The sequence below is a fragment of the Lampris incognitus genome, chromosome 7, assembly GCF_029633865.1.
Source record: "Lampris incognitus isolate fLamInc1 chromosome 7, fLamInc1.hap2, whole genome shotgun sequence".
Classification (NCBI taxonomy): Eukaryota; Metazoa; Chordata; class Actinopteri; order Lampriformes; family Lampridae; genus Lampris; species Lampris incognitus.
The window spans coordinates 22552365-22624453 of record NC_079217.1 but is presented as its reverse complement, the minus strand read 5'-3'; the positions used below and the strand labels follow the sequence as shown (position 1 = coordinate 22624453).

General features: G+C 43.5%; 2 protein-coding genes across 2 annotated transcripts; one reads left to right on the top strand and one right to left on the bottom strand.

The window, feature by feature from the left end:
• Positions 1–12729: 12729 nt before the first annotated feature.
• Positions 12730–27718, top strand: mrps22 (mitochondrial ribosomal protein S22). The gene is made up of 8 exons (XM_056283986.1): positions 12730–12856; positions 13155–13315; positions 13446–13610; positions 24633–24776; positions 25715–25798; positions 26150–26295; positions 26506–26614; positions 27271–27718. The coding sequence occupies exons 1-8, from the start codon at positions 12730–12732 to the stop codon at positions 27361–27363; spliced, it is 1029 nt and encodes a 342-aa protein (XP_056139961.1). The 3' UTR covers positions 27364–27718.
• Positions 27719–27788: 70 nt separating this feature from the next.
• On the bottom strand, positions 27789–63151 carry LOC130115735 (coatomer subunit beta'-like). Its single transcript, XM_056283540.1, has 22 exons — positions 63103–63151; positions 61431–61568; positions 61207–61293; positions 60628–60754; positions 59595–59743; positions 56003–56149; positions 55021–55120; positions 54782–54924; positions 53969–54168; positions 49647–49757; positions 49456–49544; positions 49244–49350; positions 48832–48975; positions 48094–48224; positions 34860–35067; positions 34160–34270; positions 33595–33809; positions 33371–33463; positions 31030–31210; positions 30766–30837; positions 28996–30132; positions 27789–28817 (listed from the first exon to the last, which is right to left on the bottom strand). Exons 1-22 carry the CDS (start codon positions 63103–63105, stop codon positions 28728–28730), a joined length of 3783 nt encoding a protein of 1260 aa, XP_056139515.1. The 5' UTR covers positions 63106–63151; the 3' UTR covers positions 27789–28727.
• Positions 63152–72089: the final 8938 nt, after the last annotated feature.

The following is a 72089-nucleotide window of genomic DNA, read 5'->3' as shown; positions in this document are numbered from 1 at the left end:
AGCGCCACCTACGCCTGGCAATGCTGGTATACGCGCGTGTGCCATCCTGTCCCCAGGCGTTATGCGTGTGCATGGCGACGCGTGTGCGGCACCGGGCGAGGGGTAACGGGAAGCGGATGCTGGCGCATACACACGCATACATGCGAAAGCGGGAATCCATTAGGCCCCATGTAAAATAAACTCAACGTGTATGCTGCTTCCTTTTCCTATAACGCAGAGCTTTTATCCGCACTGCCCAGGAGGCATGCAGCTAGAGGACCTGGGCCTATTCTCAGAGCTGAAAGACGAGGTCAGCCCACAAGGTCAGTACATGTAGGTGAGAGGTTAAAGAGCACGCCGTAGTCACTCAAAACAGTTTTTTATGCAATACCGGGTTACCTGGTGTAGCAGATGTAAGAGCAGCAATGCATTAGAATATTACTTTACAATGCATTCAAGTATTACTCAAGTACTTTTGCAGTATGACTGCACATGCAGAACTGCTGTTGTTAATACAGGACACGGAAGAATTGTTCGGATAAGTTCATCCCAAAACCATGCTTCCTATAGGAAGACCGCTCATTTACATTGGACTCGTATGGAACAATCGCAACACCTCACAGTGACACATTTGTCTATCTAAAATACTCCACGCCTGAGTTAGTGAGACGCTGAGAGGTCGGCTACCTCCTACTTATCAAACGCTGCCATCAGAAGTTGCATTGCCTCTAATGTGAGATGCCAAATGATCCAGAAACTCTCACAAGAGAAGAAGAATGCAGCTGGGAGGCGAAAGAGAGGAAGCAAACCCAGGTCTAGATTAACAAATAAACTAATGCTCAGCAGAAACCTATATGAATGAAATAAAAAAGAAATCCTATGGGAGGAGGAGAGTGTGAATGCAGAAGCGAGCGCTGCAGCAAGTCAGTTATACCGTAAAGGGTGGAGCAAGCGTTCAGTGAGAGACAACAATTGTGTTTCCTTAGAAGAACTTGACCTCGATGGTTACGATCCACGCATAGCATTGCATCAAAACCAAAGGCACACAAAAGACAAAGCAGGAAATGGCTTGTATTTTGTTTGTTGTTTTTGTTTTTTTGTTTTTGGCATTACTGGAGCCCTTTTAATTACGACATCATGCAGGGCATGCAAGGTTTCGAAGACTCCTCCTAATGTAAGGTCGTAGATGCGAATGCGGATGGCCTGTTTATTCATGATGAAAATAAAACTGCCCATGCAAAGAAAAAAAAAATATATGGGAGATTGGAGAAACGGTGTTTTTTAAATTATCTTAGAGAAATGTTGCCGTTGGAATATAGCTGCATCATGGGTGGATTACCAAACAGGCCTACCCGGGGGCCCAAGGGCTCAGGGGGCCCCTAAGCCGGAGCCTCTGCGTGAAGTCGTCGTTATTGACTTTGCATTTCTTGTCGCTTATCCAAAGGGCTTAGTCGTTCCTGTCAATAACAGAGCCCCGGACGTCCTACTGAAAAACTGGAGAAGTGGAGGAGACTGCAGGTGAACGTACGGCTTAGCGTCTTCGTTCATACGCTGTTGGCGTTAATTGTGTGTATGTGCACTGAATTTAGTTATTGGGCTGTTGGCTGCAAGTCAGTGTACCTGCTCTGGGCGGCGGGGGTGGGATGGGGGGGGGGGGGGTTATGCGTCCGTGCCCAGGGGCCCATCGTCTCATAAGCCGCCTATGAGCTGCATTACAACCAAAAAAAATAAAATAAAATGTCGGGCATTACTCAACAGGCAAATATTTAAAACAAGCCCTGATCAGAGACCATTGCCTTTGCTATGCACTAAGTGATTATGCATTTTCAAAACAGACATGCGTCTTATCTATTCCATATTCCAGATCTGGAATCATTTTATACACGACGATTGTGCGACTTTGCCGTTTCGTACGTGAAAAAAAAACTTAAAAAAAATCAAACGTTGCGTGAAGTGAACTGCCCTGAAATCGCACACGTGCTTATGCGTATTTGCTAAATGTTTAAAATGGTCTTACTCTTTCCAGCTCTCCTTTCTCTTTCTCTAACTCAGTTCCACACATTCATACATACCCCACACACAACAACACGTAGAGTATTATCGGCGCTTTCTCTGTGGTAATATGAGACCAGAGGGGACTGTTTGGAGGAAAGCAGCTCAAAGCTAAGTGAGAGCAGCTGATGTTGCATCATACTTCAAACATTCTTCAAATTAACAATATGTCAAAGGCTATGAAGCGCTCCTCGACACACACACGTCCGCGTCGACACATAGAAGCATGTATGCATGCATGTTCACACGCATGCAGATGTACGCGTACGTACGTGCGCGCGTACACAGTCAAGCTTAGGCGCAAACTCCAACACATGTGGAGAGATCTCCTTTGTGATAAGGAGTAACCTCGCCACCTCTTCGGATGAGTCCACCAATGTATGTCAGGCACATATGAAGGGATTTGAAAAAACTCTATAGCCTCCCACAAGTCGAGGAAAAATTAATCCCTCTCTTGAAATGTGCCAAGGGACTCAAGAGCAGTGAGTAACACAAGATCAGATAAGAAAAAAATGCAGTCATTCAATAGGATTCTCGATCCACCGGCACTATTATTTCAAGGTTATGTTCTGGAGCGGCAGGAGGGAAGATTCTCACCAGCAGCGGACATTGCAGATGTTTCTGGAACCTTCCGAGGCCAGCTGTTGGAATGTTTTCCCACTGCATGAAGAGGCCAGGGCAACCACACTATTGGCTGCCCCCACTGGGTCACATGACCCGGGTCATGTGACCGAGGCGAAGCGGACCGGTCACTTGGCGGCTGACCGTCAGTGTTGCAGTTATTCCAACCGGGCCGGCCTACGCGGGACCCGGGCCACTGATCTCAGGCCAAAGGGAGAAGGAACCGACTGTCAGCCACATCAAAAGGATGGAGCCTCCCACTCATGAGGGAATGGAGAGCCGGCAGGCCAACTGGCCAACAGTCCCAGGGATACAGTATGGTGGAGAGACTGAGGTCACTCACACAGATGGACACAGACAGAAAGCCTCAGGAAGGCTTAGACACACACACACACACACACACACACACACACACACACACACACACACACACACACACACACACAATGAATGTATTCAGGCACACACTTATACCACTGACACGCACACGCACACGCACACACACACACACACACACACACACACACACAAAAATCTAATTTCAGCTAAAACTAAAACAGGAAAATAACAGGAAAATAGTAGATGTGATGGAGCGACTCCCTCTAACAACTTAGGTTTACTGTCAGATCCAGTCATAATATGAAGTTACCTGTCACGGCTCAAACAGGTGTTGAAATAGATTACAATACAAAGCGAGAAATATGTTTGCGAAAGACATGTTTTGGTTTTTTTTGGGGGTTTTTTTTAAACCCAGCTTGGCTGTAAGTGAGTGGTGCTGACAGATTGATCCAAACATCTCTAATGTTGCCTGCTAATTAAGATGAAACACTTGCAGATGACACTGACAAGCGATAGATTATCTGCGGGACGGAGCGGGACACGCACGCATTTGCTCGTGCAGACGTTTGTTCGCGTCTCTGTATATGTGTGTTGGTGTGCGCATCAGCGCTCGCTCACAGATGTGTCTGACTGTGTGTGTGTGCGCAGGAAAGTGTGCATGTGTGATAAAGAGACGTAAATGTCATGGATCTTACACGGAATGAAATACTGCACCTTTACTTTGAAAGGAAACATAAACACAAATGCTTAACGCTGGCAGATCTTCAACATTGCGAAGATTTAACCAGAGTCCTTATTCCAAATAAAAAAAACAACTAATGCCAGATCGGCCTGCTATGGCAGAGGTCAACAGATGACCTGTGGAAGTGTTTTCCAAGCCTTGGCTGAGTTGTAAGGAGACACGTGTCCAGACTACTCTAGTTGCCGAGGCTCTTGGGTATGTTTGTTCCAAAGCCACTTACAGAGTACCTGCATTGTGAGGTGCGATGAATAAAAACACTGAAAGACTCGTGAAAGGAATCTACTTTTGTTTTAAGACTTGACCCACGGAGTCAAAAGACACATCTTAGCAGACGCTCGCAAGTTTGATGCCGATCTGAGAGATGAGGTATAAAATCAGTTCTCCTGCCATGTAGAGTAGTTGTACAGAACCGGCGCGAGCCTCTCTTACTCTCTTCTATAGCTGAAGGTGCCTTGTACTGAACGCTAGAATAGGCCCAGCGCCTTCTAGTGGCCGGGGCCGCTTATTGCTACAGCTCCCTTTGCTGCACAGAGCTCGACCTCTTTAGTGCAGGAGAGAGCTTGTCTGTGGAGGAGAAAGAGAAGAGAGAGGGGGGGGAGCTAAAACTAAGATGGAATATGAGGTACCTGGACGCAGGTAAGGAGATAAATCCTCCCAAACAAGAAAAGAGGATAGAAAGAGAGAGAGAGAGAGAGAGAGAGAGAGAGAGAGAGAGAGAGAGAGAGAGAGAGAGAGAGAGAGAGAGAGAGAGAGAGAGAGAGAGAGAGAGAGAGAGATGATGGAAAGGACGAACTAAAAGTGTGATTGGACAAGAACCAGCTGTGTGTGTGTGTGTGTGTGTGTGTGTGTGTGTGTGTGTGTGTGTGTGTGTGTGTGTGTGTGTGTGTGTGTGTGTGTGCGTGCGTGTGCGTGCGTGTGTGTGTGTGTTATCAATGTATTAGTGGACAAAGTGTGCAGCCACTGCCTGCACTGCCATCAGGGAGTCGCCAGAACCCAGAACATTCTGTCCATTGTCTCTCTTTGCTTTTCCGTCTTTATCTCCGGGCTCTGTCTAGTCTAGTCAAGCAACGCATACACACGCTAAACACAAGCTTCGAGCTGCAACACACAAATTATTGTAAAACACCGTTTATTGCCAGAACGGATGCATGTATCAATAATGGCTATTCGGTTGTGGCTGTGTACAACAAGGACGGTTGTACCCGTGCAAAGACAAACACATGAAACCAAGCCTGTACACACACACACACACACACACACACACACACACACACACACACACACACAGGTGTACCCAAGCACACATAACAAACATGCACGCGCGCACACACGCTCAACATATACGTAGGCATCCGTGCTCACAACACAAACACGCAGCCTACCTCCTGCCTTAATGACACTAACAACAGCTGTTAGCGTCTTGCGTGTAACTTCGCTTCCACCGCAGCTCCAGCGCTGCGCTGCCCCCCCCCCCCCCCCCCCCGTCGTCGACGGCGACTCTGTCGTGCCAGACGCGACAGCGATTAATCACCTTTTCTTCCGCCTATTACCAACTGGACCCGGGATGCAACGGCCACTTGTTGGGAGCAGGGAGCCGGTGGCTAAAATTAGAGGCCGGCTCAATCAGCACCCTGATTTAGTGGCAGCAAGTGTGTTTTTCATGTGTGTGTGTGTGTGTGTGTGTGTGTGTGTGTGTGTGTGTGTGTGTGTGTGTGTGTGTGTGTGTGTGTGTGTGTGTGTGTGTGTGTGTGTGTGTGTGTGTGTGTTTTCTGAGTACTGGGGTGGATCAGTAGGCCAATCCCACTGGATATCCTGTTCCTGTGGGATGCTGACTCTGATTACTGTCATTGAACCGCTGGAGGAAAACCATTTCTTTCTTTCTCATCTAGCTTTTTTTTTTTTTACTTATCTTTGGTTTTAACCTTTTTTTTAATTATTTTTTTCTATTTTTTTTGTAAACCAGTAACAGAATATATATATGCACAAACGACGCCCCCGAGCTCCCTCCGCCTCAGCCGCGACCCCACCAGCTGCTCCCGGAGCTCCCTCAATCAGCCCACCACCATCACCACCCAGTAAGCTGGAGATGACTTTTGACCTTTCGTATACCAAGGTATTAGCTACCTTATCAGTGCCACACTCCCCCTGTCACCCCACGTCAATCCCTCTACCCTTCCTCCCCCGAAATCTTGGGTCATAGAAACAGCATGAAATAACAAGGTGAGAGTGGGGCTGGAGGGAGAGTGCCGCTTCTCGCGTTGCATGTAAACCTAGCCAGCTGCGGGTTTAGTTGGAAACAAATGCAGCCGTTTAGGGCTTTGGGGTGCGCTGGTGTTGGCTTGCACGCTGGCCTGTAGTCGAGGGGGCATTGGAGATGGAGTTGGGGCTGAAGGGCTGTCGGTAGATGGGCACAAGTGTTTGTGTCTTCTCTTGTGAATCTTACTCAATGATAGATCTCAATAAACCCTATATAAAGAGACAAATAAGGTTCTTCTGAACCCATTTCTTGTCACTTTGATACTTAACAGAAGACACCGACGATTTCATGTGTGTGGGCGTGTGTGTGTGTGTGTGTGTGTGTGTGTGTGTGTGTGTGTGTGTGTGTGAAGGAGATTGGCATATTGCACGCAGGCTGGTTGTGGAGGGAGGAATCAGTGAACGTAAACAGACGGAGGGAGGTCAGCGGGGGTCACTATGTTCAGCTGAATGCCACAACTGTGAGGTTTCATACCTCTTTCGTTCTCTAACTCATTCTCCCTCTGTGTCCATCTCTCCATGTGTGTGTGTGTGTGTGTGTGTGTGTGTGTGTGTGTGTGCGTGTGTGTGTGTGTGTGTGTGTGTGCGGGGTCTCTATCGCTCTTCCCTTCCTCTCTTGCTTTCTCTCACGCCCACCTTTTCGGTGAATTGTGAGCAGCCTTTGTATCGTTAAATTGGCATCAGGAGGAGATTGTGGAGAGCCTCAGAGGTAATGTCACTGTGCCCTCTTCCTCCCTCCTCCCAACCTCTCCTCTATCTCTCCCCCCACGCCTATCGCTCCCTCTCCCCTCTCCGCCTATCTGCCCTCTCCCCCATTCTCACTCCTCTTGGTTCAAAGGGCTGGGAGGAGAGGAGGCGAGTGGAGAGCTGGCCTTGAGTGCCCACTCCTAAGCCACAACAGTTCACACAGGTGCACTTGTGCACCCCTCCACCCCCAACGCACACACACACACACACACAGACACACACTGCAGGCACAGAGTTCTCAAACCATTTACAATACTGAACAGCTATTTGATGAATTGCACATTACTGACCATTCGAAGGAGACATTTTTTTGTGATGCAAAACAAAAAACAAAAACCCAATATAGTAACAGGGCAATAAATTAATATGAATCGATCCAAATATCAAGCATTTAGCTCCAGTTTCCCCCTGTCCAGTTCTAATTTTTTGACAGTTATGGGCAGAAACACTCTCTGTAAAATTGGTCTCTTTAGCTCTTTTCATACACACACACATACACACACACATGCACGCACACACGCACACGCGTGCACGCGCGCACACACCTTTCCGTTTCACCCTGGTCTGAACCCGTTCTCTGTCCACCGTGCAGAAAACTAAATAAACATGCCCCAAAACCACCGTCCTCCCGCCCATCCACCTCCTCATGTACCCCCTGCGTCCCCTCACCCCGACCCCCCTGGCCCTCTTCCACACTCAGGTTTCACCTCTCAGCTTCCTGCTGCTTCCAGTCACGCTGACACACACTCTTACGCTCAACCTACTGACCGTGGCGGTAAGAGGAAGCGTATAAGTGCATGTTGGCGTATGTGTGTGTGGTATGTATAAGTGTGTGTGGTATGTATATGTGTGTGTGGTATGTATATGTGTGTGTGTGTGTGTGTGTGTGTGTGTGTGTGTGTGTGTGTGTGTGTGTGTGTGTGTGTGTGTGTGTGAGCATACCTGTTTGTTATGCATGCTTGCATGCACCTGTGTATGTGCGGCTTGCTGCGTGTACAGGTGTGTGGATATGTTGTTCTGTGTTTGGGTGGGGTTTTAAATCCGTGTGTGTGTGTGCGTATGTGTGTGCGTGCACGTGCACATGCACACATACATTTCAGAGTAGATGTGTCCATGTAAATCCACTTCAATTCGATCTGAGTTCAGAAGGTGAACGGAAATTCCAATTGGATAGCAAGCATTTCACATTTCATACTTGAAACTGAAGCTAAGCGGCACTTCGGGGTCAGTTATAACTGAGGTTCGTGCTCTTTCATGTGCAAGAAGCTCTGCGTCTGTATTGGAGCATGTGTGTTTGCGGAGGTGTGTTTGTTGTGGGGGAAAGATATAGAGAGGATCATAACAAATTGTATCGCTGTTGTAGTGAGAGAAAATCCACTCAACGAAAGCACCCGTTTTTATGACAGAATTGTTTGATCGACTTCTTCGGCATCAAGCAAAGCGGCGGTGCAGACTCATTTAAGCGTTTCTGTCAGGCTCTCTGTGACCTGAACATTTGTCAGGAGTTGCTGGGGAGTGAATTACTCACAGCCCTCACATTCAAACTGCGCCGAGATACACAGATTCTCCCTCCGAGCGTCTTTTTCTGCCTCTCTCTCTTCCTGGCACTCAGGGGCAGCGGGATTAGACTCTGTCAGCAGTGTGACAGCTGTGTACATCTGGTTGTGTAGGGGCCTCTTACAGCTCAATCCACACGTCGTTTCACCAGTGTCTGGCTCCTTGCACCGTGCCACTGCTCACCTCATTACCGACGGAGCCACACCTCCATCTGTCTGCCTAATATCTAAATCCTGCTGCAGATTAGCAGGGAGCCGGTGGGGTGGGGGACTCATTGGAGGGAAACAAGATCCTGCAGAAAGGGTTTTCGTGTTGCTCGTGATGCTTTATTAATGATGCACTCTCTGGGGTTGTGTGGTGCTGGTGGTAAGGTGGAGGGGAAAAGCACTTCTCTTTGAATTGTAGATCGATCTGTGAGTTGGGGGCTTATGACTGGTTTGTGATTGTGTGTGTGTGTGTGTGTGTGTGTGTGTGTGTGTGTGTGTGTGTGTGTGTGTGTGTGTGTGTGTGTGTGTGTGTGTGTGTGTGTGTGTGTGTGTGTGTGTGTGTGAGCGAGAGATAGGGAGGAATGGACAGAAAGTGAGGGTAAATAGGACTGACAGAAACAGAGACACAGACACAGACAGAGGAGACAGACAGAGATGATGACACAGACAGAGACAGACAGACACACAGACACAGACACAGGCACAGACAGAGACACAGACAAAGACAGAGGAGACACAGACACAGACAGAGACAGAGACAGACAGACACAGACAGAGACACAGACAGAGATGGAGACACAGACACAGACACAGACACAGACACAGACAGACAGACACAGAGACACAAACAGAGACACAGACAAAGATAGAGATGGAGAAACAGAGACGTAGACACAGACACAGACAGAGACACAGACAGAGACAGAGGAGACACAGACAGAGACGGAGACACAGACACAAACAGAGACAGACAGACACACAGACAGAGACAGAGGAGACACAGACAGAGACGGAGACAGAGACACAGCCAGAGACAGACAGACATACAGACACAGACACAGACACAGACACAGACACAGACACAGACACAGACACAGACAGAGACAGAGATGGAGAAACCGAGACGTAGACAGAGACACAGATAGAGACAGAGATAGAGACGGAGACACAGACAGAGACACAGACTCAGACAGAGACACAGACACAAACATAGACGTCGACACACACAGAGACACATACACAGACAGCGACAGAGGAGATACAGACAGAGACAGAGAAGAGACACAGACAAAAACAGAGACAGAGACACAGACGTAGACACAGACACAGACACAGACACAGATAGAGACAGAGATAGAGACAGAGACAGACAGACACAGACAGAAACACAGACAGAGAAAGATGAGGCACAGGCACAGATACAGACACAGACATAGACAGAGACAGAGGAGACGACACAGACAGAGATTGAGACACAGACAGAGAAGGAGACACAGACAGTGACAGAGGAGACACAGACAGAGAAGGAGACACAGACAGTGACAGGGGAGACACAGACACAGACAGAGACACAGACAGAGACAGACAGAAACAGAGATAGAGACACAGAAAGAGACAGAAGAGACACAGACAGAGATGGAAACACAGACAGAGACAGAGACACAGAGACACAGACAGAAACAGAGACACAGACAGAGACAGAAGAGACAGAAGCAACAGACAGAGATGGAAACACAGACAGAGACCGAGTCAGACAGAGACAAAAGAGACAGACAGAGATGGAAACACAGACAGAGACACAGACACAGATGAAGACACAGACAGAGCTAGCACATTTCTTCTACGATAAATCTATAAAGCAAGTGAGGCTGCACATTAAATATTACCCGGGTCAACCAGTCAGTAACATTCAGAAGCTTTTGTGACTTTTCCCTTGAACACAGTCCTAAACAATCATACAGCGACCATGCTTTTATCTTTTACATCCCACCGAGCCTTAATTTCTAAATGTACAGAAATTCAAGCTAATGGTTCACAAGGCCACACTCAACATTTGTTGTTAATTTTGTTAAAAACTAAACAAAATGATATTTCTATGTTAAGAAAAATCATAGTGGATATGAAAACGAATATATAAAAAATCTCTAAAGAAATATTTTACATAACAATTTTGCAACAGAATTTCGAGATAACATTTCAAACGTTATATATATATATCATCTAAATAGTTTAATGTTAAACATTATATCTAACACATACACACACACACAATGCTGTGTTTTGTTTAGTTTTATTAATTTTCATACATTATGATTTACCTTCAATAACAAGGACAAACACGAGTCAACTCTCGTGTTTTTGTTTTGCTCTGGGGCACGAGACTATACTTTATCATTGGGAGGTTATTATTTGGGGTAATGTGATATGGCAAATAATATCAAAAGGGCAAAAACATTTTCATCACATGGTAAAATATTAAGCAAAACCTGCCAGAAAGTGAGTGAACTTATCGGCAACAGGCGAGACCGTTGACGACTGCAAAACAATACAAAAAACAAAAAGCAAAACAAAAACAAAAACAACAGCAAACTTTAAGGATGAATTTCCCTTCTCTAGCTGTGCCTCTAATCGTGTTTCACCTCACAAGACACAGGCTTGGCCTGCACCAGGCGGCCTTAATGAATGGTTCCACAATTCACTCCTAATAAGTCTGCTGAAAGCACGAGTGTGCAAGAAAGCCCCAACCATACACTTGAGCTTGGGGTACCCCCATGCATGTACAGTGTGAAGCACACCAGCAAGACGGGGACGTTTTTTGCCCACTTGACCTGCCACATACTTGAAATATCAAAACCCGCCGAGCTGAACTGGACCACAGTCAAAAGACCGGAGAGACGCATGGAAGAGCACTTCACCAGATCTGCCAGTGTTGTAGTAATTACTGCATGGCCCAGAAAGGGAAGTAAACATAGCCAGCTGATTATTTATCATTTGTCATTTCACTTGACCTGCTACGCTGGGTAACTGGTAACTATAATCACTACTACAGTTTTCCTTGAATATATCCAAAACAAGCCGAGGAACACAGATTCATGTGACGCATGGGTGTGTTTGTCTGAAGGAAAAAAGGAAACCACATCCTATCATTGTTATTGTGTGTGTGTGTGTGTGTGTATGTATATATATATATATATATATATATATATATATATATATATATATATATATATATATATATATATATAGGACTCCGTAAGCTGGTGTGAAGCGTTGCTTTATTATTTTGCTGTAATTGAACTTTGTTTTAACACGCTTTGTGTCTCTATTTATTCTCCTTATTTGCAAGCCCTGTTTCTTGTTTTGTTTTTTTGCTGTGTTCTTCGTTTTAATCTCTTAATTATTTATAGTTTCTGGATAGCAGCAGCGAAAACAAGATCCTGTTTGTAATTGACTGGCCTGTTGATAATCCAAGGCCTGAAGACATAACGATTTTTGAGAGAGAGAGAGAGAGAGAGAGAGAGAGAGAGCGAGAGCGAGAGAAAAGAAAAATACAAAGTGAAATACAAAGAAACGTTCCTACTTGTCAATCATTACAAAGTAATCTTTGTAATTAGTCTATTAGGTTACATATAGTCGCACTTTGCATCGCGTTGGATTGATTATTAGCAGGATCTTCCTCACAAATGATAAACCACAGCTTTGCATCTCACCAATGCATTAATAGGCGAGAGTTCAATAGTGAATGTTTTGGCCTCAGAGCCAGATGAAGTGTACAGACTTGCGTGTCTGCGTGATGTTTAGGGTAGTTCTTATCATCCAGACGGATTTTTCAATTATCTAGTGCTTCAAGAACAGTTTGTAGGAATGTGTGTACACAGACTTGGTCCATGTCTCAAGGGCAGGAAAAAAAATGCTGTGTGAACTTTTCTGTAAACATGCGGGCAAATGTTCGGAAATAAGTTTTCCCTGAGGTAAACTGACTCGTTTTAAAATCAAATGGATTGCCGATCGATCAGCCGAAGGGCGTTGTGTGTTTTTTATTGTATAGTGCCACCTAGTGATCAAAATGGTATTCTAAAACGTTATTTCTTTTTCCTCTGAATACAAAGTAGCTCATTTAAACATGACTATCTTCCATGCCAACAATTCGGAGTATTGAAGGCCACATTAAACAATCAAACTTGTCAAATTGTGCACAGCAAACAACAGGATGTTTCCTATTTGTTGTATTTATTTTGTCTATCAGGCTTTTCGATAGACAGCCATGATACATAATAATCCCAAGGGGAGGGGGACCCAAATAATTATCACGGATTATGACGGAAAAACAAATAAAAATCGGAACAGTTGGGTCACTATCACATGCTTGAAGACTACATGTCCCATCACTGATTGCGCTCTAACGTAGCGGTCAGAGGTTACCTCAATCCTGCGAGGTAATGGCTAAATATGGCGGCGCTCGGTGCAGCACGGCGCTTCATTCGAAGCTACTCTCGAATGAAAACTGTAGATAAGAGTACGCTAATTCACATTGGACGTAGCAGTAGGACGCTTTGTAGTAAAACACCGGACAGCCGTAAGTTTGATATTGCAAATCGTCACTGCAAAGTTAATCGTCAAAAAACCCCAACTCTGACCTTGCAGCATGTGTAACGAACGTCACGTTAGCTAGCGTTAGCTAAGGTAACGATTAACGTATGCTGCTTTCTGTTGTAAAGTTGGGTATAGTATTACTCTTTATAACTGGTGTGAAGCTCGATTTTCCAAGCTTACTCAGTCCAAAATCTCTGCTAGTTTCTAGAAGATACCTAGAGAAACAGCTCGTTTGGTTGTATTGTATGCGCACATTAATTCCTCTATATGCTTTTGTCCAGCCCCCTCAGACAGCCATGCTAAACCCCAGTTCACGGACCCACTGGTGCAAGATATCCTCACCAGGATAACAGGCCTGGATTTACAGAAGGTTTTTCGACCGATTAAAGAGGAATTGAAGCCGCCCACATATAAACTCATGACAGATGCTCAACTTGAGGAGGTACAAACACATACACCGCTAACCGCATGATCAAGTTACTGCCATGGATTCTTGTACGCATGCACACATACACATGACCTTTCTCCCAACCAATGCCATTATTAACTTATATTTGTATATGTGTCCCAAGGCAATTCAGCAGGCCAGGGAGGAGGCTAAAAGGCTGCTGAAAATGCCCCCTATTCTACCAGAGAGGAAACCCATCAATGATGTGTTGTCTGTGGACAAGATTCTGGATGGCATGGACACAGCCAAATATGTCTTCACTGACATCAACTATGAAACCCCACACAGGGTAGGGATATGATGTTGGTGCTCTTGATGTGTGTGTCTGTGTTTGTTAGGGCTGTCAGAAATTTTTTTTTTTAGTTGGACTTTGAATATTTGTAAATCTGGTAATCAATATGACTGCCAAATTATCCATCTAAAGTATTTAAAAAATTGAATTTTAATAATAGAAATAATGATACATGTTGTCTTTATGCATGCTTAATAATCAAGATAAAAAAATCACAGAAAGATGAATCAGTTCATCTGGACACGGTGTTTATTGGGAGAAACGTTTCATCACTCATCTATGAACATCACTATCATGCAGTCAGTTGAGAATGAAGAGGTCACTTAGATGAGTGATGAAACGTTTCCTTCTCAATAAACGTGTCCAGATGAACTGATTAAACTTTATGTGAATGATACATTTTATTTATTGAGCATTTTTCAAGGTACTCAAAGATGCTTTACATAAGTTGAAATAAACAATAGCAACACACCAAAAACACATGACACACAACATTAATCACATATTAAAGCAGTTCTGAAAAGGTGTTTTGATTAATGATTTGAACATGGACAGATCGGTGCAGTCTCTGATGTGTTTGGGGAGGGAGTTCAAGAGGGAGAGGTCAGTTATGAAGAGGGCTCTGTCGCCCCAGGTCCAGTGCTTGGGCCTGTGTGGTGGAGACAGGAGGTTAGCATCGAAGGCTTTGGGTATGGTAGTGTAGTAGGTCAGTGAGGTAGGAACGAGCCTCGTTATGGAGGGCTTTGTGAGTGAAGAGAAGGACTTTAAATTGGATACATTGTGGGAGAGGGAGCCAGTGGAGTTTCTGGAGGACAGGGATGATGTGGTCACAGGAGTGGGTGAGCAGGCAGCAGAGTTCTGGATGTACTGGAGTTTTTTTAGGACTTTGGATGATGAGTCATAGAGAATGCTGTTGCAGTAGTAAATTCTCAAAGTTTCAGCAGCAGAAGGAAAATGATGGGTGGAGACAAACCATATTTTCAGGTGAAAAAGAGCAGTTCTGGTGATTTGATTGATGTATTCAAAGGTGAGATTGCTGTCAAATGATTCTGAGGTTGCGGGTGTATGGGGAGAGAGACAGTGAAGTTATCGATGGTAAGGCAGAAGTTGTGAGTTATTTTTGTAAGGGTTTTGGAACTGGTGATGATCATGTCAGATTTATCACAATTTAATTTGAGGAAGTTGGCTTGCATCCATGATTTAATTTCAGTAAGGCAGTTGGTCAGACAGGAGTAAGTTGTTGTGGTGATGGATTTAGTAGCGATGTAGAGCTGGATTTCATCGGAGTAGCAGTGGAAGTGCTACTCCGATGACGACGTATGATGTTACCAAGGGGGAGCATATAAAGGATGAACAGGACAGGACTAAGCACTGAACCCCGGGGGGGGGGGGGGGGTGCCTTGGGACAGAGGAGTGGTAAAGGAGGTGCAGTTGTTGATGCTGATGATCTGTTGTCTGTTTGTGAGATATGACCCTAGCCAGGAGAGGGCAGTACCGGTGATGTTAATGGAGGATTCAAGGTGGGAGAGAAGAATGGTGTGGTTGATGGTGTCAAAAGCTGCAATGAGGTCAAGGAGGCTGAGAATGCTTTGGTGGCCGGAGAAGGAGGAGGTCATTGGTGACTTCAAGGATGGCTGTTTTTGTGCTGTGAGCGTAAACCAGATTCAAATGGTTTGAACAGGTCATTGGAGGTGAGGTGAGCTTTGAGTTGGGAGGTGGCAACACATTCCAATATTTTTGACAGAAAGGGGAGATTGGAGATGGGCCGGAAATTGCTCATGACATCAGGGTTGAGACCAGGTATTTCTGCTGGGAGGCAGGGAGGCCTAGGCCTACTTTTAGTTGTTTTATAGATTTTCAGAAAGCTTTTGAGTGCATAAATCATGACCCATCTCAGTTTCAAGTTACTGAAATCTGGTATAGATGGTCAATGTTATAATTCTTTAAAAGCTCTTTACCAAACCCCAGTTGCATGTGTACAGGTCAATGACTGAACAGTCTGGTTTCCAACTGCATTTGGTATAAAACAGGGGAATGGGCTCTCCCACACTGTTTGCCATTTATATAAATAATCTAACACTAGAAATTCAGAAAACAGCTACTGGTGTCAGATTGAGTGATTTTACGGTCGGCACTCTTCTATACGTAATTGATATAGTCCTCCTTGCAGAAACTGAAAATGATCTTCAATGTTTGTTGAATCTGTGATGGCCTGGCGGCCTGTCCAGGGTGTCTCCCGCCTGCTGCCCAATGACTGCTGGGATAGACTCCAGCATCCCCGCGACCCTGAGTTGGATAAGCAGTTTGGAGAATGGATGGATGTTTGTTGAATATTGTATGCTGTTGGTGTAGTAAATTGAAATTGAAGATAAACAAAGATAAAACTCAGGTTATGCATTTCAGGAAGAATTGAAAGTTACAGACTAAGTTTACAAAACAAAGTTTAAATTTCATTTTGGTTCAACAATTCTGTCATACACTGAGTGTTACAAATATTTAGGACTCTCTCTAGATTACCGTCTTACCTTTTGAATAAGGAATCGGGAATCAGGAACACTTTATTTGGAATACTTTATTTATAATTTCACCTCATGTACTTGCGCACATGAAATGAAACGATATGCCGTTTCCCCCAGCCCACAGCAGTGCAACATACTAACAAAAACACATTCAAGAACTACAAGAACACATACATCCAAACTAAAAATGAAAATAAAAATCACTGTCCATGGGAACAAACGCCAGCCAGGATGACTGGCGTTTGTATAAAATAAAAGGCTTGAATAAAAGCCTTATCAGACTCTGCAGGTAGGGTACTGGGTGATGTCCTTAATAATGTAGGGATCTTGGCTTTAAAACCTATATGCAGTTGTATAAATCTTGTGTCTGTCGCATTTTAGATTACGGTGCAGGGGTCTGGGGTTATTGTAAGCAAACAAGATGTGACACAGCTCAGAACAGAGCTATGCACTATTTTCTGGGTATGCATAAAATGGCCCCAAAACTTGCAGTATGTGGTGACATGAGATGGTAGCCTTGTGAAGTGCAGTATAAGGGTGACATATTGCGACCATGGAATAGGTTAGTCACCAAGCCCGATAACAGACTTACCAAACAAATTTTCTATTGGGATTGTTCAAATAATTTTGCCTGGGCAAAGGAGCTTGCAAGGCTGGTTTTCAACACACACACACACACACACACACACACACACACACACACACACATATATATATATACACATATATATAACTTTGTTAAAAGAAACACTCACTGGATTAAAAGAAACACTCAATGATAAGAAAAGTGCTCTACAAATAAGGAGCAAAATAATCTGGTGATTCAAGTAAATTCTTTGAGACAGTACAAGCCGATTTCATGCCATAAACAATCATCAGCTGTCAATAAAGCTACATGGGAAAGAACATATCATTAACTGCGTCGTCATGCACATCACGTGCACAACGTCCAATGGGGAAGGGAGAGGTGCGACATTCAGAAATTCAAAAACTCAAATGTGCGATCACGTGTTTTTGAATTTTTGAATGTAGGATTAATTTGCTCCTTATTTGTTGAGCACTTTCCCTACCATTGAGTGTTTCTTTTAACAAAGTTTTATATATATATATATATATATATATATATATATATATACATAAAACATATGTGTGTGTGTGTGTGTAGTGTTAGTCAAATTAAAACAATACTTTTTTTGGCCCCCCCCCAATTGTACCCGGCCAATTACCCCACTCTTCTGAGCTGTCCCAGTCACTGCTCCACCCCCTTTGCCAATCCGGGGAGGGCTCCAGACTACCACATGCCTCCTCCGATACAGCCACTTCTTTTCACCTGACAGTGAAGAGTTTCGCCAGCAGGACGTAGCGTGTGGGAGGATCACGCTGTTTCCCCCATTTCCCCTCCCCCCAAACAAGCACCCCGACCGACCAGGCGCTAGTTCAGCGACCAGGACACATACCCACATCTGGCCTCCCTTCCGCAGACACGGCCAATTGTGTCTGTAAGGATGCCCGATCAAGCCAGTGTGTGTGTGTGTGTGTGTGTGTGTGTGTGTGTGTGTGTGTGTGTGAATTAATTGTAAAGCGTTTTGAGTGGCTGTTGCAGCTAGAAAAGTGCTTTATAAAATACAACTTGATTGATTAATTGATTGATCCCCGTGTTGGTAGGCAATAGAATAGATCGCTACACTACCTGGATGCCCCCTAATTGAAACAATACTATTTGAAAATAATAAACAGAAATGGTCAGACGAACTTTTGTGTAAACCCAAACGGAGAATGTATAGTCTGATTAGGTGTATTTACCATCTAAAGCACTATGTCACCCTTAACCTGACCAGAGCACAGAGGTCTGTTTGTACCCAGATGAGATGAGGTATCTTGCCTCTGGTGGTGGAAATCAGACGCTTCCATTCGATTCCACAGGAGAATAGAAAGTGTCTTCTGTGTGATCTTGTTCTATTGTCCATTATATCACAATATTAAAAGACATTTGAGTGTGAAAATTAATATTCATTTGGGGGGGGGGGGGCAGCACTACTGCGGCTGTCTGCCTCACGAATTCTTGTGAGGGCCTTGGCCGCTGCACTGAACACGCTGCATAATGGACAGGAGTCACACATCACTTTCATTGGTTGAAAATGAAATTTAGGTCAAGCGGTAATCAGTGAATAATTCAACAACAACCGTGTGGTAATGATGGCAAAGAGTTCACAACCCAACTCGGCCGCAGAGAGTAATTTTCACTCCGAACAATCTAAAAAAGCCCTGTTTGGAAATACTTCAGACTTTGGTCAGAAAACGGAAAAATTGTGGAACCTCAAGACAAAGTCGTATGCAAGCTATGTAAGCTACAGTTAGTTTACCATTCCACCACGAGTAACCTGACGGCACATCTCAAAAATAGCACCAAAAAATAGCACCAACCACGGTGCAGAGAGAGAGAGAGGTATGGTTTTAAAAGAAGTTTTACGGTATAGGACATTATTTTATTTATTTATTTTTTAATGTGTAGGTATATACATTTTTAAAAGACATGTTTACGTTGAAATAGATATACTTATACAAGTGGTTATGTCTGTTGTTGTATTGGTTTGCCCTCTTACGGATATAATGTGCAAAAGTATATTCGAATGGGTTTGAACCCATGTGTTTTTTTTTAGAAGGAATAATCGAGGCGTCCGGGTGGCCTGGTGGTCTATTCCGTTGCCTACCAGCACAGAGATCGCCAGTTCAAATCCCCGCGTTACCTCCGGCTCGATTGGGTGGCCCCCCAGACACAGTTGGCCATGTCTGCGGGTGGGAAGCCGGATGTGGGTATGTGTCCTGGTCACTGCACTTGCGCCTCCTCTGGTCGGTCGGGGCGCCTGTTCAGGAGGGAGGGGGAACTGGGGGGAGTAGCGTTATCCTCCCACGCACTACGTCCCCCTGGCGAAACTCCGCACTGTCAGGTGAAAAGAAGCGGCTGGCGACTCCACATGTATTGGAGGAGACGTGGTAGATCAGCACGGGGTGGAGCAGAGATTGGGACGGCTTGGAAGAGTGGGGTAATTGGCCAGATACAATTGGGGAGAAAAAGGAGGGGGGGTTAAAAAAAAATAAAGAAGGAATAATCGACTATAATTTTTGGCCAATTTTGACAGCCCTACAGCTGGTGTCACTTTTAGTTTGGAAAAATGAAAGAGTTGCACTTGCTAACTGTGAAGGAACTGGGGGTATTGTCACTGGGTTCGAGAAGTTTGTTTATCGTGGAAAAGAGAGCCTTGGGGTTGGTGGAGCCAGAGTGTATGAGGTGTGACTAGTAGCTGGAGCGGGCTGCTGAAAGCATCTTTGTATTGTTGAAGGTAGTCTGTGTAAGCTTGGAGATGCACCAGTTTTCTTGCAGACCCTTCGAGCTGGCGCTTATGGGGTTTCATTTGATGGAGTTCAGGAGTACACCCGGGAGTTGAGTGTATGAATGAGACTATTTTGGTTTTAATGGGGGCCAGCTGGTCAAGACAGAAGGAGATTGTGTCATTATAACAATTGACAAGATTGGCAGGACTATCAGACAGCAGGGGACGAGAGGCAGACATTTTACTGGCAAGAGAGGTGGAAAGAGCTGAGAGGGAGACAGATTTGAGATTTCTGAAGGATATTATGGGTTTGACTTTTGAGATGGGGATTGGGATGTCAATGTCAATGGTGATTGCCAGGCGGTAGGAGATGTTGAGGTTGAGGCCGGAGAGTCTTATTGCGAGACCAGTGGAGCAGACCTAGTCCAGGATGTGGTCACGGCTGTGAGTGGGGAAGTTGATATGTTGTGTGAAGTTGAAGCGATGTAGCAGTTCCAGGAATTCTATGGCAGAATCACAGTCAGTGAATATTAAATGTGGATATTAAAATCACCCGGGAGGAGAACGGAAGATTTGGTGGCACATAGCTGGGTCAGAAAATCAGAGAAGTCGATTGGGTTTAATGGACCCGTTGCTGATTCATCCTGTGCTGGCTGTTGTACTATGTCAACCCCACAAAGTTTTCCCTTAAGCTATTATATATGGGCCATGTTTGATTTTACATCTCCGCTGTCTATACGTTAAATATAATGGATTCTGCCAGCACTCTTCAAATAAAGTGGATTTTTTTTTTCTGTTACTTTAGAGACAGCACAAGCTACCACCATCCTGCGGGCCGTAAACAAGACAACTTGGACTTTAACAAAAAGTTGACATACTTTGGATAGATGTCTGAGTTGGCAGTTTTGGAGCTCTTGCAAGATTTATATCCCTGAAAAATGGTAGGAGCTGTACAGAACAGCGTTCTGATCGAAGGTGGTGATGGAGGACTAATCTACATATATTTGATGTATATTTAATTCATTTAATGTAAGGGATTAAGAGAAAGTTCATGTCAGATCCATCTTGAATATTGTCTCAAAAAAATCTAAAAAATATCAAATAAAAAAAAGTTTACACTGTGTCGATGGTGACAGGAGCTCAAGAATCAATGATAGAAAATGACCTGCACACTAGAATTGAAGCTCTCCCCCTGAATGTAGTGACGACAATTTCTCCTTGTCATTATGTGCTTTTGTCACATTTTCACATGTCCTGCTAAGGCGTGGATGTGCACACAACTGTTGTAGAATCAGCCATTTGCTGCAGTCCAACTGAAGCTGAGGTTTCTCACTATCTGTGGCTTATTTTGTTTTAAATGTTGCTTGACTTTCAAGAACATGGCTTCTCTGTGATTTTTGCGCAATTAAAAAAAAAACACCAATTATTTTGTCGCTGCAAAAGCACAGTACAGTGTCTTCTTATTTTTGCCCTTTGCTCAGTTTCCCATAGTAGCAGGAGAAACGCACAATCTCGAATCCCATAGTCATGCAGCAATTATATCATCCAATTTTACTTATTTCAGCCCATTATAAGTTGACTGGTGTTCTGTGGGCCAATCGACAGCTCAGGTGTATCTTAAAGAGAGTGAAAACAAGAGGAGTGTTGGCTGGGTATGCATTAGAAGTGAATCAGGGTGATTTGCCAATTAATTAGCCAATGTCCACAATCTTGAGGGGAAATCATGAACTTGGGCTTCTTCGGGACTGATGTTGGACAGATTTTCTAGTGGTAAGGGGGGGTTCTCAGGTCTGCTCTGAATTCGCCAACCTGGCTTGGCAACTGATTTTGGCCAACAAGAAATTGCCAGATATGTTTGATACAGCTCGTCATCTGCACAGGTTGTTGCTCACGGTATCAATATGTCGAAGACGGGCAGCTCAGACTGTGTTGCTAAACATTGCAGCCAGGGGATGCTGTTGCTCTGTTAGAAAAGTAAGCAGTTGCTTATGCGTTCTAGGACGTCTAAGCATGTTCATTTAGACATCCTGATCAAGGACGTCCCAAATCCAGAACTAAATGAGTTGAATCTGAAAGGTTTTTTTTTTTTTGGTTTACACTATGCTTCTCTGTCTGTCTGAGTCCTATAGTACATCCGATAGACCAGTACTTGGTTTACATACTCAAGTGTTGCATTGGCATTACAGTGGTTATTTATTGATTGCTTGAAACAGGATTGAGCCATTAAAAAGTGAGACTGCTGGCCTCCTTAAATGCCAGTCTACTATTTCACTAGGGCCAGCTACATAGGCCTATTTTGTGATGCTGTACATGGGAGAGGGGGGGGGGAGGTGGAGGGCCTTGTAAGTGTTTGTTTTTGCCATTGCTTCCCTGAGGCTATAGAATTGACTATCTCTTTGTATAAGGTCTGCCCCCACTATTGATTCTTTTAAATCCCATCTAAAGACCATTCCCTACTCCCTGACTTTTGGTTGTTGATGTGCCCTGCATGGTATTTGTTGCATACACCGTGGTTTGTCCTAGTTATTTATTCTGTTCTTTCGCTCTATCTATTTATTTTTATTGTTGATATTTTTCAGCACTTAGCTCAACGTTGGTTGATTTCTTTTTTTTTTGTTTTTTTTTTTACATTTTTTTAATGTTTATGCTTTTTAAAGAAATTGACTTGACAAATTGACTGAAGTGTTTTGCAAGTACTTCTCCGGAACGTCAGCACAATAGTTACAGAGGGTCAGTAGGATGGCAAGTGAATCAAAGCATAGTGTTTGCTGAACTGATGATGTTTGTATTTGAACTTCCTTCCTCTCATCCTTTCTACAGGCTCATCTGAGCTGCTAATTCTGTGTTGGTGGTAGCTGATGGCACGACATTGCATTTTGACAAATTCTCTGTAGCAAGTAAGAGAATGCTGCTAGGTAGCTTTTTACACAAAGTGCAAAAAGAAGGCTGTGACAATAGAGAAGTAAAATCACATTTGATGCTTTCTTGACTTTCTTCGATCTGCTGAAAATCACTTTGCAGACAACAAAAAAGGAAATCGTAGAACATTTACTTTTTCGTTAACTTGTCTTGATTTTCTTTACACAAAGGTCTACTTGACATTTGCCTCTGTACTCAACAGGGACTAGTCAAGTACCCTCTGGTGTATATACATGGTTAGAGAAACACTAGAGCATCTGCTCAATGTGTGGAGACCGGGGCAGCAGGGGACCTATCCTCTCGGAGGCTGTTTATACCTGGCATTAACATGCATCTTGAATGATCCGAACACAAGTGGACAGCTCTAAGTGCAGGTTTGAATGCAGTGTACCCAGTGCGTCCTCAATGCATCTTGAGATCCGATCGCTCAGGCCACATTCAGAGGTGGCCTGGGACGCATTTGTCCACATTGCGTTTGAAGTGTAAACGTACATGTGTCCCAGGCCCCATTGAAGGGCTGCCAAGTCAACCGACTAGGCAGCCACCAGAGCCTCCTGGGTTAAGTTTTTATTTTTTATTTTTTTAATCTCATCAGTAATTTTGGACACACATCAGACCCACAACTGTGGAAGAGCCGCCACCCACTTCAAGTTCAACTTACGGTTTTCTGGTTCAAGTTCATTTATCCACAGCAGCGCACAGCCTCTCAAACCTGCTGGAATAATCTGAGCCTGAACCGATGTGATCGGGTCGAGCCTGACAGGGTTTGGATTGAGAACTACAAACTCTAGTGTTCAGATATTTACATTTTCCCACATAAGTTTTGAGAATGAATTTCAACTTTTGCTGTGTATTTTGAGCACAGAATGAAAGCAGACAAACAATTGGAGCCTGATGCTCCTAATTCACTTTGGTTACACTTTATTTTAAGGGGTCGGAAATTACCTAGTAATTTCTTAGTAATAAGGTGGTAATTATCACATAATTTCTTAGAAATAAAGTTGAAATTACCTTGTAATTTGGGTTAGGGTTAGCTGTAAAATTACCTGTAAAAACTACCACCTTATTACTAGGAAATAACAAGGTAATTTCAAACTTATTTCTAAAAAATTACGTGATAATTACCACCTTATTACTAGGTAATTTCTGACCCCCTAAAATAAAGTGTTACCTCCACTTTTTTTTTTATGCATCAAAAACCTGTTGTGCTTCACAACAAAGTGAAATGGAAATAAAAGAAAAGAAGTGCAGTGGGATATGGGATGATTTATTTAATTTTGAGCACTTCAAATTTTGTATGACATAATTTACTAGAATAATTGACAGTTATAACTTACAGATGTGAGATACGTCATACTAATTGACGGTGCATTAAAATGAGGCTCCAGTGAGCAAGAGCAAGGATGTCTGAAGGATGTTGCTTCGACTTCTCTCTCCTTGCGTTTCTTCATGTGCCACGGGGAGGGGTTCGAGATGAAGGTGGACACAGTTTTAGGTGATTAACACAGGCTTTATTTAATAACGTCTTTCATTCTTTCACTCGCATGGGCTGCTCTCCCGCAAGCCATGCTGCCTCTCTCTGCCTGCAGCCGAGGCTAAACCACACCCCCCCACCACAGTGACGTATGTGTTTATTTGTATATAGGGCGGTGAAGTGAGATCCAATCACAAGTGGTCACTTGAGACGCACGTGGCGACGTATTCTAATGCCAGGTGTGAACTGACATACTTACAGCTGTCCACTTGTAATCAGATCACCTAAGACGCATGTTAATGCCAGGTATAAACAGCCTCTCAGTCTGCTGCCTGTCTGAAATTCCATGAGTTATTGGCAGATGGAGAAATCTGTGTTGAGCAAGGGGAAAGTTGCTTTGCAACACCTCTGGGCTAATTTTGTTGAATGCTGAGTTGAAACTCAAACAAGATGTTTGTGTTGGTTAGTGATGACAGTGTTCCAGGACATAGTTGGGAGTCCATGGTGTTGGAATATCCACACAGCTGTAGGTAAATTGCAGGGGTCTACGAGTGGTTCCAATCCAGATTTGGGATCAGAGTGGGGATTCTGGGCATGGTTAGTAAAATGACAACAAAAGTACCACCACAATGTAATATACTTATTTACACAAACACATCAACACATAATTTGATATTGGAGATCAATCCTCCATTTGTATCTTTTTTAAAACATATATCTATATATATATATATATATATATATATATTTTTTTTTTTTTTTTTTTTTTACTCAGGAGCGGTTCATTGTCGTGCGGGAGACCGATGGGACTTTACGGAAGGCCACCTGGGAAGAGAGAGACAGGCTCATCCAGGTCTACTTCCCGAAGGAGGGACGCAAAATTGCAGTACCTCATATGTTTAAGGAGGAAAACCTTAAGGTAACAGATGTTGGAAGTCTGAAGTTGAATTTGTTGACGGGCTTGATGTCTGCCAGCCTCTTCTTAAACTTTGGACATGAAAGATTCCTTCTCTTGACCCCTTATTTTTTAGGTTTTTATATGAGACTAGGAGTCAAGGAAGTATCCTTTCCTTTATTAATGTAATGGTCCTAAACAAATAGTTTTAATCCATATCCAATTTTAACATACGTACAAGCAAAGTTAGAACCTGATCCTCAATCGGTAATGGTATTGCTCTGACTGTGGAAATAATTCTATATACACCTTTATTTGATTAACTTCATCAGGTTAAACTTAAAATCAAAGAAAGCATTACAGGACTCCTAGATTTTTGCTCTCTTTCAGTTCTTTGCCACATGTATGACTCTTTGTGAAGTTATCTTTGATTTTTCGAAACAATACATGTGATTGTCACCAGACGGAGTGAGCTGGATTTTGTTTGTACAAAACATACAAAGAGAAATGTTTTTTTTTTTTTTTTTTTATTGGGGAGACTTACCAAGTCGAAACATGAATCATGGCTATTTGCCATATAGCTTGTGAATGGCTAACTCTTGATGAGATGTTAAGTTGTAATGCTCATGTTATAGTGTTCTCTGATATTTTGTAAGAAAGAAAAGTGCAAAGACAGGCAGGGTAAATGACTGGCTATCTTTTTCTGAGGACTGCCACAGCTAGGCAGCAATGAGAACAGAAGTATTAAAATGGCTGACATACCTTAGACCAATGATTACAAGAATCCACCTGGGAATTACAGAAGTTGCATCATCTCAACCCATCTAAACCCTGCAATTAAAATGTTCCCTGATACAAATTATTCTCTTCACACCTTAACCCTTCATACCCCTGTGCCTCTTTAGTTATCTTCCCTTTCTCTTCCATCCCCATGTATAATTCTGTTTCTCTTTCATCATCAGGTGGTGTTTTCCCAGGACCGTCATGAGGATGTGTTGAATCGGTGTTTGGTCCAATTTGAACCAGACTCTTCAGAATACATCAGGGTAAGACAGCTCTTTTTGTCATTCTCCGGTCTGATGTAATTTTGTTTTAGAATTTTAGTGAGTTGGGCAAAAACCGAGTTACTTTTCCCCTTTTATCCGCTAATTTCTGTCAAAACCAATCCAATGGCGCTATGATTTCTTTGGGTCAGTCGGTAGGTTGTTTGAGGAAGAATGAAGATCTGTATTAGTTTGTACATCACAAAAAATATGAATTCAATATGTGTGCATGGGAATTTCTAGAGGCCAGTATTACATTTTATTGTGATTAAAAATCCAGCCCCCAAATATGTGAAAGTGTATGATACATGTCCCCCGTAGTAAATACATTACTATCCTCTGCCTTTTGTCCAGATACATGCGATCACCTATGAGGACTTGGAGAAACATGGAAAGTATGAGCTGCTGCGCTCCACAAGACACTTTGGAGGCATGGCCTGGTACTTGATCAATGCACACAGGGTGGATGGGCTCTTGGTAGACATGCTGCAGAGAGAACTGTGAGTTTGTGTGCTTTAGAAAACCTAAGAGTTTGGAAAAGGGTATGAAAGAATTCCTGTGTCTTGCTGAAGTTTATTCTCAACAGTCCACTGCCAACTCTTTCCTGTATGTTTTTAAAGATGCGCTAGTTCATGCTAACTTCTTGTCCTCTTCCACAATACATATTCACCCAGACCTCTGATTTGTCTAACTACTCTGTATCGCACCAGGCTCCAGGATGCAGTAAGCCTGGTTTCTCTGTTCAACATGGTACATCCCCACAGTGAGTCAGCCCAGGAGGCCAACAGCCAGCAGGCAACTGGTACCGACCTACTAAAGGTAAAAACAATTTGATACTGTTTGTAAATGTCTCTCACTAATATTGGCTGATTACTCTACCATGGATGGTCGTCTCCTCCAACATTACCATCCAGTTATCTATGGCTTTATTTGTCATCAGATTCATCGATTGCACAGGTCAAATATAAAGTGAAAAGGAATCTAATATCGCTTCATGAGGTCAAGCTGAGGCCATCTCCTCTAAGGTTTCTGGTGTGAGAGGTTTAGATTGTCTCTAGTATGGGAACGCCAGGGCCAGGACACATCAGTTCCTATTAGACCTCTCAGCTTGACCTTCAGCCCTCAAGAAATTGGGAGGTACATTGACAATGGCAGCATTTAATGTGGTTGGATAGCAGCAGGGGGTTAAGATGTATGTGTTTTGTGCACACACCTATTTACTGTTAGTGCCACTAAGAGTTGGGAACTTTTAAGTCACCGTCAGTAGAGGTAATTGACACATTTTCAGCACATCTATGTAGGGATAAACCTGACAGCCTGCAAAATGTCTTTAATTCTATTGTATTTACATATTTTACGTCACTGGAATGTTCTTGTTTATTAATTTACCAAACTATATCTGTATGATCACTGGTTGTGTTTACAGCTCCATTATCTATGTATTAATGAGGGTCTTCTGACCTTTGTCTTTTCAGATCTATGCCCAAAAGGAATCTCAGAGGTCGGGCTACATAGAACTGGCACTGCAGGCCCATGACAACGCTGCAGCAGTGAGCTCCTCTGTTTGACCAGGCCAATCTTACAGTCAATAGTGACCAATTTGCTTCCTTAGGGAGTTGCAGCCACACACAGTGACAGAATAGGAGCTCCATGGCCCTACTTTTAATATCATAGTGGTCTTTAGTTTCCCTATTTTGGTCTAGGGCCAACCCCAAATGCGCTGCCAGTTTGAAAGAATACTGTACATTTGAAAGTCATAAGGCAAACTGTAAAACAATCTGAGACATATTGTGACTTTTTTTGTGTGAAAGGAAATCGCATGGGGATTGTATGGTCTCCTATGTACTTGTCTGTGTTTGTGTATTTAAACAAAAGCCTGAAGTGTGAAGTTAACTCAATGATGTACATAACAAAATAAAGGTCTTTGTATACATGACTGTCTCTGTTGTTTGCAAAAAAGAACTTGAGACCAGACTAATACTGTAGACATCTTTATTGGGTTATTCAATTCACCAAGTTAAGGCACTTAAATTTGCATATAATAGATGGGTTCCTTTATTAAATTTTTACAAAATGGCAGCAGTATTATAGCAGTTTTATCTGAAACGCTACACATTTAAGATTGTGTTTGATTAAACAGGAAGAAGAGGTAACCAAGTTACAATAAACCTCAGACAGCAACTATGCCCTACACAGCTACTAGAGCATCTATAGCACCACCTGTGATAATGGGGGGGGATGCAAAAATGCATGCATTTTCACTGTAAACTATCAACACTGAAATAACATCAGTTTCAGAGTGCTTGACTTTTGTTCAGATGTTAAAACACTAATCTTGTAAAACTGCAATGACAACAGTGTGCTTTCCTCAACACACATAACCCGTTTCACCGTCATGTTTAAAACATTACTTTTTTTAAAATTTATTTCTGATTTTTCCCTTTTTCTCCCAATTTAGTGGCCAATCGCTCCCTATTCTAATTCAAACACCCACCTTCCTATTGTATGCGTTCGGCAACTGCATCTCTCCGGCCGGCAGTCTCGAAGGAGACGCCTCGCCAATTTCGTAACAAGGCGAATCCAGGCCGAACCACTGCTTTTTCCAACACACACAGAGACGCATTCATGTGACGAACACAAGCCGACTCCGCCCCCCTCCCGAAGACAGCGTTGCCGATTATTGCTGCTTCATCGAATCCGGCCATAGTCGGATCTGACGAGACCGGGGCGCGAACCCCGGTCCCCAGTGGGCAACTGCATCAATACAAAGCCGATGCTTAGACCGCTACACCACCGCGGACTCAAAACATTACTTTAAACCCACCTTTCAACAATTCAACTCTAAATGCCATGATAAAAAAGGTTTTTTTTGGGGAGGTTTTTTTTGGTCACTTTAACCGAAAATGGCTCTAAAGACTCCCTATTTGACTTGCTAGTCATTCAAAAAATCTTCATCCAGGTTAACATCTGAGGTGTCTATATCGTCCAGGTCAAAGTTGTCCAAATCAAGATCATCCAAGCCCTAAGAATGAGGGAAACAATTTGTGAAAAAGTGACTGATTAGGTTTTGGAGTTTGGGGTTTGGCAACTTTGGTAGAAGCAAAATTTACAGTTGTATAAAGAAATTAATGTTAAAGGGGAACTTTAATATTTATGATGATATGGAATTATAATCGTATGCTTTAAAATGCAACCCTCACCTCACTTTTCAGCTCCATTTCCAAGTCCACTACTGTTTCCTCAGCTCCTTCAGGATCTACTACTGGTTCCTCAGCTCCTTCAGGATCTACTACTGTTTCCTCAGCTCCTTCAGGATCTACTACAGTTTCCTCAGCTCCTTCAGGATCTACTACTGTTTCCTCAGCTCGTTCAGGATCTACTTCCTCCAATATGTTCTCTGAGGCCGATGTTGCTAAAGGCTCTGTCTCAGGCTGTAGAGGTACCACCATGTTGGGGACCTGGCTTGGCTCTGGCTCTGCTATGGTAGGTTCTTCCTGGACTACGACCAGCTCCTTTTCTGGCATTGCACCTGAGGTTAGGTCTAGTGCTGGATCAGGTATCGACTCTGGTAAAGGTTCAACAGGATCATTCTCCGCTGAACTGTCCATATCTTCTTTAGAGATGAATTCCACTGAAAGAGGCGGTGCTACAGATTCCAAAAGGAGTACTTCTGTGGCAAGAGTCTCAGTTGTTTCTGCCTCTATGGTGGGAGGTGCTAGGACATCTTTAAGTAGAGTGCCAGAAACAGGGGATTCTTCCTCTGCAAAAATGATCTCTGATGCCATTTCTTTGGAATCAAATACTTGTGTGTTGCTGAGAGGGACATCCTGTGTTGGTATGATTTCTGTTGCTCCATCATTTGTAACCATGGTTTCTGATGCAGCTTGTGCCAAAGGTGCTACTGTTTTGGGAACACTGCCCTCTGTTAGTATGGCTTCTTCAGCAAGATCAACTTCAGTTGTTAAGGACATTTCCTTAATGCCAGTCTCAAGTGTTGAAGTATCTTCAGAAGATGAAGTTTGCACCACCAATGGCTCTTGGGATGTTGCCTCTTCGATGTAGTCATCCAAAATGTCTTTCTCTGCAATGGCTGGAGCTTCCTTTGATTCAGTGATGATTTCTGCCACTGCCATCAGTGGATCAGATGCAGCTGACTGAGAAGAAAATGATTTGATTTGTGCCGTCTCAATGTGTTCTCCAATTGGGATGGATTCCTCCTCATTTGCCATGATGGGGTTAAAAGGTTGCACGTCTTCTTCCACCCCAAGCATTTCTGTAGGTGCTGTCTGTGCTGCAGGGGCTGTCATGGGAGTTTCGTCCATGCTCTCTGTCACTGCCTTTATAGACCACAGGTACAATAACAGACAAACAAATGTATTTTGAATAAAATGCCCATCCTTCTGTGTGCAGTAGCAAAACCATATTCATTAAAACCAAAGTGAAACAGTTCTGTTTTGAAGCTGCAATGAGTTGTACATTTATTTTTGTTGTGTTCGTGCAACACAATGTGGACAAAAAGCAGTAGTGTTTCGCAGAAGAATGACTTCACTGTCGCAAATATCTACATTCACCTTCTGGTAGCTCATGCATTTGTTTTGAAGAGAAGAATGAGAAATCTAACGGTGTTTTTGAAAGACAGGTGTATGCAAGATATATACATGCAGCAATGAGGGAATGTATCTCAAATTGTGGCTACGTATCCCATCTGCGTGCCATAAATTGTTTGCTCAGCTTTAACGAGGGATAATTTTTTGTTTATGGTCTCATTTGATTATGTTGGTCAGATAGAGGCATTCAAATTAAACTGACTCTGATGAATAACTCCTTGTTGCAACTATAAACAAATCTATATTAAACTGTACAATTAATGAATCTGCCTACAGCCCAACCATGGGTCACAAGGCCTAATTGAGGAGTCATGGATGAGGCTGTGCCAAAAAGATAAAAAAGATTAAGGTTTAAATCCTTACTTCTTGCTCACTGAAACATCCTTTTGGCTCATAGCCTGCAGATTCCTCAAAGATACTCCGGTCTTCATTGGGCTGAAAGAAAGAGAAACAGTCAATGCTAATCAAACTGTGGCATCAGTACAGTTCCACCAATTCAATAAACAATTTTAAATTATTAGGTGAACTGAACAATTCCTGCTTCAACCATGGACTGGGACATCAAAAAGATGTGGCACTGTTTGAACAACAATATGTGAATGTAATCGTATTGTGTACCCCACTGACCATGATGAGGGGGTACTCTGCAGCTGGTCTGACCCAGACATGGGTATCCTTCAGGTACTGCTCAGCAAGCAGGGCCTGCTGGAGGCCAGGGAACAGGTTGCTGTACTGGGTAGGGTCAGCCAGAGCATCTGCTGCCTTTTGGTTCACCTTGGAAAGACTCTCCTTCCACAGCTTCACCACGCTGGGGGTACGGGTATGAGGTGGTAAACAGCAGGCTTGTGATAAATATGCTTATGTATTAATACACATATAGTCCCCCCCGCCTGTCCTCAAATCAGGTTACAAATCATGGAGAGGATTGGAGAGGCTGAGACCCCCGAGATCCAGCAATGGCTCCCCCTAAATGTGCCCAAAGTTTCTCACTCAGTATTATTGTTGGGGAAAAGCACTTGGGCATTTCTGATTTGGTGATTATTCTCTTGGTTTCTTTGTTTGTATAGTTAAAGTAGCCTGTATTGTTTATGCTAATGGTGTAGCTATGTAACCAATATGGCACACAAAAGGTTGATAATGTGCGTTGTGGCTTTTTGCACAGGCTCTTTAAATGGTCTTGATTTGCTTTGACTTCTGTTATTCTAAGCATTGATGCTTACTTGGAAAATGTTTTTGGTGTGCAAATCACAAGCATTCCCATTGTGACCTGTGATGTTCACTGGCTTGATGATAACATACGTTAAAAGACTAGGATCCTGCCCAGTTCTGTTGCTAATATAAAGCACAGAAGTGGCATAAAATGGAAAGGTGGACCCATCTGGGAGTTTCAGTATAATTCAAACTCTGCCTCAAAACATTAGAATGTCAAATTCTCAGGAAGTGAAAAGTGTTGGATATTTCTATGAATTTATTTTATTATTAGGGAGATTTTTCAGACAGGTGACACATCTAACAATTAACGTAGAAAGACAAAATCAGGCATACAAATGTCTGCAGAACACAAATAATAGACTTAAATTGAATACTATATACAGCGTTTTTTTGTTTTTTTCGGAAACCGTCAGTGCTGTTGATGGAAGTGCTCAACAAATGAGGAGTGGAATATTAAGACAGATGCAGGAAAAAAATATTATTTGCAAGCCTGATATGTCTACCTTGACCAGTAGAAATGAATTGGCCACCGACTGTAGACACAGAAAAAAATATATCTGCTTTGCAATTACAAATAAGCCATTGTCTTTATTATTCCATACCCCTGTTGGATAATATACAAGTGATGACCGTTATTGGATGTGGTATTTTTATGTTATGCCTGTCTGCTCTTTCGGCTGTGCTCCGGAATCACTCCACTAGATTACGTACATAAAGTAACCCATTGGATGTTATTTTATTTTGTTATATTTTAAAAGCATGCTATTCCAACAGTGCCCCGGCCCTTTAAGCCATCAAGCCCCAGCCCCTCCCTCATTGATTGTAATGTCCCTGATGTTACTTTTCAAATGTTTCCTGCCCTCCCAATGGTTGCTGTGCACTGCAACTAGGGGCGTGGTGCGAGGCAACATAGCATTTATTTGCTGGGTTTTTTTTTTCTTTGTGGTATAGCCAACATGGCAGCTAATGAGCGACACACGAAACAGGCTTGTACTGCTATGAATTAAAGTTTTTTCCGACATATATATATATATATATATATAAAAATCCAGTGAGTCAAGTAAATTCTTCATGAGACACTACAAGCCTGTCTCATAAAGCTCATAAAGAATTTACTTGATTCACTGGATTATTTTGTTCTTTATTTGTTAAACACTTCCCCTACTGTTGAGTGTTTCTTTTTATAAAAGCAAAATGTATACACACACATTTTTTTTTAATTTTCCCCCTTTTTCTCCCCAGTTGTACCTGTCCAATTACCCCACTCTTCCAAGCTGTCCTGGTTGCTGCTCCACCCCCTCTGCCGATCCGGAGAGGGCTGCAGACTACCACATGCCTCCTCTGATACATGTGGCATCATCAGCTGCTTCTTTTCATCTGTCAGTGAGGAGTTTCGCCAGGGGGACGTAGTGCGTGAGAGGATCACGCTATTCCCCCCCAGTCCCGCGAAGAGGCTCCCCAACCGACCAGAGGAGGCACTACTGCAGCGACCAGGACACATACCCACATCCGGCTTCCCACCCGCAGACACGGCCAATTGTGTCTGTAGGGACACCCCACCACGCCAGAGGTAACACGAGGATTTGAACCAGTGATCCCTGTGTTGGTAGGCAATGGAATAGACTGCTACGCTACCTGGATGCCCCAAATTGAATACTGTATTTAACCATGCAAACAAACAGTCAACTTAGATCTCAGTTTGCTCAGGCATTGACTGCTGTCCACACAATCAGATTTATCTTCAAAATGACTGTACCTTGACACATGGCTGGGCAAATATGTTCTTGCTAGGAATGCAGCCTCTGGCAGTCGGTTGGTTTTGATGAGGAGATCCAGACATTTTTCAACTCTAATCAAACACAAACACAAACACACACAGTTTGGTGATGAAAAAACAATATCAAAAATCAAACACACTCTGGGTTCATCCCCTCTCCCCTCGTTCTGTATTTTTCCTCCGTTCATCTTTAAAATACTCACTTTCCCTGCAGAAAGTAGCTGAGGAAGGCTACGTTAGTCTTGCCATCCCTCTCTGCTGCATCAGCCAGTTTGCCCACCATACTGGCGTTGCCTGAGGCAGTGGCCAACAGCAATAATCCTCCGTAATCCTGAGCGTGGTGCAGACACTCCTGGGCCAGACTAAACTGGCACTTCACAGTTGCCAGTTCGGCCAGCTGCTTCCATTTCTGTTCTGACTGAAGGGCCATCATGCCAGAGTACCAATGAGAGAGGGGAGATTATGATAAGTGAAGAGGAAAACCCATGAATCTCAAGAGTAACCCACCATTAAACAGTCAGTAACACATGGTAAATAAATGTTTGCGGGTAAATCAGTCATGGCCACTCAAGTCTGGTATTGTTTAAAACTTGATGCTCTTTTCTTTTTGGGATCTTGCAGTATGCTTATGTGATTATTAGGGGTAATAGTAAAATATTGCGTTAAATGATTGTATAGTGTGTGTGCGTGTGTGTGTGTGTGTGTGTGTGTGTGTGTGTGTGTGTGTGTGTGTGCATGTGTGTGCGTATGTGTGTGTATGTGCTCTACCTCTGCCTCCATGGCCAGTTGGTGGGCTATCTTCAGCTCTTCTAGCTGGAGAGCCAGTTCAAATCTGTGTTCAGGGTCAGTGGACACAGCCAGGGCCTGTTGTCTGAACCCCTAAGCAAAAAAACAGATTCAGGCACTTAGAAATGACCAGAATTAATTTTCATGTGAAAAGATGAAGTTTATTCATCGCCAGAAAACTTATTCACAGGAGTCATCCTTGAATTAAGGCCTGACAATAGTGGTGCAGAGGCTGTGGGTGACGGCACCTTGATTCTCTAACCAAACGGTGAAAGCGAGATTTGGGTACAGATTAAGGTGATAAATAAATGGGTAATGCATATTCCTTCCCTATCAACTACTGCTGAGGCATCCTTGAACCCATTATTATTATTATTAAACCCAACTTTTCTTTGTACTTTCTGTACCGAGCAGCTTCCAGTTGGGGATAAGCTTAACTGGATGCACATGAAGCAGTGTGGTGCTGAAAAGAGAAAACGAGAGCTCGGTAAAGCCCTTCCTTGAATAAATAAAACTTTAAAAAAGAAAACCAGCATCCTAGCCTGAGGATTTATGACATCTGGTAGCCTTATGCAATGTAGAAACAAAATTTTGGAATTTTCTGCTTCCTTATGCAAGTAGAAAGAATAAGGCCAAGATGGACAGGGACTGAAAACAGACACAAGTTATGTCAAATGAGTACCTGTTTCTCCAGGAAGTGGGCCACTCTGTTCCTCTGCTCCTTGGGTATGGCGGGTAGGATTTTGTCTGCCATGCTGAAGTCCCTCCGCATGACGGCCGTCTGGTATTCCAGCACAGAGACCAGGAGGGAGTAGCTGACAATGTTGAGCTCCTTGTCTCCAAGGTAGAGACGGTTGTCCTTTGGGATGTAGCCCAGCAGATACATGGTTCTACAGTAGACAGGTCAAACAATATTGAGTTAACACAGGGGTTTTATTCTTTTAAAATATTTATAAGGCATTTCTGTTAAGGGTGCGCAATTTATCGGTCAAGTTATTGGTATCAGCCAATTGTTGCTTAAAAATTTGTTATAAGGTGTCCGGCATGGCATGGCAGTCTATTCTGTTGCCTGCTAAAAGGATCGCCTGTTCAAATCCCTGTGTTAACTTTGGCTTGGTCAGGCATCCGTACAGACACAATTGGCCGTGTCTGTGGGTGGGAAGCCGGATTGGGGTATGTGTCCTGGTCGCTGCACTAGCGCCTTCTCTGTTCGGTCGGGGCGCCTGTTCTGGGGGGGGCACTGGGGGAATAGTGTGATCCTCCCACGTGCTATGTCCCCCTGGTGAAACTCCTCACTGTCAGATGAAAAGAAGCGGCTGGCAACTCCACATGTATCGGAGGAGGCATGTGGTAGTCTGCAGCCCTCCCCAGATTGGCAGAGTGGGTAGAGCAGCGACCGGGACAGCTCAGAAGAGTGGGGTAATTGGCCAGAGACATTTGGGGAGAATATGAGAGGGAAAAAAAAGTGTTGTCAGTACTGAGACAAGATCTCAAAATTATGCCCGATGTGTTGCACTGATATGATGATGCATTAATTATGTGCCAACAGCAATGACAGGCGTCAATGGAAAGACAGGTCGTGCTACAATCAATAAAGATATGTCCGCAGTGTGTGCCATTTCTGTTCTAGCATGATGATTGAATGCTTATTTTGAATGGATAAAATTAGATATTTCCTATAAGCGCATTTCCAAAAAATGTTTGTGATTGTTGAAGGGTGCATATTTCCCCCCTTTTTTGATATTCACAAAAATTGTTTCCACGTGAGTCAAAAGTGTGATCAGGGAAGTTTTCAAAGGTCAACCTGTTGTACAGCAAATGCAAGAGCACAGAAGTCTGAAAATGTTATGCCAAAATAAATGTTCCATATTTTGTTTGTTTGAGTTGAAGTTAGTTATGCTCATCTCCCTCAGTGAATGCAGATGGATGGATCAATGGATTGCATTACATGGAAGCCGTGCAATGTTTAGTAATAAATTAGGACAGGTACAAATAAAGCAATGTTTTCTAGACGTCCTCATGTGCAGCAAGCATCACCGTTGAAGTATAATAACTGACTGTGGCAATTATTGGATATGGGCAACAAATTCAATATTGTGCATCCTTAATTTCTGTCCATTGGGATGGTACTGTTGAGAGAAATAGGAAATACAGGGCAGTGTGTGGAAGCTGTGGACATGTTAAGCCTAAGACTTTGTTAACTCCATTACATAAACCGTTGGAAATTTTATTCGTTTCCCTGACAACACTTGAACTTCAACCGATGCCAGAAACTGAAGCTCCGCATGTAACACTGTACATTTCTTTAAATGGTTTCCGCCACAGGAGGGAACAACACAGAATATGAACCAGATTCTAGCCCACAGTGTTTGTGCATATATATCATAGATTAGCCTGGTGAATCACAAGGATGGCCCCACTGTGGTGTTACTTTGATAAATATACTAAAACACTGATGTAAAAACATTGATGCAAAATCCATTCACCTCACTCCAGTTTAGTGTAGTAAATAATAATGGCTTCACAAAGCAGATCTTCAGGTTCATCAATAGATTTATTGGTAAATTGTGGTTGCAGTGACAAATATGGATACCATCCATCCATTATCCAAGCCGTTTATCCGAATTTGGGTCATGGGATGCTGGAGCCTATCCCAGCAGTCATTGGGCACCCTGGACAGGCTGCCAGACCATCACAGGGCCAACACATTCACACTTAGGGAAAATTTAGTATGACCAAGTCACCTGACCTACATGTCTTTGGACTGTGGCAGGAAACCAGAGCACCCGGAGGAAACCCACACAGACACAGGGAGAATATGCAAACTCCACACAGAGGATGACCGAGGATGACCCCCAAGGTTGGACAACCCCAGGGTTCGAGCCCAGGACCTTCTTGCTGAGAGGCGACCATGCTAACCACTGCGCCACCATGCCACCCATAATAATATGGATACCATTGTATAAAAGCCAGCCACTGAAAATGCACAAGCCAGTGCATTCTTAGCGCCGGTCCCCAAGCCCGGATAAATGGGGAGGGTTGTGTCAGGGAGGGTATCCAGCATAAAATCTTTGACAAACAAATATGCGGATCATAAATAAGATTTCCATACCAGATCGGTCACAGCCCGGGTCACCAACGACCGCCACCGGTACTGTTAACCAGCAGGGTGCCAGTGGAAACTATGCTACTGCTGGGCGAAGGATAAGGAGAGGGGGAAGGCATGTCCAGAGGCAGTGAGAGAGGAGGAAGGGTAGGAGTGTGGAGGTGAGAGTCGGAACTTTGAATGTTGGCACTATGACTGGTAAAGGGAGAGAGCTGGCTGATATGATGGAAAGAAGAAAGGTAGGCATACTGTGTGCAAGAGGCCAGGTGGAAGCAGAGTAAGGCCAGGAGTACTGGAGGTGGGTTCAAACTCTTCTATCATGGTGCGAATGGGAGGAGAAATGGGATAGGGTTAATTCTGACAGAAGAATATGTCAAGAGTGTGCTGGAGATGAAGAGAGGGTCAGACAGAGTGACGAGTATGAAGCTGGAAATCGAAGGTGTATTGCTGAATGTTATCAGGAAGTTGGGTGTGAGATGGAAGAGAAAGAAGAATTCTGGAGTGAGTTGGATGAAGTGGTGGAGAGGGTAACCAAGGAAGAGAGAGTGGTGATTGGAGTGGACTTCAATGGACATGTTGGTGAAGGGAACAGAGGTGATGAGGAGGTGATGGGTAGGTATGGTGTCAAGGAGAGAAATGTGGAAGGACAGATGGTGGTGGATTTTGCGAAAAGGATGGAAATGGCTGTGTTGAATACATATTTCAAGAAGAGGGAGGAACACAGGGTGACATACAAGAGTGTAGGAAAGTGCACACAGGTGGACTATATCTTATGTAGAAGGCGCGATCTAAAAGGGATTGGAGACTGCAAGGTGGTGACAGGGGAGAACGTAGCTAGGCAGCATCAGATGGTGGTCTGTAGGATGACTTTGGAGACCAAGAAGAGGAAGCGAGTGAAAGCAGAGCTGAAGATCAAATGGTGGAAGTTGAAGAAAGAAGACTGTTGTGTGGAGTTCAGAGAGGAGTTAAGACAGGCACTGGGTGGTAGTGAAGAGTTGCTGGATGGCTCGGCAACCACTGCAGAAATAGTGAGGGAGACAGCTACGAAGGTACTTGGTGTGCCATCAGGACAGAGGAAGGAAGACAAGGAGACTTGGTGGTGGAATGAGGACGTACAGCAAATAATACAGAGGAAGAGGGTGGCAAAGAAGAAGTGGGATAGTGAGATAGATGAAGAAAGTAGACAGGAGTACAAGGAGACGCAGCGTAAAGTGAAGAGAGAGGTGGCAAAGGCAAAGGAAAAGGCATATGGTGAGTTGTATGACAGGTTAGACGCTAAGGAAGGAGACTCATACCATTTGGCTAGACAGAGGGACCAAGCTGCAAAGGATGTGCAGCAGTTAGGGCGATCAAGGATAGCGATGGAAATGTGCTGACAAACGAGGAGAGTGTGCTGAAAAGGTGGAAGGGGTACTTTAAGGGGCTGATGAATGAAGAAAATGAGAGAGAGAGAGAGAGAGAGAGAGAGAGAGAGAGAGAGAGAGAGAGAGAGAGAGAAGGTTGGATGATGTAGGGATAGTGAATCAGGAAGTGCAGAGGATTAGCAAGGAGGAAGTGAGGGCAGCTATGAAGACGATAAAGAGTGGAAAGGCAGTTGGTCCTGATGACATACCTGTGGCGGCATGGAGATGTTTAGGAGAGATAGCAGTGGGGTTTTTAACTAGATTGTTTAACACAATCTGGAAAAGCGAGAGGATGCCTGAGGAGTGGAGATGAAGCATACTGGTACCGATCTTCAAGAACAAGGGCGATGTGCAGAACTGTAGCAACTACAGAGATATAAAGTTGATCAGCCACAGCATGAAGATATGGAAAAGAGTAATAGAAGCTAGATTAAGAGGAAAGGTGACAATTAGCGAGCAGCAGTATGGTTTCATGCCATGAAAGAGCCCTGCAGTTGTGATGTTTGCTTTGAGAATGTTGATCGAGAAGTCTAGAGAAGGCCAGAAGGAGTTCCATGGTGTCTGTAGATTTAGAGAAAGCATACGACAGGGTGCTGAGAGAGGAGGTGTGGTATTGTATGAGGAAGTCAGGAGTTGCAGAGAAGTATGTAGGAGTGGTGCAGGATATGTATGAAGGAAGCGTGACAGTGGTGAGGTGTGCAGTTGGAATGACAGATGAGTTCAAGGTGGAGGTGGGGTTACATCAAAGGTCGGCTCTGAGCCCTTTCTTGTTTGCAATGGTGATGGACAGGTTGACGGACAAGATCAGGCAGGAGTCTCCATGGACGATGATGGTCGTGGATGATATTGTGATCTGTAGCAAGAGTAGGGTGCAGGTTGAGGAGAGCTTGGAGAGGTGGAGGTATGCAGTGGAGAGAAGAGGAATGAAAGTCAGTAGGAGCAAGTTAGAATACCTATGCGTGAATGAGAGGGAGGACAGTGGAACGGTGAGGATGCAAGGAGTAGAGGTGACAAAGGCATATGAGTTTAAATACTTGGGGTCAACTGTCCAAAGTAACGAGGAGTGCAGGAGAGAGGTGAAGAAGAGAGTGCAGGCAGGGTGGAGTGGGTGGAGAAGAGTGTCATGAGTGATTTGCGACAGAAGGGTACCAGCAAGAGTTAAAGGGAATGTTTACAAGATGGTTCTTTAAACAGTTGTTTCTAAAGCTACACATGTGTGCATTAAACCTCTTTTTGAATGTTCCCTCTGTTAGACCGACGTATGTCTCTATTTTGCCGTTGTCATTTCTCGTCACCATAGCTTGGTAGATAACTCCTTTCGTCTGGCATTTTCTTTCGAGGGGACATGAGCCGTTCACATGGCAGCTGCAGCTGGGGGAGACCAATTGTGATGAAGGTGTCATTGATTTGTTCATGATTCTTGTGTTGTGGGACAATATTATTTGTTGAATTTTAGGCATGCAGCTGTAACTAATTTTGATGGTGTTCCTATTGAATATCTTCCTCAGTTGATGGTCCGGGGTAAAGCACTTACCTAAAAGTTAAAAAAAGCGCTTACTGATGTTTGTGGCCACGGTGTCGCTGTAGGGTAGGTTGTACCAGCAGGTGATGTTTCGTTTTCTGCTACGTGTGTTGATTTGCTGGCAGTCAGTGTTTAATGTTGGGTTGTACTTGAGCTTAAAATTGTAGCCGCTCTTTTGTAATGCATCTTGGTATGGGGGTGTAGCTTCATTGAGGTGGCCTCATTAGATGATCATTTTGAGAGTCTTCTATTAATGCTTTCTGGGACGTTCTTTAAGATGGAGGGTGGGTGGTTGCTTCCTCTATGAACATACTGCAGCATGTTGTTGGGCTTAATGTGCGGCTTGTATGTGCCGTTCCTATGGTCCATTGAGATGTCCAGAAAGTCAATTTGTTTTTTGTTTGCTTCAATAGTGATTTTTAGCCAATTGTTTGAGAATATTTTGCAGACTGTTTTCTTAATTTGCTCTACCTCTCTTGGTGTTTTGCTACAAATTGCTAGCCCGTTGTGGTGTTCCCAACACAGAATATTAACCAGTGTGGGTTGGTTGGTTTTGAATTTGCACATTCAAATGTGATTGGTGCTGAATGAGGTGGAGGTCAGCTATTGGTTGTTCCTGAAGAGTATATAAGGCAGAATCGCCACCAGGGCGTTCTCTTGGTACTCCGTTCTACTCGGGATAGCTAGATTGTTACAGTGTAATAATAAATATACTACGTTACTGTCATAAGTCTGCCGTGTGCACTTTCCAGTTATCTACTTAAACAGTTTAGAACAATATTAGTGTTTCATACACGACAGTTTGGCGACGAGGATGGGATGTTTAAGTTGGAAGTCACACAGTTAGCATGTCAAGCAGCTCCAGCGAGGCAGAAGTAAACGACGAACAACCAGGGAGACGATCGGTGAGTGAAAGGACCGTCGAACAGAAGATGGCATTCGGTAAGCCAGAAGATTTCCACTTCGAGGAAAGTGAGGAAAGTTTTGATAGTTATCGCCAGTGGTTAGAGCAGTACTTCGCAGCAAATGGATTGGACACTCGAGATGAGAAAACCAAAGCGGTATTTCTTACGATGGTAGGAAAAAGGGCACATAGCTTGCTGATGGATTTGTGTGCACCAGATAAGCCATCGGGTAAAATATATGAAGTACTGGTGGGAATGCTAGAAAAGCACTACATCCCGAAAACCAACTTTATTGCCGAGAGATGCAAGTTTCACGGAAGAAACCAAAAGGAAAACGAAACAATAAGTGAGTACATTGCAAGTTTGAGAAAGTTAGCAGCCACATGCAAATTTGGAACATTTTTAGATGAAGCACTGCGTGATAGGTTTGTCTGTGGAGTTAAGAGCAGTGAGCTAAGAGATCGGTTACTCAATGCTGCTCACACAAACGACTTAATGTTACAGCTCGCAGTTGAAATGGCGCTTTCTTATGAGGTAACAAAAGGCAACAGTGAGCAACAGTTTGCACAGAAAGGCTATAAAGCTAATGTGGTAGAAAAGAAGGCTAACCTAAGGCATAGAGAGGCTACGGTAAAGTCTACAGCTAATGGAGAGCCCTGCTATCGCTGCAATGGAAAAGGCCACAGACTGGATTAATGCAGGTTCAAGGACGCAGAGTGTCACCAGTGCAAGAAAAAGGGACACATCGCAAAAGCATGCCGTTCACCTAAAGAAGGAAGCTATGGCAAGGCATCGAAAGGGACCAGGCATTTGGAATGTTGCCATGCTCTCAAGCACGGGACATGTACAAATTCCAGTGCTATCAAGCAGCAGGGAAGACTTGGTTGCAACGCTCCCCAGCACGTGGACCAGAGCAACGCTCACAGTCTTCGGGCAGATGGAGATCCTATCCAGCCTCAGCTCTGCAGTGCCAGAGACGACTGCTGTGTGCCGACAAGGTGCATGGTGGATGCTGTACAGAACATTGACACTGGTCAGACATTGGACAGCGGAGGGGCCGAACTTTTTGCAATGGACACGGGTAAAGGTGACATTGTGAAACCCTACTATGTGTATGTCAGTGTAAATAGTACAAGGGTGAAAATGGAGGTAGACACTGGCGCAGCCGTGTCAGTGATATCTGAAACTCTACTTAAACGCAGGTTTAAAGATGTGAAACTTAGTCCTGCAAATTGTGTGCTGAAAACCTACAGTGAGGAATCATTGCCATTGATAGGAAAATTCGCAGCAAAGGTGAAATGCAAGGAACGCTCAGAAAAGCTAGAACTACTAGTCGTGAAAGGAAGAGGTCCTGCATTAATGGGCAGAGACTGGATAAGTAAATTAAAGCTAGACTGGTCAAGAGTCAACAGAGTGGCTCCTGATACAGTGGATGATGTGTGTGCCAGACATGCATCAGTGTTCAAACCTGAGCTAGGCAAGTTAAAAGGTATTGAAGCCAGACTACACGTAGTTCCAGATGCAGTGCCCAAGTTCTGTAAGCCTAGAAACGTGCCTTATGCATTAAGAGAAGCCGTAGAGAGAGAACTGGCAAAATTGGAAGCTGAAGGTGTCATCTCACCCATTAATTACAGTGAGTGGGCAGCTCCAATAGTTTGTGTGCCTAAAAAGGATGATAGTGTGAGAATATGTGGAGACTACAAGGTCACCATCAATCCATGGTTGAATGTGGAACAGTATCCACTACCCAAAACCCAAGATTTATTTGCTAAACTAGCAGGAGGTCAGCAGTTTACCAAATTAAACTTGTCACAGGCTTATCAGCAAGTTCTGTTAGAGGACAATTCAAGACATTACCTAACTATCAACACACATAGAGGGTTGTATCACTACAATAGGTTACCCTACGGTGTTGCTAGCGCCCCTGCTATTTTTCAAAAGATTATGGATCAGGTTCTTTAGGGCATGGAATGGGTCATCTGTTATTTAGATGACATCTTAATTACTGGAAAAGATACAGAAAGGCACCTGACTAACTTGGAAGAGGTGCTTAGTAGACTTGAAACTTACAATCTCAGGGTTAAAAGAGAGAAGTGTGCATTCATGCAGAACAGCGTTTCATACTTAGGGCATGTCATTGATGCCATGGGCATACATCCAATGAAGGAAAAGACATATGCTATTCAGAGGGCTCCAGCTCCGAAAAATGTAACTGAACTCAGGTCATTCTTAGCTCTGTTAAACTACTATGGGAAGTGTATCCCTAATCTATCTACTCTGATTCATCCAATGACAGCATTGCTGCATAAAGATGCAACCTGGGAATGGTCAGAGAAATGTCAAAGTGCATTTGATAGTGCAAAGAAGTCTCTTCAGTCAGATAAATTGTTAGTACATTTTGATGCAGAGTTACATATCATACTAGCATGTGATGCTTCTCCTTATGGAGTTGGTGCTGTAATCAGCCACAAAATGAAAGATGGAAATGAGAGACCTATCGCGTTTGCATCCAGAATGTTAACTAAAACAGAACAGAATTACTCTCAACTGGAAAAAGAGGCACTGGGTCTTGTTTTTGGAGTTATGAAATTCCATGAGTATCTTTATGGAAGGAAATTCTTGTTATTGACAGACCACAAGCCACTGTTGAAAATTCTGGGGCATAAAACAGGTGTGCCAACACTGGCCGCCGCTAGATTACAAAGGTGGCTCTAATTTTGGCAGCGTATACATACGAAATCCAGTACAAGAAGTCAGAGCAGCATAGCAATGCTGATGCTTTATCAAGATTACCTGTGAAGCCTGATGTAGATGTGGTGTCAAACCCAATTTACAGAGTGTCTTACCTGGAAGACTTACCTGTTACTGCTAGAGAAATAGCCAAAGAAACAGACAGAGATCCTGTGTTAAGAGTGGTTAAACAGTTGGTGTTAACTGGATGGCCTAAACATGTACAGGATGAGTCACTGAAGCCTTATTTTCAGAGAAAATTAGAGCTTAGCATTGAGGATGATTGTTTATTATGGGGTTACCGTGTGGTAGTGCCTGATAAACTAAGAGACAGGCTATTGTCGGAATTACATGAGCACCACTGGGGAATAGTTAAAATGAAGTCCCTCGCCAGAAGTTTATTCTGGTGGCCTACATTAGATGACAGTATTGAACGTGAAGTGAATCAGTGTACTATTTGTCAGCAGCAGCGTAGTATGCCTGCTACCGCACCGATACATACATGGAAATGGTCTTCGAGTCCATGGGAAAGAGTACATCTTGATTTTGCTGAGAACCACAAGCAGATGTTTTTAGTAGTGATGGATGCCTACTTCATCTAAGACAATTGAAGCAATGAGAAATTTATTTGCAGCTTATGGGTTGCCTAAAGAGGTTGTAACTGATAACGGACCTCAGTTCGTATCGCAAGAGTTTGAGTCATTTTTGACTAAACATGGAGTAAAACACATCAAGTCACCTGCATACCATCCTGCAAGTAATGGTTTAGCTGAAAGATTGGTCCAAAATCTTAAGAAATCCCTTGCAAAGAATAGAGCCATTGGTGGTATGACACTTGAGCACTGTGTAGCAAATTTTCTGATTGGGTACAGAAACACACCCCATACTAAGACAGGAAAGACCCAGCTGAGCTATTTCTGAGAAAACAGATGCGAACCAGGTTGTGTCTTATCAAACCAAAGTTCTCTCAGAGAATGCAGACCGAGTCTGAACCAAATCTTCCCCGTGTTAGGTCTTTTAAGGTTGGTCAACACGTGTTGGTAAAAAATTACAGGGGAGGGGAGAAATGGTTGAATGGAGTTATAAGTGAAGTGTTGGGTCCTGTCACATACAGTGTTGAAGTAAATGGAAATTGTGTGAAAAGACATGTGAACCAGATGTTGGGTGTCAAGGGAAATCCAGATCAGACTCAAATGGACTCTTGTGTGATGGAGCTTCTTGGGAGATTGATGATTTCAATGCAGACACTGATGTGTCAGAACATCCTGAACCACAGGTTGTGGAAGAACGAACTGTAGAACCACCACCGCCAGTTGTGGAGAGGAACACTCGTCCTGTGAGAGACAGACGTCCTCCTGATAGACTGAACTTGTGACTGACATGCAGATTGGTTATTGAAAAAAAAAAAAGAGAAAAGAAATCTGTAATGTAATGTATGGTTACTGTTGAAGAAATACTGTACATGGTTGTGAGCTTAACAGCAAAAAGGATATGTTAGAATCCTAGAAAAAAAAAAGAAGTTTGAATTTACAGGGGAGGAGCTGTGGTGTTCCCAACACAGAATATCAACCAGTGTGGGTTGGTTGGTTTTGAATGTGCACATTCAAATGTGATTGGTGCTGAATGAGGTGGAGGTCAGCTATTGGTTGTTCCTGAAGAGTATATAAGGCAGAATCGCCACCAGGGCGTTCTCTTGGTACTCCGCTCTATTTTGGATAGCTAGGTTGTTACAGCGTAATAATAAATATACTACGTTACTGTCATAAGTCTGCCGTGTGCACTTTCCAGTTATCTACTTAAACAGTTTAGAACAATATAAGTGTTTCATACACGACACCCATCATCCTTATAGAGTCCGACATTGATGTCTAGGTCTTGTAGCTGAAATAAATATATTCCAATTAGTTCACAAGTTTCCACCCCGTCGAAGCTGCCCATGGTTACATCAAATTTGCTTTTTCCCTTTTTCTGCCATGGGTTTCCATTGTGGTACAAAAGTGATTCCTTCATCTGGTGTATAAAGTCTCTGTCTTGCTCGGATATCACTGTGTGCTTAGCAGCAAAATCAATGGCTTTGGATAGTAACTCTTTGCTTATGGAGCTATATATACACACACACACACCCCAGCAAACATGCCTGTGCGGGCCCACTGTGGGTAGGTGTGGGTTTACTGTGGGGCAATGTGGGCAGGGGCAAACCTGCACTAATCCCACATGGGCCCCATGTGGTTAGCCCATGCGGGGCCCACAGTAGTTTTGCCCTTTGAGGCCCCTATGTAGGCTTATTGTGGGCAAGCCCAACTGTGCTCTTGCCCACAGTAAGCCCACATGGACCCCATGTGGTTAGCCCATGCGGGGCCCACAGTAGTTTTGCCCTTTGAGGCCCCTATGTAGGCTTATTGTGGGCAAGCCCAACTGTGCTCTTGCCCACAGTAAGCCCACATGGACCCCCTGTGGGTTAGCCCCTGCGGGGCCCACAGCAATTTTGACCTTTGAGGTCAACCCCCTGTTGACAGTACAGTTAAAACGTTTTAAGATTACAACTGCTTTAGGGTAAGCAGTACTCAAACTTTTTATTTACCGCCCATGCCCAATGCTGCATATAGTCAGACCTTTGCAAAAATGACAGTAAAATGTAAACAAGTTGTCCAAGGTATAACCGGTCCATCCCATACTTAACTAAAACTGCCCATCCAACAAGACAAGTACCATCTCAACTTTTTGGTTTGTCGCAGCTGTTTCGTATTATAGTTAAGAGAAAGAACACTAATTTTTTTGTTAATTTTTTGTCCCTTAAATGTTCCCATAGAGCAGCTCATGTTGTTTTTTTAACCAACTTAATTACAGATGAACTATTACTCATAACTTTACCATTTTAATAATTTTGAACCATCAGAAATTTAGCAAACATACACACACAGCAGCTTATTGTAGTCTCATTAGTCTGCAATACATCTGACGTGTTGTGTATGTGTGCAGTAATAAACTTGACACACTCCATCACTCTAGCAGTACACAAGTAAATATAGCCTATAGCCCTGGTTCAGTTTGGGCTTGGTCACGAGGTGGTGCCAATCCTCATTACCTTAAATACTCCAAGAAGTTGGATTTGGGTAGTTGAATTTGAATTTTGCCCCGCCTGAGTCCACGGAACAATCAAAGTGTCAGTTTACCTAAATAAAAAAACACGGTCACATACAGATAATTTTGGCTTTACTTGCCCAGGTTTCGAGACATCTCTGTTCGAGATTTGCCTCTGCCCCAACAGGTGAATGGAATCCAAGGCAAGATTAAATGCTCCACCTGTGGCTAACTCATACTGTGCACGTACATTTCAATTGTTTTCTTCAGATGCTGTGACAAAAAGCAGCTGGGCCACAGCATCCCAGGTGGAAGCTGCCATCAAAATGTGGCTCAGAAATGCCAGGGATAGAGACGGAGGAAGGAGCAGAAGGAGCAAAAAATAAATAGATTTAATGTTTTTTGTTTTTTTTTAGTTTTAATGTTCTTATTGTGTTCAAATGTGGTTCTATGTTTGTTGTTCTGTTTTATAAAAGCATTTAATTTGGTATATAGTTTTGTTTTTCAATTCCAATTGTTTCCAATTTTCAATAAATTCTTTCTTCGTATAATTTATATTTTCTTCATTTTTTTGTTTGAGCTGGCTGTCAATAAATGTCACTAGTATACCAGGTACACATGGGGCACTATGGGCCCGTGTGGGACCATTGCTCCCAGCCCAAAGTGTGGGCATACTATGGGCATGCTGCGGGCCCACAATGGGTCCTACTGAGGGCCCACTCTGCTTAGTGTGGGCAGCCCCACCAGGGGCCTTTAGTGTGGGGCCCACATGTGCCCTGCATTTCATGCCGGTAACGGGGGGGGGCCCACAGTGGGCTGCCCACAGTGGGCCCTCTGTTCCTGCCCGCAGTGGCCCCACATGGGCCCCAAAGAGGCATGTTTGCTGGGACACACACACACACACACACACACACACACACACACACACACACACACACACACACACATATATATACATACATACATACATACATACATACATACATACATACATACATACATACATACATACATACATACATACATACATACATACATATAATATAGATGCCCATAATATGGATACCATAGTGTATTATTCTTCTTCACTGTGGCTGTGCATGTCCACTGTATGCTTTAAGAATTATGAGAATTTACCAGCTTGTTAGATACATGTAGATGCGGTTTACCTGTCCAGGTGAGCAACAGTGACAATCTCTCCTCCGACATAGTAGTTGAGTCTGTTGACAGAGCTGGTGTAGATGAAGCAGTCTCCTACCCAAACTCCTGTCTTCACCACCTCCTGGATCTCTCCCAAGACCTTGGGGAGACACGGAGGAAGAAGGGAGGGGCAGAAAAAGAAAGGGGGGGGTGAAAAGAAGAAAAGGAAGAGGAGGAGAGTGATGAACATCGATGGAAGTGGGAAAGCAAACAGTGTTCCAACTCTTCATAGGAAATACGTTTTGTCCAGGACTTTTCAAGGACATTTTACCATTTGCTTGGAAATACATGACAGCCATTGCTCACGTAAGGTCATATTATTCAGTATTAACTAACTGCAGAAGGCTCAACAGTTTCTAAATGGACTGTAACTTTTATCTTGTCAACATACCGCCAAAACGTCAAGTACTGATGTCTCATCTCAGCGGCTAAAAATATGGCTAGAAATATGCGATCTCAGCTAAAATGTATGGTAAAATTATGCCATCTCAGCAGGTAAAAATGTGATTTCATAACCTAGCTTTACATTTTTGCATGACATTTCAAGGAAACTTGATCAATTTAGCCATTTTCCAGGTGTTTGAAAAAACTAGTTTAGGAACCCTAAGCAGAGCAAGGTAAAGCAATTAAAGACCAGTGTGTTGAATAATCCACTTGGTGCACCTCTTGTCAGACTGGCTATATAAATCAACAGACTGGGTCCTGACCTCAAATGCATCTTCTATCCCATCCTCAGTCACACCTTCCTTGGACTCCTGAGCTGCAGCTACTGTCTCTGGCATGTAGCGCAGAACAAAGAAAGACTCCTCTGTAGCAATACACACCAGCTCCCCAGAGTCTGACCAGAAGATCTTAATAGAAAAAAAGAGAAGGAAAAGGGAATATAAATGAACGAAAGCAACAGACACTTTCAGTTAAGGATGCTGTAGTTATAATACAGATCAACTGGTAAAACATTGCTTTAGTGTTTAATTTGTAAAACAACACTGCTGAGTGAGAGAATAGATTTCACTCTAGAATCATCTTTTTTTTTTCTCTTGTAGAAAAAAAATCAGAGGAATTTAGACTGTCATTTGAATCCAAAACATGATAGTGGTCTGTCTCAAGGGTTTGTCTCACATGTTTAGGTTGGATCTCGATGCGGCGGAGCAGTTCAGTGTTGTCCCAGTCATAGAAGGCCAGACCAGTTGCTGATCTCACTCCCAGCAAGAACCCACCATAGATACCTATATATTATATATTAAGATATTAAGCTATGCAAGCAATACACAATTATAATTTCCTGCAAAGTACCTCATGTCACATGAAAAAATAAACAAAAACAATCTCACCCTCAGTCCCAAAGTCAGGTTTAAAAGCCTTCTTCTCCTTGAAGTTCTTGAAGATTTTGACCATATTATTACTTTCCCTTATGGCATACCTATTAATGGGATGTATGTTGTTCGATTATTAAGTGCTGACCACACTGAGAAGTGTAAGATGTATTTTTCGGTTGGAGTTGACAATGATGTGTTGAACGTACTCTGAGGAGTCATGTGCCCAGACAAACTCCTGAGCTGAGCCAAAGCTCTTGTTCCTTAGGGCCATGGCAGTGTATATGATGTACTCCCCATCTCCACAAACCATTACAAACCTGGTAATACACAACAATAAAGGAGGGTGGAACGAATTACCAAACTGCATCAGCACATTTAGATTCTGGACATCAAGTTACATTTTGAAACACTAAGACAGGTTTCCCAACACATACATGAACAACATCCATGATACCAAAGAGAAACTCGTCATCTCCATTCCCACACCCTTAGTAATAAACTCAGGCAGGCAAGCATGCATTACGTCAACCTTTATTTACACTCTCATCTGGCTTACATGCATTTACCACCTCCCTTGTATAGATCAAGATATTTTTTTATCTAGATCTTATTCCTCTTCTTCTTTTGGCTGCTCCCATTAGGGGTCGCTACAGCAGATCATCCTTTTCTAGCATGCCCTCCCTCACCACATCCATAAACCTCCTCGTTGTCCCTCTTCTTTTCCTCTTGCCTTGCAACTCCATCTTCAGCAACCTTCTCCCAATATACCCAGCATCTCTCCTCCACACATGTCCAAACCATCTCAATCTCACCTCTCTTGTTTTGTCTCCAAATGGTCCAACCTGAGCTGTCCCTCTAATATACTCATTCCTAATCCTGTCCTTCTTCATCACTCCCAATGAGAATCTTAGCATCTTCAAATCTTCCACCTCCAGCTCTGCCTCCTATCTTTTTGTCAGTGCCATCGTCTCAAAACCACACAATATAACTGGTATCACTACCATCTTGTAAACCTTCCCTTTAACTCTTGCTGGTACCCTTCTGTCAAAAATCACCCCTGATAGTCTTCTCCACCCACTCCACCCTGCCTGCATTCTCTTCTTCACCTCTTTTCCTCAACTCCCCGTTACTTTGAACTGCTGACCCCAAGTATTTAAATTCATCCACCTTCATCACCTCTACTCCTTGCATCCTCACCATTCCGCTGTCCTCCCTCTCATTCACGCATAGTATGTATTCAATTTCCATCTTGCTCCTACTGACTTTCATTCCTCTTCTCGCCAGTGCATACCTCCATCTCTCCAGGCTCTCCTCAACCTGCACCCTACTCTCACTACAGATCAAAATGTCATTTGCAAACATCATAGACCACGGAGACTCCTGCCTGATCTCATCTGTCAACCTATCCATCACCATTGCAAACAAGAAAGGGCTCAGAGCCGATCCTTGATGTAAACCTACCTCCACCTTGAACCCATCCGTCACTCCTACTGCACATCTCGCCACTGTCACATGGCCCTCATACAGATTAGACAGGGCCACAACTCTTACATAATTCTCTGCCACTCCTGACTTCCTCATATAATACCACACCTCCTCTCTCAGCACCCTGTCATATGCTTTCTCTAAATCCACAAAGACACAACTGAACTCTTTCTGACCTTCTCTATACTTCTCCATCAACATCCTCAAAGCAAACACCACATTTGTAGGGCTCTTTGCTGGCATGAAATCATGCTGCTACTCACTAATCATCACCTCTCCTCTTAAACTAGCTTCCACTACTCTTTCCCAACATCATGCTGTGACTGATCGCCTTTATACTTCTGTAGTTACTACAGCTCTGCACAACACCCGTATTCTTGAAAATTGGTACCAGCAAACTTCTCCACTCTGCAGGCATCTTCTCACTTTCCAAGATTGTGTTAAACCTAGTTAAAAACTCCAATTCCATCTGTCCTAAACATATCCAATGCCCCCACATATATGTCATCTGGACCAACCGCCTTTCCACTCTACATCCTCTTCATAGCTACCCTCACTTCATCCTTGCTTATCCACTGCACTTGCTGATTCACTATCCCCACATCATCCAACAGCAGCACGGTGGCCCAGTGGTCAGTGCTGTTGCCTCACAGCAAGAAGGTCCTGGCTTTGAACCCCAGGCTGTCTAAGGTCCTTTCTGTGTGGAGTTTGCATGTTCTCCCTATGTCTGCATGGGTTTCCTCTGGGTGCTCCGGTTTCATCCCACCATCAAAAGACATGCATGTTTGGGTTAATACTCCCATCTGTGCCCCTGACCAAGGCAATACGGAAAAAACCCCCAAAAAGAACTGGAGTTGGTCCCCCACTGCTTCTAGCCTAGGATGGAACACATTTTGTTGTATGTATGTACAATGACAAATAAAGTTTCTTCTTCCCTCTCTCATTTTCTTCATTCATTAGCCCCTCAAAGTATTCCTTCCATCTTCTCAACACATTGTCCTCACTTGTCAGCACATTTCCATCTCTATCCCTCATCATCCGAACCTGCTGCACATTGTTCCTAGCTCGGTCCCCATTTCTAGCCAATCAGTACAAGACTTTTCTCCTTCCTTAGTGTCCAACCTCTCATACAACTTGCCATACCTCTTTTACTTTGCCTTCACCACCTCTCTCTTCACCTTAGGCTGCATCTTCTTGCACTCCTGTCTACTTTCTTCATCTCTCTGACTATCCCACTTCTTCTTCACCAACCTCTTCCTCTGTATACTTTCCTGTACTTCCTCATTCCACCACCAAGTCTCCTTGTCTTTCTTCCTCTGTCCAAATGACACACCAAGTACCTTCCAAGCTGTCTCTCTCACCATTCCTGCTGTAGTTGCCCAGCCATCTGGCAACTCTTCACTACCACTAGTGCCTGTGTTAACTCCTCCCTGAACTCCACACAACAGTCTTCGTTCTTCAACTTCCACCATTTGATCCATGGCTCTGCCTTCACTCTCTTCTTCTTCTTGATCTCTAAAGACATCCTACAGATCCCCATCCGATGCTACCTAGCTACATTCTCCCGTCACCACCGGGCAGTCTTCAAAATCTTTCAAATTGCACATTCTGCATAAGATATAGTCCACCTGTGTGCCCCTTCCTCCACTCTTATATGTCACCCTGTGTCCCTCCCTCTTCTTGAAATATTTATTCACCACAGCCATTTCCATCGATTTCGCAAAATCCACCACCATCTGTCCTTCAACATTCCTCTCCTTGACACCATACCTACCTATCACCTCCTCATCACCTCCGTTGCCTTCACCAACATGCCCATTGAAGTTACCACTCTCTCCTCCTTGGGTACACTCTCCACCACTTCATCCAACTCACTCTAGAATTCTTTCCCTTCCATCTCACTCCCAACTTGCGGGGCATTTGCGCTGACAGCATTCATTATCACGCCTTCAACTTCCAGCTTCATACTCATCACTCTGTCCAACACTCTCCTTACCTCCAACACGCTCTTGACATAATTTTCCTTCAAGATTACCCCTACCCCATTTCTCCTCCCATCCACACCATGGTAGAAAGAAGAAAGCCACTTTATTTTGTCACTGCACAGTTACAATGAAATTTGTTATTTGCATTTAACCCTTCCTATTGTATAGGAGCAGTGGAAGCTGCAGCGCCTGGGGACAAACTCCAGTTCTTCTTTCTATTGCCTTGGTCGGAGCACAGGCAGGAGTATTAACCCTAACATGCATGTCTTTTTGATGGTGGGAGGAAATCGGAGCACCGGAAGAAACCCACGCAGACAAGGGGAGAATATGCAAACTCCACACAGAAAGGACCTGGGATATGTTGTGTTGCTGTAAAGCCCATTGAGGCAAATTTATAATTTGAGTTATTGGGCTATGCAAATACAACTGACTTGACTTGACGTGCTGGGGTTCGAACCCAGGACCTTCTTGCTGTGAGGCAACAGTGCTAACCACTGGGCCACTGTGCTGCCCTAGAAGACTCTGAACCCACCTCAAATGTTCCTGGCCTTACCCCGCTTCCACCTGGTCTCTTGCACACACAGTATATCTACCTTCCTTCTCTTATCAGCCAGCTCTCTCCCATAGTGCGAACATTCAGAGTGCCAACTCTCAACTCCACACTCCTACCCTTCCTCCTCTCCTGCTGCCTCTGGACATGCCTTTCCATGCTTCTCCTTCGCCCAACAGTAGCATAGTTTCCACCGGCACCCTGCTGGCCATTAGAACTGGTGGCGGTCGTTGGTAACCCGGGCCTCGACCGAATCGGTATGGAAATCTGATTTATGATCCTTATATTTGATTTGGCAAAGGTTTTATGACGGATGCCCCTCTTGCAGAACCCTCCCCATTAATCTTGACTTGGGACCAGCACTAAGAATGCACTGTCTTGTGTATCCCCAGTGGCTGTTTTTTTTTTAATCCAGATCTTAATACATGTTATTCACATTGTTCCTTTTATCACCAAGTGTGTGGATAAGACAGGGCCACCCTGCTGTCACATCCCCCCAGTCTCTCACCTTCCGTTGGGGTTGTGCAGAATGGTCTGGGGGTAAATCTCACAGCTGCCCATGTCCTTGACAGCCAGCGGCAGTCTCTCCCCATCCTTAATCTCAGTTTCTACCATGGCTTTGAGGTTGGCCTGCTGCACCTCAGAGTGGCGTGCCCACATGATCTTCCCATTGGCATCCATGGACATGGCAGGCTCCTCACGCCCAAGCTGAGACAGAAAAAAAAGGAAAAAGGAATAAATCATAGAAGGAAAAGAGGGAAAGTGAATCAGGGACAAGAGGTATACGAATGATTAAACAATTTTTTTTCTCTCCTGTGGGTGGGGATACAGGTCCCCCAGGGTAAAAAGAAACAGGTTTAAATTTTCTTCTGTTTCAAGTGTAATAGTTGTGCTAAATTTGCAATAAAACTTGACTGTGCTGCTCAGCAGCACTTTATTATGGCTCCCATGTCAATGGTTTGATACTTTTAGCAAAAAGTTTTCGGTTGTTTGCAGTAAGTGTTGTGATAAATGTCCCATGTCATCTTGTATTTTGCGTTTGTGTTTTTGCCCTCTACTGCAAATCATTTTTCCCTCGAGGGACAATAAAGATCTGAACTGAATTGAACTGTCGATGATAAAAATGACACTGAGACCAAAACTACTTAGAGAAACAAAATGATAAATAGAGAACATTTTGCACCTCCAGTTTTCACTATGCTAGGTGTTTATCCGCACAACTATAATTGTGACATTGAAGCTTCTGGAGAAGACTTGGGAAGTTTTAAGTTAAACCTGCTCTTGTTTTTAAGAAAACTACAATAAACAACGAATATTATACCTTGATGATGATACTGCCTTCATCGTAGCCCAGAGCAACGCTGTTGGTGCCACGCTGGCCACACACACACCACACCCGCTCCATGCCATAGTTGAGCGTGTTCTCTAGTCGGTAGGTGTTGGAGTGCCAGACACGAACAGTGCCTGAGAAAACAAAGGCGAGTTAATATCAAACAGAAATACATCAGACAAGGTTTTGCAGGGTGTGTGGAGTTTAAATAATTTTAAATCACTACACACCATCCTCAGAGCCCGTGAGAATGATTGGCAGCTCAGGGTGGAAGTTGACACAGGTCACATTTTGGGCATGACCCTCCAATGTCTGCACACATGTCTTGTTCTGGTGAAAAAGGATGGAGCCAAGTCAAAAGCAGTAGTTGTATGACATACTTCAAGTGGAGACCTTAACCCTATTTGCCATTTCAGTGTGTTCAAACATCCATCTCTCAGTTGCGTTTAGTACTGAGTTGTATCTGGCCAACTACCCCACTCTTCCGAGCTGTCCCAGTTGCTGCTCCACCCCCTCTGCCAATCCGGGAAGGGCTGCTGACTACCTCATGCCTCCTCCGATACATGTGGAGTCACCAGCTGCTTCTTTTCACCTGAAAGTGAGGAGTTTCGCCAGGGAGAAGTAGCACGTGGGAGGATCACACTATTCTCCCCATTTCCCCCTTCCCCCCAAACAGGCGCCCCAACTGACCAGAGGAGGCGCTAGTGCAGCGACCAGGACACATACCCACATCCGGTTTCCCACATGAAGACACGGCCAATTGTGTCCGAACGGACGCTCGACCAAGCTGGAGGTAACATGGGGATTTGAACTGGCGATCCCCATATTGGTAGGCAACGGAATAGACTGCTACGCTACCCGGATGCCCTACTTTCTTTTATAAATATGTGAAAGTGTGTTACATTACTCATCTACAGGAAAAAGATGTACCTGCTGTTTATGACATCGGTGTGTATATTTGAAAGTTTATTTTGAAAAAAAAAAAGAAAAAAGAAAAAGTGGTACACAAAAAATGAGCGATTGTACAAACGTGAAGCTGATTTTGGCAGTTTTTGGACATTACTAGGTAAATTACATCCTTGTGTTCATATAATAACAACGACAACATGTCAACCTGTCATAACCTACTGAACATAAATCCAGACAAACAAATGGGCATAAAATGACAGCACAATGACCCAATTGAAAAAAAAAGCATATTTACATAAATACCTGATAATCCCAGATTTTAACCAGGTGGTCATCAGCCCCAGATATGAGATAGGGCTTGTCTCCTCCACTGTAGTAATCAATACAGTTGACCCCCTTCTCATGACCCTCCAGAGTAAAGTTCGGAGAGTTGGAGCCCAACTGCCACACCTTCAAGACAAGTCAAACCTTGGTATACTAACTATATATTAGTGAATGTTAATTATGTCTCTTGCCATATGTGTTTTTTTTTTCAAGATTCAATAACTTATTGCCATATCAACTTTATAGTTGATTTGGAATTTGTTTCAGTGTGCTCAAAGATAATAACAGTAAACATATAACCACACAATGCATACAAGGAATGTCCACAAAAACATACTGTTAAAATTATAATTCAGTTATTGCAACCATATGTCCCCTGCCCTTAAAGTGCATGTGCTTAAGGAGACTACTATACCTGTACAATCAGTAAATCATTTAGGGTGTGGATTGCTGCAGGGTAAGTGCTATTGTGGAAGTGAGATGTTCTGGTCTTGATACTGTGGAGTCTTTTACCCGAAGGCAGATGATTGAATAGGAGGTTGGCTGAGTAGGAGTCAGCTGAATGCGAATATGGTGTAATTCAGAAATAGAAGGGAGTTCACAGCCAATTATTTTGAAGCTGTGTGCATGACTCTGTCCAACAGTTTTTTTCCCCCCGTGGGCTGTAGAATTGCCATACCACACAGTTATTGAGAAAGTGAGCACACTTTCTATTACAGCTCTGTAGAACTGTAACATTGAAACCCTTGACACTCCAAATGTCCTATGTTGCCTTAGAAAGAATTGTCTTTGGTGAGCTTTCTTCTGGATGGTGGTGAAGTTGTCTCCCCAGTTCAGGGTCCCAAGAAATTTGAAATGATCCGCTCTCTCTACTACCTAGTTGTTAATGGCCAGCGGTAGTGGCCCTCCCTGGATTTTTACGGACATCAACGACAAGTTCTTTAGTTTTGTTGATGTTCCGCTCCAGATTGTTATTGTTACACCAGTTGACGAGAGAGGAGACTTCCTTTCTATAAGCTGTCTCATCATTACAGGAAATCAGTCCCACCAGTGTTGTATCATCAGCAAACTTAGTCAGTTTTACAGTGTCAAAGTGTGAAATATGGTCATCCGTCTATAATGAGTAGAGCAGAGGTAAGAGGACACACCCCTGAGGGCAATCTGTGCTAATGGGCAATGAGTTTGAAAATCTGTTGCTGAATTTGACAACCTGTGTTCTGCCCAGTAAGAAGTCCAAGACTCAGAGACATAGAGACTGATGGAAACCTAGCTGCAAAAGTTTGTTGCCTTGTGGGTATTACTGTATTAAAAACTGAGCTATAGTCAATGAACAATACCCAAGCATAGGTGGCAGGTGATATTGGATGCTGCAAGATAAGAGTGGAGACAGAGAAATGCAGCATCATCCACTGACCTATTGGTCCTGTACACAAACTGATTGGGATCTAGCACAACACTGAACAGTTGTTTACATACTATATACTCAAACACTTTCATTACAACAGATGTTAAGGCAACGGGCCTGTAGTCATTTAAACAGCTAACAATGGGCTTCTTAGGCACAGGAAAGCATGCTGGTACTTTAAACTGGTTGATAGATCATCTCCGACCCCTCACATCCTGCCCATCACCTCTTCCAGCTCCTTCCCTCAGGGAGGCACTACAGGTCACTGTCCACTAAGAGTAAACACTTCACAAACAGTTTTTCCCCTAGCCAGCAGGACTCTGAATTCCTCCTTATAGTCCCCTCCTCACACACCATTGGCATAAATACCACCATTCACCTAATTGTTATGCATGATGTTTTATTACTGCTATTGTGTAACTGTATTGTTGGTGATAATACGTGGAGTGTCTGTTGTTGTCCATGTATGTATTGTATGCATTCACCAGGCAGGCATCAGCATCCAAACTGGACACAAGTGGTCAGCCAGCAGTGCTCTGAAGAAGGTGGAGGAACGGCTGTGGCATGCAGACATCGTTGGGACTGTGAACTAGGGGAGACTAAGCCTGGGTTGCACCACCAAGTCAAGCTGGAATGATGCGAACTCAAAGCAGCATCATGGAATGGTGCAGAGGGAAATCCACGCAGCGGAAGAAGAGGGTAGGCATGCCAAGGCTGTAGCCATGAAGCAGCAGGACAGCTGGATTCGTTGGGACAGTGTGCGGGAAAGTGCTCTGGGCTGGCAGGAAATTTGGAGCATGGAGGAGCACCAGATCAAGTTTCTGCTGTGCTCCGTGGATGATGTCTTGCCCACACCAACAAACATTCATAGGTGGAGGCTGACAGAGTACCCTTGCTGCATGTTGTGTGGGACAGCAGCAAGCATGGAGCACGTCCTCTCAACCTGCAAAGCAAGCCTGCTGGATGAGAAGTTCAGATGATGCCATGACCAAGTACTGGCCCAATTGGCTGCAGAACTGGAGAAGAAGTGGAAGCAGAACAGAACCAAACTTCACCCAGAGGCCTCCACTTCATCAACTTTGTCAGGCTGGGGGAGAAGGCTGGCAAGGAGGCAGGGGGCTTAGGGGTCTTGGCCACAGCAGATGACTGGGAGATGCAGGTGGACCTCAAGAGGCAGCTGAAGTTTCCAGAAGAGATTACCAACATAACATAAATCTCCAGCCAGACCTCGTCCTCTTGTCAAGGGACACAAAGCAGTTTGCCTCCCTCGAGCTGACAGTGCTGTGGGAGGAAAGGATTGAAGATGTTTGGGAAATACCAGTCCCTCATCCAGGAAAGCCAGCAGAGGGAATGGAGAGCCTGGAACCTTTCAGTGGAAGTTGGCTGCAGGGGCTTTTCAGAGCAATCACTCTGGAGAGCTCTGGGGGTCCTTGGAGTAAGAGGAGCAGCCCGTAAGAAGCTGGTGGCTGACATCTGCAGGCAGGAAGAGACAGCATCCTGTTAACTCTGGCTTAAGAGGACCGAGCAGTGGTGAAACTTACCAGGTGGAGGAGAGGCAGGGCAGAGCTGAATGGAAGCCAGACCTGAGAAGCTGAGGGGACAGTTCCAGAATGTTGGTTCTGTTGTCAAGCCCTCTCCAGTTGTCATGGTGTGGTCGACGAAACTCCAGTGAAAGGGGGGGGGGTGCCCATTTGATAACCCTGGGAAGTTGCAATGGTCTAAGCTATAAGGTTCTGCCCTGGGAGGAGTGTCAAAAGGTAGAATCCACTTGAAGGAGCAATAGTGTGCCAGCCGTCTTACGGAAGGCACAGGGGACACCCCTGTCAGGTGAGATGGCTGCGATGACCCCATCATTTTTGAGATGTGAAAACTGGTTTTGGTTTGCTGTTAAGCTTGACATTGGTAAACAGTTCAATGTGATGAACCTAAAATGTATTCTTAAATATTGTATTTTTCCATATGTTATAAACTTGTATAACAATATCAAATATAAAATTCCCAATGATTATCATAATATTTTTTCCTACAACACCCAACACTAGTATGCACACACAGTCTTGTAGAGGAAATTTTTTTAAATGAGTAAGGGTATAAATTTGTGAAAGTGATCAAGTCAACAAGCTCTCCTGCGAGAATTTGTATGTACCATATATGTGTGTACTATACCTTAATGGTCCTGTCTAGGGAGGCGCTGGCAAACTGGTTGTTGTCTTTGGGGTTGATGACAATTTGCATGACGTAGTGAGTGTGTCCCTCGAACACCTGAGTGCATGCCCACTTCTTGTCCCAGTCCCATAACTTAATCAGCATGTCATCTACACAGAGAAACACACACTCACACATGTGAATAAAGGCTCACTGTTGTTCTTGTTGTACACACTTTTGCTATTTTCTATTTACAATGGCAATTTACTGATCTGGGCATCTTTTGTATTAAATTAGGCAAAAATTTTTACATAATTTTAGCATTTGTGGAATGGATGTATGCTCATTTGACTGTATCTTCTGCCTCCAGTGGATCTGTATGTGCTTGGTGCTAAGGTTCAACTTGTACTTTAGCACCAAGGTTACAGTGTACTAGGCCGTTGTGTCTGTCCACACTTCTGTATGGTGTGAAGTGTGGACACTGTACAGCCGCCACCTTAAAAAAACTACAGTCCTTCCATACAAAATGTCTTCAGTGCATCAGGACCAAGTCTTACACCTCGAGATCCTTCAGCACACCAGAAGCATCAAGGCTACCATCATTCACTCAGATGGCTTAGCCACACCATCAGGATGCCAGAAGACTGTATCCCCTGGAAAGTCTATTTTGGACGGTTAAATTGGGTCATCAGTCTGCAGGTGGACAGAAAAATGTCTTAGAGATCGGCTAAAGAAATTCCTCAAGAAGTGTGGAATTGACCCTGGCTCACTGGAGACTATGGCCTCTGAACTACATGCTGTGGATCATGTCAGGAAAGGGAGCAACTGGCTGAGAGAAAACAGGCTGAAAAATATCTGGCAAGGAAGCACAAGAGGCTTAAAACCATGGCTGCACCTGATAGAATACACCAGGTTTTCATGTGCACTGTCTGTGGCAGGCAGTGTGCATCTTGCGTTGGACTATATAGTCACCAGAGAACCCATGGCAAGCAACAGTAGTGGTCATAGTCAGACACTATGGACTACCGCATGTGTGTGTGCATCTCATTCTTACCACTGCTGGTGAGGATGTAAGGTTGTGTGGGGTGGACAGCGATACAGCGGATGTAGTCAGAGTGAGCCTCAAACACGTGAGCTTTCTCCAAAGTGTTGTAATTAAACACACGAATCTGCATGTCATCCTAGAGAGCGAGCAAAAGAGAGAGAGACGCTGTGAGAAACTGAGCAAAGGTTTGTTTTTATCTTTATTTAATCCTTGTGTTATGTTCAGGTCAAAATAACCAATTTTGAATAACTACTATTAGGCATAAATGTTGTTAATATTATTGATAAAAGAGATGACGATAAGATATATTGAGTATTTTAAAATATATTTTACAACTGTATTGCTATAAAATAAAAACGTGGTCTGGGTCACTGTGATTGGTGAATAGTACATAGATTGCTACTGTAATTAGTGAACAGATCATGTGGGTTAAACCTCATCGAGGCTGTATTTTAACTATCTATCTCAATTCATTGTATTCTCCCTACTGTTTTCTAAGATCTGGTCTACGAACACATTGGCAGCTAGGGAAAAAGGATAACTGACTAATGTAGGTGTTTAGACTATGTTATATGTTAGGGTGCTTACTGCTCCAGCGACGACCCAGTGCTTCCTAGCTACAAATTTGGCCACTCTGACGGGGAGGTCACATACCTCGAAGGTTTTCACCAAGGTCTGCAAACACATCATTCAAGAACAATTAACACAACGAAGACTGTATTTCCTTCAGATAATACAGATGTACACAGACAGTGAATCGAGTGACAGACAGCGAGTGTTATATAGTGAAAGGTTGGGTGATTAATAGTGACCTGTGCATCGTGGTTCCAAACCACCACACTGCCGTTGTAGAGGCTGGCCACCATCCATGGCTCAGTAGGGTGGAGGTCCACGCTCTTCACACGGTCCGACCGAGCTGTCAGCTTACGCTTGATGTCCAACCGCAGAGGCTGCCAGCAAAACAAAAATGAGAGAAAGTGGAGGCAGGAAAGGTAGTTGGCAGGTAGAGAAATGGGGAGGGAGGGTGATGGTGATGGTGGATGGTGGCAGTGGGGGGGGGGGGTTAAGAGAAGGAATGTTGTGTATACACTGAAATAACTTCCCATCTTCTAATTATGATCAGTTCTCAATATGCTCCCAAGCATGACTTCTGTTGAATATAACTTGACCAATCCACGGTTCGTGTACTGAAAAGAAATCAAATTACTTGCAGCACACAGTTGCAGTAAAATAAGTGCAACTGTTATGTGATTAAAGGGACAAATTTGCAATGCTTATATGTAAAGATTGCCATGTGACTTTAGACCAACCTTAGACCTTTTTTTTGTGTGTGCTCATTTTGATTAAAAAAAATCGCTTTCTTGCACTTTTACTTTAGCACTGATTTTGCTCTTAGATGCTTGTTTAGATGCACTTATGACCTCTTATGACTAGTAGTTCTCCTGATTTCCTACGTTAAATGCACTTACTGTAAGTTGCTTTGGATAAAAGCGTCGGCTAAATGGCTGTAATGTAATGTAATGATTGGGTCCCCCCCGTTCATCAAAGTAGGGACAAGGCTGAGCAATAATACAATATTACAATTTATCGTCTTTCCATTGCGTTGTATTGAGATGAAATGCAGACATTGTCATATCATGATACACCATTTTGTTGCCTAAATTAAGGATAAGGAGAATCTGCAACCAACGATTTCTCACAAAAATGTCCAAGAAGTTTGAGGGAGGGTTTTGTGAAAGCTAGTACTGGTTTGATATTATACCTAACATCATCAGAGTTCAGTGTGATGGACTGGATTCCATGATATTTTTTGTATGTAACCAGATATCTTAATGTATATCCATATTGTGTAAAATTCTCATTGGTTATCGTGATAACAGCATTTTCCATAATGCCCAGGCGTTACGGAGAAAATGGTTTCATAATCTTGTTAGAGAGCACATATTATTTTCTCTGCTACACGAGTCCCGCAGGTTGGGGGACAGACAGCTCGTATAAGGGGGTGTGTCTGTTTATAGTCCTCATACCAGATTCAGCATGCATCACCGCTCCCAGGATTTGGCTCGGCAAGTTTTTACTACGGTTGGCAATGTTGTATAGATCAAGTAAAGAAGAGTTTTCTATGTATATCTGTAACTTTCTGCATTCCAATCGGACAACTTTATCTTCCAGATACTGGACAGTTTGTGCCGTATCGCTTTGCTGCCCATAAAACGTTGAAACTTAAGGACGCGGTGTCACATCTATAACTGTTGCACGCATGCACGTGTGCACATATACATATTTTAATATACATGCATGTAGGACCATATATGCACAACGTCTCAAGATCATTCTCTAATTTGGTACATATTATTTAGACTTGCGCTGACAGAGAACAATTAAAATAAAAATTCGATGCCAATAAACCCCCCATTCAACCACGAAGCTCGAGGTGGGGGGGAAATATGCTACTTCAACGATTTCGCTTTTTCTTCTGCCTACCATGTTTCCACGGCAATGGGGGGGTCGATAATGAACTTTCCTGCCTCCGCTGCAGCAGCTGTCGTTCCCCGATCGAAGATCAGCGGAGAAACTTTTTTCTGGCGACGTGGATCCTGCTGGGTTTCCTGTGGGAGGACCTTTCTAGATCCGGTGCAAAACTGGAACATGCTGTTCCACATAGCTACCTGTCTCGCCCTACGCTGCATGCGCAGAAGAACAGGCAAGGCTGGAGGGAAGGTAGACTAGAACGAGTTTGAATAGTCAGAAGTTTTGTTCCGGTGTCAGGACGTCTCACCCGCTATTGAACTGAACTGGAGTAAAGCGTGTACTCGCTCTTTAAAAAAATGTTTGTAATAAAATAATAAGTTTAATTTAACATTCTTCATTGCACTTTTCATCTCTTTCGGGATACTAAATCATTTCGGATAGAAAATGAACATTTTGCAAAGAGGAATACTGGTCAAACGCCATGGACAAAGAAATGATGTATTGTGTACAATTGCTGTTAATGGTGGGGAAATATGTAAGAACAAACCTCCAAACCAAATTTTACACTTCTTCTTCATAAGGTATCTGACTATAACACAGAGGAGGTTTCTATAAGACAACTAGGTGAAGCAGTGCTTTACCAAAAAAAACAAAACAAAACAAAAACAAAAACAAACAAACAAAAAAACAACACACATATCACATAAAAGATCTTTTTTAGATGCCAACATTTCATTAAAATAACTATTTCCTCTGTGAATCAAAAAAAGTATCACTGTTAAAAAAAAGTATCGTTGGTATTGTGAAACACAACGTCCTCTTCAGGTGACACAGGGGAGTGTTTTGCTTCACTAACCCATCCATCCATCCATCCATCCATTATCCAAACCGCTTATCCTGCTCTCAGGGTCGCGGGGATGCTGGAGCCTATCTCATGAATTGAAATTGCAATAGTACCTTACGCGTTGTTGATTGGACAGTTATGGCTATGACGCGGTTTAATGCCCACCTAGTCATTCCTCGACCTGAAAATGATTGAAACCCGTCTAACCAATCAGAGAACACCAGTTCAGCCTTTCCGATCCAAGCTTGACTTGTTCTCCAATCTTCATACCTTTTGGAATTCGAAGCGAGGTGAAAGATAAGAACGATAAGAAAAAGAGATTAGCCTAAGATACATTAATGATTACTATAGTAGTTTTTGGTGGTTCTTGTGTGTATATATACACTCACTGGCCACTTTATTAGGTACACCTTGCTAGTACCGGGTTGGACCCCCTTTTGCCTTCAGAACTGCCTTAATCCTTCGTGGCATAGATTCAACAAGGTACTGGAAACATTCCTCAGAGAGTTTGGTCCATATTGACATGATAGCATCACGCAGTTGCTGCAGATTTGTCGGCTGCACATCCATGATGCGAATCTCCCGGTCCACCACATCCCAAAGGTGCTCTATTGGATTGAGATCTGGTGACTGTGGAGGCCATTTGAGTACAGTGAACTCATTGCCATGTTCAAGAAACCCGTCTGAGATGATTCGAGCTTTATGACATGGCGCGTTATCCTGCTGGAAGTAGCCATCAGAAGATGGGAACACTGTGGTCATAAAGGGATGGACATGGTCAGCAACAATACTCAGGTAGGCTGTGGCGTTGACACGATGCTCAATTGGTACTAAGGGGCCCAAAGTGTGCCAAGAAAATATCCCCCACACCATTACACCAGCACCACCAGCCTGAACCGTTGATACAAGGCAGGATGGATCCATGCTTTCATGTTGTTGACGCCAAATTCTGACCCTACCATCCGAATGTCGCAACAGAAATCGAGACTCATCAGACCAGGCAACGTTTTTCCAATCTTCTATTGTCCAATTTTGGTGAGCCTGTGCGAATTGTAGCCTCAGTTTCCTGTTCTTAGCTGACAGGAGTGGCACCCGGTGTGGTCTTCTGCTGCTGTAGCCCATCTGCCTCAAGGTTCGACGTGTTGTGCATTCAGAGATGCTCTTCTGCATACCTCGGTTGTAATGAGTGGTTATTTGAGTTACTGTTGCCTTTCTATCAGCTCGAACCAGTCTGGCCATTCTCCTCTGACCTCTGGCATCAACAAGGCATTTTCGCCCACAGAACTGCCGCTCACTGGATATTTTCTCTTTTTCGGACCATTCTCTGTAAACCCTAGAGATGGTTGTGCGTGAAAATCCCAGTAGTTCAGCAGTTTCTGAAATACTCAGACCAGCCCGTCTGGCACCAACAACCATGCCACGTTCAAAGACACTTAAATCACCTTTCTTCCCCATTCTGATGCTCGGTTTGAACTGCAGCAGATCGCCTTGACCATGTCTACATGCCTAAATGCATTGAGTTGCTGCCATGTGATTGGCTGATTAGAAATTTGCGTTAACGAGCAGTTGGACAGGTGTGCCTAATAAAGTGGCCGGTGAGTGTATATATATATATATATAATATTATAATAATTAATCAATCTGTTCATATCTTTATTCTACTACTACTACTACTACTGCTACTACTACTATTACTACTACTTTCGGCTGCTCCCGTTAGGGGTCGCCACAGCGGATCATCCGTTTCCATTTCTTGTTGTCCTCTGCATCTTCCTCTGTCACACCAGCCACCTGCACGTCCTCCCTTACCACATCCATAAACCTCCTCTTTGGCCTTCCTCTTTTCCTCTTCCCTGGCAGCTCCATATTCCGTTTAGATCTTGATTGTTCCAACTTTATTGTCTGTAATGTCCATATGTGTAACATGTTTTAGTAATGTTTCTGGTGTTAGTTTTAGTGTTTATTCTGGCCACAAGGGGGCACTCTAAGTTAAAGTGTCGTATGTGAGACGTTCTTGGGTCACTTTAAGCCCGGGAGTAGCGGGGTGAGAGAAAAGTCTCAGGCTGATGCAAAGCTACGACAAGCAGATGCAGTGGCAAAGAAAAGGATGAAACACAATGCTGACACGATGCGCCATGCTGTTCCTTTGGCTGTGAAAGTAGGCGATAGGGTCCTGTGTCATCAAAAGAAGGAAGGGAAGCTATGTCCTGCTTACAATCCCCGCCCATACAGGGTCATCGCCATCAAAGGCTCCATGGTGACCAGAAACTCATCCCACTTCAAGATCCTCCCGGTGGCTGAAAATCACCACTCTCAGCAATGTGGTTTGAAAGACATGGACTGGACCGAAATCCACCCTGAACAAATCCCAGAGCCCTTAGCCCCTAAGCCCGTTGGGCCACAGTCACCTGTTCAGAGATACCCAGTCCGGGTAAACAGAAGACCCCCGTCATACCTCACTGACTTTAAAGTGAACCGACTAAAAGGTGTAATGCAAGAGAAAGTTTGAGTTGGACTGGTTAATAGTTATTATTAAAAAGAAAGTAAGGAAAGGAGGGTTGTAATGTCCATGCTTTATAACAAGTTTTAGTAATGTTTCTCGTGTTAGTTTTAATGTTTATTCCGGCCACAAGGGGGCTCTCTAGGTTAAAGTGTCGTATATGTGAGACGTTCTTGGGTCACGTTAAGCCCGGAAGTAGCGGAGTGAGAGAGGCGTTAGTAGCCATGGATCGCAGATACGCTAGCAGATGTACCATTGTCGTTATACAGAAGTTTCACTAAAAGTTTCAGAACGCAGCTTCACGATATTTGAGTTTTTATTTTAAAACTTTACATTTTCCGTCTTTATATTTACATGTTTGATCTTGACCTCGTGTAGCAGCCCTGTACTGTAGGCTAACGTTAGTTGTTTTAACTAGCTTAGTTTGCTGGCTAGCTCCTGTCCTGTCTTTCGCAATTTTTGCAAAGAAGATATATGATGGATGCAAACATCGTGGACCGGATCCTACGGGAATCTTTTCACACTTTCTTCTGTGAGGAAAAACTAGGCGTGAATGCACGGGGGAGACCAAAGCTCCCTATCAAGCCGGTGCAGAGAGTGAGCTCGGTAAGTCGAAGTTTTAAGTGTTCTAGGTATGACAAGGTGGAGTGGCTAATGGGGAGTGTGCTAACAAACCGCTTTTATTGCCGGCCTTGCGTGGTGTTTAAGTTTGCTGCTGCAGGAGACGAGTGTTCTTCAAAGTTAGCACGAGATGGATTTGAGGATCTACTAAATTTTGACAGATGTGTTAAGCTTCATGAAAAATCAAAGGAGCATGTCAGTGCAGCCGTCTGTTGGGAAATGTGAGGATTGATACTCTGACTGATGAAGGCAAGCGTCAAAGCTGTGCCAATGCAAGTAACATGTCAGGCAGGCAAGTACAATGGTCTCCAGGCAAAGATAAAAAATTTGAATCCTCTGGCGGACTTTGTCCCATGTTCTGCTCATTCACTCAATTTATTGAATCTTGTGCAGCTGAGTGTTGGGTCGATGTGGTTTCTTCTTTTGATTTTGTACATAGTTTGTACAATTTCTTCTACTCATCCATAGGCCGTGCTACAAGACCATGCGCAGCGTGGTGGTCTAAAACGGAAGTCTGTCTGCCACTTGGTGGTCGGCAAGAGCAGATGCGACCAAAGAGTGCTACGCTTCTGCTATAAACCAATCCAGAAAGCCCTGACTGAAATTGCTAAAGACGAGAAAACTCCCAAAATGACACAAATTGAGGCTTACAAGTTAGCTGGAACCATGGACACTTTAGAGACTGCTGTTATGGTTGTACTGTGGGACACAATCCTTCAAAGGATTAATGCAACAAGCAAAACACTTCAAAATGTACAGATCGAGTTGGGCGTCATTAGACAGCTGTTCAGGCACTCATCGCTACTGTTTCCGCGATCAGAGGGAACTTTTGACAGTTTCGAGGAAGAAACAACAAGTTAAACAGAGACTGACAGCTACAGGGCCGACTCTATTGCAGCGGACAAAAACAAAGAAGCGAATGTTTGGAGAGCCGGCAACAGAGGTGAGACTAACAGGACGAGAGGCAATCATCGTGGAAACTCACTTCACAATCTATGATCGCCTTACCGAGGAATTGCGGAGATGTAATGAAGCTTACGAAGCACTGGACTCAACATTTGGATTCATAGCACAAGTGCACTCTTTAAGCCTTGCGGAGATAACCAAAGCCACCGGTGAGTTGATGCACATTTATCCACAGGACTTTGAAAGGGGTCTCGCAATTACGTCAATTTAAGTCCGTTCCCGGAAACAATGTTACATCTTCCCGCGAGATGCCGAAGAAGATGGGAGATCTCAGCCTGTCTAATTCTGTCCTCAACGTTGACATTTGTTCTGAGAATGTACCTGTGCATCCCAGTGTCAAACTGCTCAGGGGAAAGACCTTTCTCAGTTCTGAAACGGGTGAAGAGTCATCTGAGATCAACAATGGGCTAGAAAAGACTGAATGCCATTAGTTTATTTGCAATTGAGAACACATTCACTTCACCCCTGTCATTTGATGACATTGTTGAGGAATTCTGCATCAGCAAGACACGTCGGAGGCTTTTGTGATCTACCATCAGACAGGTAAGTCGTGATCAATTACTGGAATTAATCGCTGCCTACTGATTATTTAGCTATTTATGACTTATTTAATTGTTGCATTTTATGCGTCCTTATTCGCCAGCCGTCTGTTGTATTCCATTCACATTTTGTATGTGTGTCACCGAAGTCAACATGTCAAACGTAAATAAATATAGCCTAAGTAAAGAGCTTCAAGGAAGCTTTTCGTTACTGTTGACAAGCTGCTTTGTCGGGACAGCAGAAGTTAAACAGGGATTTTCGAGATCACTGGTCAATGACAGATAGATGATCTGTCGTTGACCAGTGATCTGTCATTGACCAGTGATCTGTCGTTGAATAGTGAAGAGGTTTTTGGTTTAAAAAAAGATAATGTTTTATTAAATGACATATCGTTCCGCAGTATTTGGACACATGAAAGCATGGAGAAGTTTCATACTTTCTTTCCCAAGCTGTCTTCCTCTGGTGGATGTATTAAATCAAGAGTACAGCACTCAGTAGCCTATTAGTTCCTCATACAAGCAACCTTACCTTACTTGGTATTAACTGTAGCCTATTGAATATGTATTTATTATGTATTTAGTTATAATGAATGATACTTACATAACTAGCCTATAATTAATTAATTGTGTTATTGCACTCTGTGCGTGCTCCGTCCGTATTCGCCAGCTGTATTTTGTATTACATTTACTTTTCATGTTGTTGGGGGGGCAAAACGGAGGCGAGGCCTATGGCCCTTTAACATCATGATCTGGCCCTGCCCTAAGGTTCCCCCACCACCGCCTTACCCCCACGCTGCGCAGGGTCCTTAAGGCCCCTCCTGTAGACACCCTGGCCTCCGCACCTGTTGGCGAAACCGCTGCGGCCAGGCCATCCGCCCCCCCTCCTCGTTGTCTTTTTTTATTATGGTGAATTCTGGGGGGACGTACTATATAGCAGACTGTATTGGCTAAATTCTCCATAATTGGTAGACACGGGCCTTTTAAGAGAGGGTTTCTGGGTTGAGAGGGCGGAGTGAGGACGAGGTTGGTTGGGGCAGTGCCATGTTGCTCGGGCTGTTGGTTTTGTATATAGAAAATAAAAGATATGCGTTAGTGTAGTCAATGAGAGAACTTGTCCGTCTCTACTTTCCTGCAGTTCCTACAGCTATCATTAGCTCTTCAGTGGGTAGAAGAAATTCAACCAAGGCGAGTTTTAATTTGTTCAGACTCCAGTACAGCCTTAAATAGCTTTAAAAATACATCTTCAAACTGTCGACAAGATATTCTCTATGAAATATTACAGCTATTACACAGGATTGTTAGATTGGGAGTAGATCTTCAGTTTATATGGATACCAGCTCATATAGGTATTAGGGGAAAAGAAACAGTGGACCAACTGGCCAAAAAATGGATTGAAAGCGAGTCATGTAGAACTGTCAGTACAAATCAGCAAAGCAGAAACAAAATAATTTATAAGACACAAAATCAAGGCACAATGACAGGAATTATGGGACAGTAATCGAAAAGAAGTCAACTGTACCAGGTCCAACAGAAAGTAGGAGTAGAAAGGACTTGGGGGAAGAGCAGGAGAGAACAGAACATCATTAGCAGGTTAAGATTAGGTCATACAAGACTGAATTCCTCATTGCAACTCATTGGGAAACATCAAACTGGGAACTGTGATGTCTGCCACCAATCAGAGACTGAACATGTATTTTTTATTTGCCCAACATATGCAAGAGAGACATTCATACTACAAACCATATTGGAACAAAAAGCAATTGTGCAGATGGACCTAAACTCAATTTTCACAAGGAACACTGGGAATGATGTCCTTAAATATATCTTCACCTTTTTCAAGGATACTGGGCTGATAGGAAGGATATAAATTAAGGATTCTTTAATGTTGTTACTGGCCCTGTGATGGCGGTTTGGATAATGGAAGGATTGATGGAGGGATGGACTCTTCAATGTAACAGTAGGTGGCGATAATTCCCCATCTGGTTGCAATTCGCCAATAGAAGAAGAAGAAGAAGAAGGCGGAGGAGGAGGAGGAGGAGGAGAAGCAGCAGCAGAAGATGAAGCAGCAGCTGGTTGGCGCTAGTATGCATAGTCCGGAAAAAGGTGGGAGAGAACTCCGCTGCGCGTCATCAAATGGTCACAGCGGAATCACAGATTATGTTGCTAGCTAGCGGGCTAGCTTTATAGTTATTTTACAATCCTTGTTGACATAGAGTTGGTTAGTAAAGGTGCGAGGGCCGAAGGCCCGAGTTGCGTCTAAGGAGCGAGGCCGCAGGTCCTGGACGAGCGAACGCGCGCGAGAACCGAAGGCCAGAGCTGCGTCTAACGTCAATCTACTGTTTCCCGCTGTTCCTAAACTGAACTAGCCCCTACCCAAGCCCCAACCCAATCACAAGATTGGTCGATTCTGCTGTGAGCATTTAATGACGTGCAGCGGAGTCCCCTCCCACCTCCCTTCGGACGATGCATTCTAGCGCCAACCAATTTGACAATAAAAGCAGAAGTTTCAATTTGCCAGAAGAAGAAACAGAGGAAGAAGGAGGAGGAGAAATGGCAGTGGATTTTTCCAAAAGAAAAGAAAAGGAAAGGTAAAAATTTAGTAGTAACTTTTCAATAATGGTTGAAATTGCCTGTTGATTTATGATATGAATTGGATTAGGCACCTACAATCATGAAGATAAATTCTCCTCGTCATGATTGGAGTTGCTGTTTAGCTAGCGGGCCATACTTGTCTGATCCCACAGAATACTTTTTTTTGTCCTTTAGCAGGGTTTTTCTTGTAAATAAATCAAATTTCCATAAAACGAACTAAAACGGCTCATTCATTTTACTATGGGCACAAACAAAAGTTAACCATCATATTGATTTAAATCTAAATGAACTTCAAGTAAATAAACAAGTAACTTTACGCCGTTATGTTTGGGGGGTATTGTTCAGATACCGCTACAGTTAGATCATGTAATGTAATTAGAATGCAATCCAGCCCAATTATGAATCCAATTCTGAGTTTCATTTAAGTTGATTTCATTGTTTTGCAGAGGGTAGCAAAGACGAGGTGCAGGCTGAAGAGCCAGCAGCAGCAGCTGAGTCAGAATCAGGTGTGGAAACTGGTAACAACAATTTGGTGTTACTTTGTGTGTTGTGTGTCAAAGAGAGTCAAAGAGTGAAGCAATTTTGATTAGCTAAAATGCCAGTGCTACTCATGCCTGTACATTTGAATTCATTTTTTCAAATGCAGTGTCAATATTGACAGGTCAAGGTCATAGTGTACCTTTAAAGTTACACTGAAATAACAAATGTTTTTATTTTTAGCATGCCATACACCATTTTGACAATTTATGTCAAAAAAGATTAAAAAAAAATGTTGAAATCGCATTATTTTGACTTCTTGAAAAAATATATAAAAATATAACTCTTTTGTGGTGACTTCGTTGTAATGTGTATCACAGCGTCCATTAAAATTCCTATCAGAGTAGGAGTAGACAACAGTTTTTGATATACAAATTTCAATTTTTCAATGATTAAGATA

What these genes read in the sequence shown, in the direction of transcription:
- mrps22 (XM_056283986.1), top strand. Translation starts at nt 12,730, where the DNA reads ATGGCGGCGCTCGGTGCAGCACGGCGCTTCATTCGAAGCTACTCTCGA. An exon ending in ACTCTTCAGAATACATCAGG is followed by an intron (nt 25,799 to 26,149) that starts GTAAGACAGCTC and finishes CCTTTTGTCCAG; the next exon opens with ATACATGCGATCACCTATGA. An exon ending in GACATGCTGCAGAGAGAACT is followed by an intron (nt 26,296 to 26,505) that starts GTGAGTTTGTGT and finishes GTATCGCACCAG; the next exon opens with GCTCCAGGATGCAGTAAGCC.
- LOC130115735 (XM_056283540.1), bottom strand. An exon ending in AAGGCAGTATCATCATCAAG is followed by an intron (nt 54,169 to 54,781) that starts GTATAATATTCG and finishes TTTCTGTCTCAG; the next exon opens with CTTGGGCGTGAGGAGCCTGC. An exon ending in CCCACTTCCTGGAGAAACAG is followed by an intron (nt 34,271 to 34,859) that starts GTACTCATTTGA and finishes TTTTTTGCTTAG; the next exon opens with GGGTTCAGACAACAGGCCCT.